At 37.0% G+C, this 72,089-nt stretch overlaps 1 protein-coding gene and 1 pseudogene across 2 annotated transcripts; both read left to right on the top strand.

Annotated features, from left to right (window-relative positions):
- Positions 1-28,081: 28,081 nt before the first annotated feature.
- Positions 28,082-48,625, top strand: TRA2B (transformer 2 beta homolog). 2 transcript variants are annotated; one of them, XM_063102370.1, is made up of 9 exons: positions 28,082-28,306; positions 39,498-39,631; positions 40,708-40,870; positions 42,240-42,428; positions 44,239-44,354; positions 45,418-45,501; positions 46,583-46,642; positions 47,610-47,680; positions 48,216-48,625. In XM_063102370.1, the coding sequence occupies exons 1-9, from the start codon at positions 28,271-28,273 to the stop codon at positions 48,224-48,226; spliced, it is 864 nt and encodes a 287-aa protein (XP_062958440.1). In that variant the 5' UTR covers positions 28,082-28,270; the 3' UTR covers positions 48,227-48,625. The 2 variants fall into 2 exon arrangements, with proteins under 2 accessions (XP_062958440.1, XP_062958431.1); XM_063102361.1 differs by having other exon boundaries at positions 47,607-47,680.
- A 13,168-nt stretch (positions 48,626-61,793) lies between these two features.
- On the top strand, positions 61,794-62,150 carry LOC134384587 (small ribosomal subunit protein uS10-like; annotated as a pseudogene).
- Positions 62,151-72,089: the final 9,939 nt, after the last annotated feature.

Genomic DNA, 72,089 nt, shown 5'->3' with positions numbered 1-72,089 from the left:
TTTCACTGCAACCTTCCGTTTACGCAAAGTGTAGTTATCTCCCTCAGGAGCTTTCACCGGCTTCCACATCTTAAGAAAGTTTTCAAAGTAAGCAGCCACGTGGATGCTGGTCGTGGGAACACCCATGGACCAGAAATACCCCTCCACCATCCCTTCCCTTCAAAGTGTGGCCCCTCCAACCTGCTGCTGTTCTGGCACGTGGTGTTCTCCAGGGGCTGTATACACCACGTGCTTGAGGCCGCATCCGCCACCAGCTTCCCCTAAGGGACAAAAGCAAATCGTTTTTCTAATCCCCTGTGTTTGCAAATGGACTAGAAGGTAGGTGCTGGGTCCCCTCCACCTGCTCCTTTTCCTCATCCCTGTGGAGAGGAAGCTCTTCCAGCATCAAAATATACTCAGGTTCCCTTATGAGAGGCCACGGGTATCAGCAAGCAGAGGCTCCACTCTGAAGTGCTGAACCCCTCAGCCTGCTCCTCCTGGGGCTCTGAGACAGGGACACTGAGGGTGGGGGAAGTCATAGAACAGCAGAGAGGGGAGGGGAACAGAGGAGAAGCAACTCCCAGAAACCGCCTGAAGCTGAGAAGCAACCTGGTGGGAACAGTCAAGGACAGGTGGCCTCTTGCTCTGGGCTCTCAGTATCTGTGATCAACTGCTCCATTCACATACACTGAATCATCTTTTTCTGGTAATGGACCGTATCTGCATACCATTTGGATACTGAGGGCATAATGGAGGAACACACACACCAGTGGCTGATCCATTACATTTTTTAAATCTTCATTTTTTTTTCAAATTTATACATATACATAGTTTAAATTTTCAAATAGTTCTGTCATGGGAGGAAAAGTCCATCTGATAATGAAAAAGAAGTTTCCTGCAACCACATGCTGATTACTGCTCTCCAGAAGTAACCACTCTAATCTCAGCTGCTTCTTAATTTCTAAAAACATGTTTACACCACTAACTCTCGATTTTTTCAATTTGAGATATCATCTACTAAATTCCTACTACGAAAGATGAGAACTTAACACCTTTATTCTCTCTCCCCCCCACTCCCTCCCCACACAGTCCACCACCACCATCATACATACACATAATTCTTTTTTTTTCCATTTTCCCAATGTCATACTATTTGCCTGCATCCATATCCAGTGCTTCCGCATAGCTGAAGCTGAGCCATGTGATATTTTACAATCACATTTACTTTTTCTATAAATTTGCATTTTCCCTGGACTTAATCATTGTGGGTTTATTTGCTTGTTTATTTATTTTTCTATCTATCCATTACTAATTCATACCCAAATTCTCCCCAAAGTGTAAATCTCCCAAAGTGTCAATATGCTTATTACATTTTTATTCTCCCCATTTCACTCTCAGAGTAACCACAATTTATGGGATTCCCTTGCTGCCACCCCCACATGCATCTACCAATGAATGGTGAGAGGTGGAGAATCTAATGACCGGCTTTGTGAAATAGTCACTCTTGAATATCCAAGGCCTTGGGATTTGGACAGTGCCACATAACATTAATTTCACAAAGACATCTTTAATACATATCTAAAGTACATATACAAATGTAGCTCAAAAAGTTCATGATAAAAATAGAACTAAAAGATAACACAAATCTTTCCATGAGCTAACTGGCCAAATAATAAGTTATTTTTTGTTTTGTTTTGTTTTTGGAGAAAAAGCATTCAGAAGACAAGAAGAAGCTCACAAAAATTTAAATTATATCAAAATATCACACAGTACCCCATAACTATGTGCAATTATCATGTGTCAATTAGAAGTTTTTTAAAAAATCTAAGTTATAGCAGAGATAAAATTTCAATAGAAAAAGTTGAAAAATTTTCCCGGAATTAAAAGTAAAAGAGAAAGAAATGGAAAATAAGAGAAAGAAAGAATTAGATCAAGCCAAGAGAATTCCAGATTGAGAGAATAGAGAAAATGGAGGTTTGGAAATTATCAAAGATAATTTCTCAGAGTCCAAGGATATTAAGTGAGCCTCCAAATTGAGGAGTTACCAGATGTCCAACACAGTGATAAATAAAGTCCCACATGCTGTGAAATTTCAGAATGCCAGGGATGAAAAGATCTTAATTTCTTGGGGGCGGGAATGTGGGTCAGTTCAAAGATATGGGATAAAAATAGCACATTTTTGTTTTGCTTTAAACAAGGAGTTCATTTAAGCAACAAGATACTTGACTTGGAGAGAAAACTATCTAGGATTCCTTCTTTTTTTAGAGTAATTTATCCCTGTATAAAGACAGATTGCATTAGAGAGGCACCCAGCTGGAGAAGCCTGAGATCTACAGAGACCACACGCCCTGTGGTGCCAGCGTGCGACCCAGCATGTGGGCCTCACCGCCACTACTCAACTCCATCACCAGCCCCTCTGACTGCGTGCCAATCAGAGAAGTGCCCAGCTGGAGAAGCCCAATATCTGTGGAGACCATGCACCCTGTGGTGCCAGTGCATGATCCAGCACGTAGGCCTTGCCACCACCGCCTGACTCCATCCCCAGTCCAGCCAAGTGCATGCTAACCAGAGAGGCACCTCCTCTGAGAGGCCCAAGATCTGAGGTGACCACACACCTGAGGCATTAGTGGGCAACTGAGCAGACACTGAGGCAGCCATACCAAATTGGCAGCCCCAGCAGCACCCTAGCCAAACAATAGTGTCAAACCAGTGGACCATGATATCCCCAGCCACAATGACTAAACATGAAAGGAAAGATACCAGAAATATGAAAAATCAAGTACACCACCAAAGGGTCATAACTCTCAAGATCCAAATCCTATAGAGGCCCTTGAAATGACTGACAAGGAATTTTGAGTGATAATTCTAAGGAAACTAAATGAGATACAAGAAAACTCAGCTAGACAACACGATGAAATGAGGAAAAGTATACAGGACCTGAAAGAAGAAATGTACAGGGAAATCAATGCCATGAAAAAGAATATAGCAGGGCTTGCTGAGCTGAAGAATTCATTCAACAAAATAAAAAACACAACAGAGAGTTTAACCAGCAGGCTTGCAAAAGCAGAAGAGAGAACTTCTGACCTTGAAGATGGGCTGTTTGAAATAACACAGGCAGACAAAAAAAAAAAGAAAAGAAAAAACAATTGAAAACATTGAAGAAAATCTAAGAGAGATATCAGACAACCTTAAGGGCTCAAATATCTGAGTCATGGGTATTCCAGAAGGGGAGGAAAAGGAGATTGCACTGAAAACATATTCAACAAAATAGTGGCAGAAAACTTCCCAGGTATAGGAAAAGACACATATCTTCAGATTCAGGAAGCTCATAGATCCCCAAACGTATTCAACCCAAAAAAGCCTTCTCTAAGACATGTTAGAGTCAAATTGGCAAAACCCAAAAACAAAGAGAGATGCTTAAAAGCTGCAGGAGAGAAGCATCAAATCACCTATAAGGGAGCCCCAATCAGACTAACATCAGACTTTTCATCACAAACCCTAAAAGCCAGAAAGGAATGGGATGATATAGTCAAAATACTAAAAGACAGAGATTGCCAGCCAAGAATACTCTACCGCACAAAGCTATCCTTCTGAAATGAAGGGCAAATAGTATATTTCTCAGACAAACAAAAACTGCAGGAGTTCACCACCACACGACCACCCTTACAGGAAATTCTCAAGGGAGTACTGGGTTTGGTTCCTAAAAGATAACTACAACTGCCATTAAAAACCCAAGAAAAATCAAAACCCATTAGTAAAATAAAAATGGAAAAAATGAAGAGAAAAAAAAAAGTTCATCTAAAACCCAAGGAATCAAAAAATACGGAAAACAAACAGTAAATCAGAAAGAAAGGAACAAAAGACACTTAAGACATCCAAACAAAAATCAATAAAATACTAGGAGTAAATCAACACTTTTCAATAACAACTCTTAATGTAAAAGGATTAAATTCATCAATCAAAAGACACAGACTGGCTGACTGGATTAAAAAGGAGGATCCAACTATATGCAGCCATCAAGAGACCTACCTCACCCATAAAGACGCACATAGACTTAGAGTGAAAGGATGGAAAAAGATTTACCATGCAAACAGAAATGAAAAATGAGCTGGAGTAGCTATACTTATATCTGATAAAATAGACTTTAAACTAAAAACCATAAAAAGAGATAATGAGGGCCACTACATAATGTTAAAAGGATTCATCCATCAAGAAGACATAACAATCATAAATATATATGCACCCAATGTCAGAGCAGCCAGATTTATAAAGCAAACTCTATTAGACCTAAAGAAGGAAATAGACACTAATACCATAATAGCAGGAGACCTGAACACCCCACTATCAATATTGGACAGATCATCTAGGCAAAGAATCAGCAGAGAAACACAACATCTAAACAAGACTCTAGACCAATTGGAATTGGCAGATATCTACAGAACATTTCATCCAACAACCCCAGAATATTCATTCTTCTCATCAGCAGATGAATCATTCTCCAGGACAGATCACATGTTAGGTCATAAATCAAGACTCAACAAATTCAAAAAAATTGGAATTATCCCATGTATTTTTTCAGACCACAATAGATTAAAATTAGAAATCAATAACAAACAAAATTCTGGAAACTATACAAACACATGGAAATTAAACAGCATTCTACTTAATGACATATGGGTCCAAGAAGAAATCAAGCAGGAAATAAGAAAATTTATTGAAACTAATGAAAACAATGATACATCATACCAAAACCTGTGGGATACTGCAAAAGCAGTACTAAGGGGGAAATTTATTGCATTAAATGCTTACTTCAGAAGAATGGAAAGATGGCAAGTGAACAACCTAATACTTCACCTTAAAGAACTAGAAAAACAAGAACAATCCAAACCCAAAATTAGCAGATGGAAAGAAATCATTAAGATCAGAGAGAACTTAATGAAATTGAAACCCAAAAAACAATACAAAAGATCAATGAATGAAAAAGTTGTTTTTTGAAAAGATAAATAAAATTGACAAACCATTAGCATGGCTAACTAAAAAAAGAAGAGAGAAGATCCAAATAACAAAAATTAGAAATGAAAAAGGTGATATTACAACTGATACATCTGAAATACAAGAAATCATTCGACACTACTATAAACAACTATATTCCAACAAATTTGAAAGTCTGGAGGAAATGGAAAAATTTCTGCACACACACAAGCTACAAAAACTAAGCCAAGAAGATGTAGAAAATCTGAACAGACCAATAACAATAAAAGAGATTGAAGCTGTTATCAGAAGGCTCCCAACAAAGAAAAGCCCAGGACCAGGTGGATTCACAGCAGAATTTTACCAAACATTCAAAGAGGAATTGACACCAATTCTCTACAAACTATTCCAAAAGATTGAAACAGAGGCAATTCTCCCAAATTCATTCTATGAAGCAAACATCAACCTGATACCCAAACCAGGTAAAGATACAACTAAAAAAGAAAACTACAGGCCAATATCCTTGATGAATATAGATGCAAAAATCCTCAATAAAATACTAGCTAACAGAATACAGGAACACATATGCAAAATTATACACCATGATCAAGTGGGATTCATCCCAGGGATGCAAGGTTGGTTCAACATACGCAAATCAATAAATGTGATATGCCATATCAAAAAAATCAAATATAAGGACCATATGATCATCTCTATAGATGCTGAAAAAGCATTTGATAAAATTCAACACTCATTCATGATAAAGACTCTCTATAAGTTAGGTATAGATGGAAAGTATCTCAACATAATTAAAGCCTTATATGATAAACCCACTGCCAATATCATCTCGAATGTGGAAAAGCTGAAAGCTTTTCCTTTAAGAACAGGAACTAGACAAGGATGCCCACTCTTACCACTCCACATAGTGTTGGAAGTACTAGCCAGAGCAATCAGAGAAGAGAAGGAAATAAAGGGCATCCAGATTGGAAAAGATGAAGTCAAACTGTCCCTGTTTGCAGATGACATGATCCTATATATCGAACAGCATAAAACCTCTCCAAAAAAACTCTTGGAATTGATAAATGATTTTAGCAAAGTAGCAGGATACAAAATCAACACACAAAAATCAGTAGCATTTCTATTCTCCAATAGTGAACATGCAGAAAGAGAAATCAAGAAATCTTGCCCATTTACAATAGCCACCAAAAAAATAAAGTACTTAGGAATTGAGTTAACCAAGGATGTGAAAAATCTCTATCATGAGAACTACAAACCACTGCTGAGAGAAATTAAAGAGGACACAAAAAGATGGAAAGGTATCCCATGCTCTTGGATTGGAAGAATCAACATAGTGAAAATGTCCATACTACCCAAAGTGATATGCAACGTCAATGAATTCCCCATCAAAATTCCAATGACATTTTTCTCAGAAATGGAAATAACTATCCAGACATTTATATGGAATAACAAAAGACCATGCTTAGCCAATGCAATTCTGAGCAAAAATAATAAAGCTGGAGGCATAACACTACCTGACTTTAAACTATACTACAAAGCTATAATAACCAAAACAGCATGGTACTGGCATAAAAACAGACACATTGATCAATGGAATAGAATAGAGAATCCAGAAATCAACCCACGTGCCTACAGCCATCTGATCTTTGACAAAAGCACCAAGCCTATACACTGGAGAAGAGACTGCCTCTTCAGCAAATGGTGCTGGGATAACTGGATATCCATATGCAGGAGAATGAAACTAGACCCATACCTCTCACCATATACCAAAATCAACTCAAAATGGATTAAAGAATTAAATATACACCCTGAAACAATAAAACTTCTTAAAGAAAACATAGGAGAAACACTTCAGGAAGTAGGACTGGGCACAGTGGCTTCATGAATATGACCCCAAAAGCACGGGCAACCAAAGGAAAAATAAACAAATGGGATTATAGCAAACTAAAAAGCTTCTGCACAGCAAAAGAAACAATTAAGAGTTAAAAGACAACCAACAGAGTGGGAGAAAATATTTGCAAAATATACATCTGACAGAGGATTAATATCCAGAATATACAAGGAACTGAAACAACTTTACAAGAAAAAAACAAATAACCCAATTAAAAAATGGGCAAAAGAGCTAAATAGGCATTTCTCAAAGGAAGATATATGAATGGCCAACAGACACATGAAAAAATCCTCAACATCACTCAGCATTCGGGAAATGCAAATCAAAACCACACTGAGATACCACCTCACTCCAGTTAGGATGGCTAATATCCAAAAGACTGTGAATGATAAATGCTGGCGAGGTTGCAGAGAAAAAGGAACTCTCATACATTGTTGGTGGGACAGCAAATGGTGCAGCCTCTATGGAAAATGGTATGGAGGTTCCTCAAACAATTGCAGATAGATCTACCATACGACCCAGATATCTGACTGCTGGGAATATACCCAGAGGAATGGAAATCATCAAGTCAAAGGTGTACCTGTTTCCCAGTGTTCATCACAACACTCTTTACAATAGCTAAGAGTTGGAACCCATCCAAATGTCCATCATCAGATGAGTGGATACAGAGAATGTGGTATATCTACACAATGGAATACTACTCTGCTATAAAAAAGAATGAAATACTGCCATTTGCAACGACATGGATGGACCTAGAGAGAATTATATTAAGTGAAACAAGTCAGGCACAGAAACAGAAATATCACATGGTCTCACTTATTTGTGGGAGATAAAAATGAATAAATAAATACACACCAAAAAAAGGGGGGGGGCAGAAGACATAACAATTGCAATTCCTTGAAATTGATTCGACAAGCATACAGAAAGGACATTGTTGGGAGGGAGGGGGGAGAGGAAGGAGGGAGGGAGGTTTTGGTTATTGGCCACAATAATCAACCACTTGTATATCAACAAAATAAAATAAAATAAAATATTGAATTTGCAAAAAAATAAATAAATGAAATATTGAAATCATTTCCAGTATCATTTCAGATCACAATGGATTAAAACTAGAAATCAATAACAAATGAAATTCTGGAAACTATACAAATACATGGAAATTAGACAACATGCTCCTGAACAACATATGGGCCCAATAAGAAATTAAACAGGAAATCAAAAAATTTCTTGAAACTAATGAAAATAAAGACACATTTTACAAAAACCTGTGGGGTCCTGCAAAAGCAGTACTGAGAGAGAAGTTCATTGCAATAAACGTTTACATCGAAAGAATAGAAAGATTTCAAATAAACAACCAAACACCACACCTCAAAGAACTAGAGAAACAAGAACAATCCAATCCCAAAGTTAGTAGCTGGAAAGAAAAATGAAGATCAGAACAGAACTAAATGAAATTTGAGACCCCCAAAATGATACAAAAGATCAATGAAACAAAAAGTTGGCTTTTTGAAAAGATAAACAAAATGGACAAACCAACCATTAGCTAGGTTAACTAAAAAAAGAGAAGACACAAATAACAACATTCAGCAGTGAAAAAGGAGGCATTACAACCAATACCACAGAAATATGAAGAATCATTACAGACTATTATGAACAACAATGCACCAACAAATTTGAAAACCTGAAGGAAATGGATAAATTTATGGACACATGCAAACTATCAAGACTGAACCAAGAAGACACAGAAAACCTCAGCAGACCAATAACAAGCAATGAGATTAAAGCAGTTTCCCAACAAAGAAAAGCCCAAAACTGGATGACTTTACTGCCAAATTCTACCAAACTTTTAAGGAGGAATTAATACCAATTCTCTTCAAACTATTCCAGAAAATTGAAACAGAGGCCATTCTCCCAAACTCATTCTATGAGACTGGCATCACTCTGATACCAAAACCAGACAAAGATACAACAACAAAAAAAAACTATAGGCCAACATCCTTGATAAACATAGACACAAAAGTCCTCAATAAAATATTAGCAAACAGAATACAGTAACACATCAAAAAAATTGTATCCCATGATCAAGTGAGATTCTCCTCAGGGATGCAAGGACAGTACAACATACACAAGTCAACAAATTTGATACATCGCATCAACAAAATCAAGGACAAAACCCATATAATTCTCTCAATAGACACAGAAAAAATATTTGACAAAATTCAACATCCCTTCATGATAAAGATTCAGCAAATAGGTATATAAAGAAAGTATCTCATCCAATAAAAGCCATATATAACAAACCCACCACCAGTATCATCCTGAATGGAGAAAAGCTAAAAGATTTTCCCTTAAGAACAGGAACGAGACAAAGAGGTCCATTCTCACCACTCCTATTTAGCATAGTATTGGAAGTACTAGCCAGAGCAATCAAATAAGAGGAAGAAATAAAGAGCACCCAGACTGGAAAAGACAAAGTCAAACTGTTCCTGTTTGCAGATGACATGATCCTATACATAAAAAACCTAAAGACTCTACAAAAACAAACAAACATACAAACAAAAAACTCATAGAGTTGATAAAGATTTCAGTCAAGTTGTAGGATACAAAATCAATATACAAAATTCAGTAGCATTTTTATACTCCAATAACAAACTAGCAGAAAAAGAAATCAAGAAAGCAAGCCCATTCACAACAACTACCAAAAAAATAAAATACTAGGAATAAATTTAACCAAGGAGGTAAAAGATCGCTACAATGAGAACTACAAATCACTGCTGAAGGAAATTAAAGAGGACACAGAAAGATGGAAAGACATCCCATGTTAGTGGATTGGAAGAATTAACATTGTGAAAATGTCAGTACTACCCAAAGTGATCTACAGATTCAATATGATTCTCATCAAAATACCAATGACATTCTTCACAGAAATGGAAAAAAGAATCCTAACATTCATATAGAACAACAAAAGATCCAAAATAACCAAAGCAATCCTAAGCAAAACAAACAAACAAAAAACCAAAAAACCAAATAAAGCTGGAGGCATTACACTACCTAACTCCAAATTATGCTACAAAGCTATAGTAACCAAAACAGCATGGGACTGGCATAAAAACAGACACTCAGACCAGTGGAACAGAATAGAGAATCCAGAAATCAACCCACGTGTTTACAGCCAACTGATCTTTGACAAAAACCACAAGAACATACATTGGGGAAAAGACTGTCTCTTCAGCAAATGGTGCTGGGGAAACTGGATCCATACGTAGAAAAATTAAACTAGACCCTTACCTCTCACCATATGCCAAAATCAACTCAAAATGGATTAAAGACTTAAATATATGACCTAAAATTATATAAAACTCCTAAAAGAAAACATAAGGGAAACACTTCAGGAAGTAGGACTGGGCAAAGACTTTATGAATAAGACCCCCAAAGCACAGGCAACACAAGAAAAAATTAACAAATGGGATTATATCAAACTAAAAAGCTTCTGTACAGTGAAAGAAACAGAGCAAAAAGACAACCTACAGATGGGAGAAAATATTTACAAAATATGCATCCAACAAGGGATTAATATCCAGAATATACAAGGAACTCAAACAACTTCACACTAAAAAAACATGTAACCCAACTTTTAAAATGGGCAAAGGAGCTGAATAGGCATTTCTCAAAGGATGATATACAAATGGCCAATGGACACATGAAGAAATGCTCAATATCACTCAGCATCATGGAAATGCAAATCAAAACCACATGGAGATATCATCTCACCCCAGTTAGACTGGCCATTATCAAAAAAGAGAATAACAAATGCTGGCAAAGATGTGGAGAAAGGGGAACCCTTATACACTGTTGATAGGACTGTAAATTAGGGCAGCTGTTATGGAAAACAGTATGAATGTTCCTCAAACAACGACTTTTAGAACTGCCATATGATCTAGCGATTGCACTGCTGGCCATATACCCAAAAGAATGGAAATCATCATGTCAAAGGGATACCTGCATTCTCATGTTTATCACAGCTCTATTTACAAGAGCCAGGAGTTGGAACCAACCTAAATGTCCATCGACAGAGAACTGGATAAGGAAAATGTAGTATATATACACAGTGGAATACTACGGTGCCATAAAAAGAATGAAATTCTGCCACTTGCAGCAACATGGATGAACTTAGAGAAAATTATGTTAAGAGAAATAAGCCAGGCACAGAAAGAGAATTACCACATGTCCTCATTCATAAGTGGGAGCTAAAAAATAAACAAATAAAAAAGGAAAGATACAACAATCACAATAATTCATTAAACTTTCAAAAGGAGAGAATAGAACTGAGGCCACCAGAGGTGGGAAGGGGCTGGAGAGTAGAGAGAAATTGGTGAAAGGCCACAAAAAATGACTACACTGTGTAGTGTTGAATGTACTGTTTATCCTGGTTTGAGCATCACATATTGTGTACACAGGTATTAATGTTCAATGCTGTGTCCCACAAACATGTACAATCAATTATGTTTCAATTAAAAAAAAAGATATACAGTGCCTCTGCTACCCTAAATTACACCCAATCCTGCAGTAGCCATACCGAGAATTTTCAGTACCAGTCCAAGCAGAGACAAAGATTTATACTCAAGGTAGTTTATCCATAGCATTATTTATAATGAAAAGAACTGGAGACAATCTAAATGTCTACCATTAGGGGATTAAATAAATTATGGCACAGCCATAAACAGAAAGGTGTATCTCCATTAAAAATTACATTTTCCAAGAATTTTTAAAATGTGGGATAATGCTCACAATATAAAGTTATATGAAATCAGCAGAACAGAGAACTGCCTATGTAATGTGATCCCAGGTTGTAAAGAAAAACATTTATACAAATAGCAGCATGTAGGCACGCAGGTGCACACACTTACATTGCCTAAGAGTAGCTGAGTGATTTTATGCAATACATTGGCGGTAGAGACAGAGGACTGGACCTGACATGACATTCTTGCTATCACATTTTGATTATGGCATAGTCCTAGGAGATACATATTCTGAGAGTGACTGAAAAAAAAATTAAAAGTGTATGAGGACACAGCAGCACCGCTCACAGCAACCAAAAGTTGGAAACAATCCAAATGTCTGTTAAGAGTAGAATGCATAAGTGCGGCATACTCATACCATGGCATACTGTACAGCAACAAAAATAAATGAACTTTTGCAACATGCAACAACCTGGAAGAATCTCACAAATGCAATACTGGGCAAAAGAGTAAAGGAATATCTAGCATACAATTCAATTTATATAAAATTCAAAAGCATGAAAAACTCACCTACAGTGATAGACATAAGAATAGTGGTTACTTTGAGGGGTAGTAATTGGAGGGCACTTAAGGAGGACTTATGAGGGACTGGCGATGTTCTATTTCTTGACCTGGGTATTGATTACATGCGTGAGTTCATTGTGTGAAAACTAATGAAACTGTACAGTTAAGATGTGTGCAGTTTTCTATATGTTTCTTAAACTTTAATAAAAAGTTTACTTTATAAATAATCTGTAAGGAAAAATGAGAAACATAAGTGGCTGAACAGGAAAAGCTAAAATGGTCAGGTACCAGCCTGTAAAAATTTGCACTGGGTGAGAATAAAAAGCTATGGCTTTTTTACTGGGTTAATGCCTACAGAACAGGTAGCAACCCATTAAGAACGCTATGTGCTTACAGAGAATAGTCAATGAGACCTCCCCCACCCTCCCCTCCACCTCCGGTTCGAAGGCATCCTGAGTTGATGTTAAGGCATTTATTTAGGGTTCCTTTGATGAAAGGAATCTGCTTTTTGAGCCCATCCAATGAAGAGAATGAGCAGGGTTCTCAGCTCCTAACATTCAGCCGTATAATCTTTCACCTATGTTTACCTCTTACTTCCAAATGTAATTAGCTCAACAACCCAGTCCACTCTCAACTAGAAAGCTATGCAACATAATGACCAAAGCTTTGGAGTATGGCAGTCCTCTGTTTAACACTCAATTCTGTCACTTCCTAGCTGTGTGACTCAAGGCAAATTTAAAAATCCCTTCAAGCTTCAATTTCCTCATCTGTAAAATGCAGGTAATAATGCTATCTACTTCATATAGTTGTAGTGAGGATTAAATTAAATTAAACCTCTTAATCTATGTGGCACATTCAAAAAAATTAACTGTTAGTTCTCACCACATTTTTCACTATCAGCCTAGTTTCCTCCCCCAACCAGCCTCTCACACTGTCTTCTCCAATAGCACTAAACTGATATGCAGTAAAAGAACAGCAATTGGAAGGAAGGAAGGAAGGAAGGAAGGAAGGAAGGAAGGAAGGAAGGAAGGAAGGAAGGAAGGAAGGAAGGAAGGAAGGAAGGAAGGAAGGAAGGAAGGAAGGAAGGAAGGAAGGAAGGAAGGAAGGAAGGAAGGAAGGAAGGAAGGATATGGAAATCTGCCTGGGCGTGGGGAAGAGACATAAAAGCATATTCCAGTTGTCATGGATGGGATTTCGTGGTTAATCTCAATTTGAGGGTTCATGTGGTCTCACTCTCCACCGCAGTTTCCTTTGCAGGACACAAAGCACCTGATTCTACCCTTTTCCTCAAGTCTCAGTAAAAACAATCAAGGGAATGGAGAGAAGCTTGGGGATGTGGAGAGGCTGTCCTGGCAGGGCCAGGAGCAGGGCAAGGCAAGCAAGATACTCACCTCACTGCAAAACTTAAGGGATTGCCGAAAACTCGGTGACCAAGATAAATATTATAATGAAATATTTTAAAAAGTCAAAATTAATGCCAAAAAATCTATGATGTAAAATATATCACAAGTCTAAATAAAGACAGGATCCGAGAGGGCCAAGATTATGGTGAGGTAAACGAGGCTGAGTCTCGCAAGTTCGGGATTCCTGAGCATCTTAGATTCTTGGATTTCACCTAAGGGAGTCACTGCTCTCTTAGGTAAAAAATGTATTTGTGCAATATTTTTTTAAAACTAGGTAATACCTTTCTCCAGGAGCCTGCCTGAAGAATCCTTCATTCTGCATGTTCCAATTGGAGAAGACTGGGTCTCTTAGTGTACCTGCGTTTCCCAGAGCAGGTATGTGTGGGGGGGTGTGTGCATGCACACACATGCAGAAGATAATTCTCAGGAGATAATTTGATTGGCCTAACCTGGGTAAAGTATCCACCCTTGGTCCACTTAGCAGAGATTGTGGACTTCTTTATTCTATCTATTCACAGATTTTGTCCCTACTCTGTCTCAGTCACTATATTGACTAATATCTAACCAAAATATCTAATCCTCACAACAACCCTGTAATTTAGATATTACTACCTTCATTCTTCAGTTGAGGAAATATTTACAGAGAGATTATGTGGATTTATCGAAATTCACACAAATAGCAAGTAGCAGAGACAGGATTAGAATCCAGTCTTCTTTCTATCTAGCTGCAAAGCCCTGTGCTCTTGCCAATAAGCACACTGCCTTCTCTTTATAGAAAAGGAACATGGCCACTGTTCAATTATTTCTCAGTATTATTATTATAAATTTAAGCTAAACTATTGGTGTTCTGAAAAGGGAAAAGTCACTTATCACTTGGAGAGAAGCTGGGTAAAGGGACAAAATCAAGGGACGTGTTCACAAAGGGCTTGGTATTCTAGTTTAGGTAGGAATTAAGATTGTAGAGATGAGTAAGAAAGATATTCCAAGAGCTATCAGGAAAAAAATGGTGCTTTTTACACATGAGAAGGATATGAACTTAGGGGGCCGGAAGTGATATGCTATGGTTTGAACATGTACCCCCGAAGTTCATGTGTTGGAAACTTAATCCCCAGTGCAACAGTGTTGGAAGGTGAGCCCTTTAAGAGATGATTACGTTGTGAGGGCTCTGCCATATGAATGGATTAATGCCATTACCACAGGAGTGGGTTTCTGACAAAAGGATGAGTTTGGCCTCCTTCCCCTCTTGCTCTTGGGGGCACTCTCTTGCCCTTCTACCTTCTGTCATGGGATGATGCTGCATGAGCTTTCCAGCTTACAGACTATGAGCCAAATAAATTTCTATTCTTTATAAATTACCCAGTCTGTGGTATTCTGTTACAGCAGCACATGGTGGACTAACACAACAAATATGTGGGATCAGCAGCTTCTGTAAGGGGAGGCAGGCCCTGCTGAAAGTGGAGATTCCCCCAACCATAGGGAAGGAATTTGGATGATACGAGACCATAAAAAGAGACAAATGTCCACAACAGTCTGCACATTTCTTCCCACACTTAACACTTATTTTAAAACAATAACATGTAACATAATGCATCTACCTATCACAAGTATATCCTTAACCTCTCTCAGAAGTGGTTAACCCAAAATCTCATCAATTATTGCACCTCGGATCCAGGATCTCAGGATATTTCTCATGCCTCCTCTAGTTTTCTTAAATTTCATCTTGAAAATGTGTCCACTATTTATTAAGTTGTAAATTTAACAAGCATCTTTTCTACACAAAAAGTTGAGAGGTAAGGAGAAAAAGTCTAAATATATAAATATGTACATGAAAATGTCAATAGATGTTGTCCTCATTTGTGCAACTATCCAAGGTCAACTAGCCAATGTTATCTTTGTCTATAGCCAGCAGCACCTTGGATGATCAAATCTTTATTCCTGAGGGATTCGAATTCTTGGTGGAATTCAATTACATCATAAAATTAAATCTGCCTATGTAAGGTTATTGTAGTCTTCCATGAATTTTTACCACTAGACATGGCAATACTGGTCAACAACTCACCAAGAATTATGTCTCTTTCTTGGAGTAACAATTAGACCTTCCATTTTGAGAGAAACCAACAGATCCCCAGAAACTTCATCGAGACATCACTTCCTTGTAATTTCATGGGAATTCTTCTCCTACCTTCTAGCATACTTGTTTTTTACAAAGGCATCTCGGGTACCTGCTTCTAGTTCTGTAGGTCCTTGCAACATAATGTCATCAATGTAGCAGACTAGTGGGTGATAGCCTGTGGACTGATGAAATAATAAAGCTTCCTGCCTCACAGAACCAGAGAGTTGACCTAACTTTGATGGGATAAAATGAAGATTTGTGGCTATCCCTTCTATAATAAAAATGTCCTCAGTTTATTGGAATCAGGAATAAATATAATTTGCTAGATCAACAGCTACATGCCAATTACCAAGACTTACGTTGATTTACCCAAAACAGGAGACACCATCTGAAATAGCAAATGCAATTAGATAGAGTTGCCACCTGATTAAGATAACCCACTATAATTCTCTAAAACTCGCCTGCCTTTTGCACTGTCAAACTGGTGAGTTAATTGTATCTAAAATAAGATCACCATCTTTGTATCTCAGAAGGCTTTGATATTGGCACTATGGCTGTCATTCTCCAAAATTTCACTATTTTAGTATGGAGGGAGAGTTCCAGTGGCTTCTGTTTGGCTTTTCCTACAATAATAACTCTTACTATATAGGTCAGAGAGCCAATATGAAGATTATGCCCTTGCTAAATATGGTAAAATTCCAATGGTAAAACTCCAGCATAAACGTCGTTCAAAATATCAATCGCCTTTGAATCCCCCCCCAAAATATATATATTTTTAAAATTATTATATGTTTTTAAATTTAAATTATAAATGTATATATGGCGCTATATATATATTAACAGCACAAAATACAAGAACATGTTGTTAAGAGACTAATAAAAAAATTGACGTGAGCTGAGCTGGTGTACTTCCAGAATTCCAAATCCAACGCTTTCCAAGTCTATCTGTTCTGGATGAGGTTTGGCGCCACCTGGTGGAAGTGATCTATTCTGCCTTAAATGTTGATGGGGTGATTCTGAGTCCTGTGGACGGCTGGGACTTCCAGAACTACAATAATTCCAGAAATATCTTGATTAATTGATATTTGTTTTATAGGTCCAGACTATGTCTATTGGCCACCCTCTACCTCAGAGTATCCACAGAAGCTTTCTACCGACAAAGAATAGTCACTACAGCTCTATTTTTAAACTATGAAAGTATTTCTATGTCATCTGTGAAAGTGCTTTAGTGAGAGAAATATCTTCTGAGTTCTTTTAGGCCATAGCTAGAGGATAGGTGACAGATTGCAAAAGAGAAATCCACTACAATGTTCCCATCTCTTTAAATATTTATATTCTTCCTTCTACTTTATACAAAGTAATGACAAGAAATAAGAGGCATAGAAATTGGAAAGGAAGAGATAAAACTATTATTACTTGCAAATGAAATTCTCACCTATCTAGAAAAAGTAATAGAATCTAGAAAAAAACTATTAGAACTAATAAGAAAGCTCAGCAAGTTTGCTGCATACAAAATCAACCTACAAAAACCAATACTGTTCTCATACCATCAATAACCAACTAGAAAATGTAATTTAAAATAAAATACTATTTACTATAACAATAAAAATTTGTAAAATATTTAGAAATTAATAAAGACTATGTGAGAAGTAAACAAAACTTAAAACTTTTATGAAGGACATAGAAGTTGATCTGAATAAATGCAGATAGTCATGCTCTTGGAATTGATGACTTAATATCAAAAAGATATCAGTTCTCCCCAAGTTAGCCAATAAACTTGATGCAATCAAAAATCAAAATTTCACATGGATTTTTTTTTAGAAACTCAATAAACATCTCTACAATTTATACAGAAGATTGAAGTTTCACAGATAAGTCAATCTTTAAAAAACAAACAAAAAAAAGCATCAAGAGGGTGTATTGGTCATGGTTAAATCAGAGAAACAGAACCAGTAGGAGGTATACATAGAGATTTATTGCAAGAAACTGGCTCACACAGCTGTGGGGGGTGCCCACAGGGCTGGCTGTCAGGAAGAGCAGGCTGGAACTCTCAGGCACAGGCTGAAGCTGTAGCCCTCAGGACTACTTTTTTCTTATTCAGAGAAGCCCCAGCTCTGCTCTCAAGGCCTTTAAACTGATTGAATCAAGCCCACCCAGTTTATCTAGGTTAATTACCTTTAAAGTCAACAGATTAATGGACTTTAATCACACCTTCACAGCAATACCTATGTTAGTTTTGATCCAATCACTAGCTGAGTTGACACATCAAAAAGACCACCACAAAGGGGGACTTGTCCTACCAGTATTAAAGACATACTACGAAGACTTAGCAATAAAAAAAATTTTTTTTAAAGCAATATTGTTGCAATCACAGTCAGATAAACCCATGGAACAGAATAGATAGATTAGAGATAGACCTGTGCATATATGAAAACTTAATATACAATAAAAGCAGTACCACAAAGGCGCCAAGGACAAGTTATTTAACATCGAATGTTGGGAAAACTGACATCAGATATGGAGAAAAATAAAATGACCTTAATCTCAGATTTCACACAAAAGTGGGCTATAGATAGAATTTCACCTGAATGTGATAGTGAAACAGTAAATAGAAGAAAGTATAGAGTATCTTGGTAACTTGACAAAGAAAGACTTCATAAACAAAAATCTCTCAGTGCACTGGTAGCCAGTTTAAGACCTTAATAGACAGGGTATCAAATAAAAGAACTACACCAGCAGAGTATCCATTAGACTGTGAGAGGCAAGCCATGCAGTATAACTCAGAGCCCCAATTCCCATGGTCCTGGCTGAGAGTGGTAGAGAAACACCACAAGGAGGAAATGAGGAAGATACACCTCCCTAGGGACATCCTAAATTAATCAGGAGAGATTGGGGCTGATTGAGGATGGGAGAGAGGGTTTTAACTGGCTTAGCATCAAAAGTTTTGTAATATATCATGTGACCTCTTACCTTGCCATGCTGGTGTGGTCTGAGAAGACTTGCATCACATTTTTTTACAGCTCAGTCCACTCTTCGAGTCTTCTTGTAATGGTGTTGGCCCTACAAATATCCTGGTGAGGACAATAATCACATTAAGACATTCCATTTGCCCGTAGCAGGTCAGCAAAAGAAAATCTCTCATGTCAAATTTGTCATCCTCTCTTTCTCTCTTCTGCCCAGTTCAGAAAATGTGTTCTCGCACTGAACCCTGTTTTTTGTTTTCCCTTCTGTTTTCATAGTGAAAACTGTCCAGCTGCTCTCAAGTGTTTAAAGGAAACCAATAAAAAAAAACACCTAGAGGAAAATTTAAGGGTACATTTATCTCATCTCAGGATGAGAAAAGACTTCCTAAGACTAAATGTAATAAATTCCTAACAAAGAAAATCTGTAGCTGAGTATATAAAAATTTTAAACTTCTTGTGGTTGACACAAATTGAAGTAGCTGCCCAGGTCAGAATGATTTTCCACTGACCATATTTGTGCAGCTCCTTCCTCTAGCAATAGACATACCTCCCAGGCATAGGGGTGGGAAAATGACTCAGGCTGGCCAATCAGAGTACCTCTCCCCTCCCACTTAATATTCACTTTTTCATTCATTCCACAATTATTTATTAAATGGATTCAATGATGAGCAAAAGGTTCTTGCCCTCCTGAAGTTTTGGGGGAAATAAGCTTAATCAAACAATCCCATTTAAAAATGTATAATTACAAGTAGAAATAAATACTCTGAAGGAGAGGAACATGGGTCTATGAGAACATCTATCCAAAAAAAAAAAAAAAAAACCTATTCTACTTTATTACTTTAAAAAAAACCAGGGCTGGCCAGTTAGCTCCCTTGGGAGAGTGTGGTGCTGGTAACACCAAGGTCGAGGGTTCTGATCCCTATACCCATCAGCTGCAAGAAAACAAACAAACAAAAAAAACCCAGACATATATTAAAGGCAAAAGGAAGGCGGTCAGTACTGAGGGGGTGTCACTGAAGATGAGAGATGAAGAATGGGTAGAATTAACCAGGTGAAGGGACCAGAGAGAGTAGAGAGAGCATTGTAGGCAGAGGGAACCACAGCCATTAGTCAGTGGTTAAAGCAACAGGAGATTGACGGAGATAATCCACGTCACTGGTTGTGAAAGAAAAACAACTACAAGATGTCATATTTCACCTATTAATATAATTTTTAATTTTGATAGCAATGGTCTAGTGAACATTCATGGATTACTACCAGGAGTGTAAATTAATACAACTTTTCTGGAAAGTAAGTTGACAATATATTTGAAAAGTCCTGAAAAAAGGTCAGACTTGTTAATAAAGTATTTCTCCTCCTAGGAATCTATCTAAAGAAAAAAAATTAAAATCTCAGATATAGGTTACGTTCAAAAATGTTCATTGAATTTCATTATTTGAAATGTTGAAAAATTAGAAGAAAAGAAATTATGTACAGCCATCTGGTAAAATATTATACAGCCAATCTTAGACAAGCAAGATATAACATAATTTTCATAATCAGGAATAAAAGCCAATTTAAACATTCCATTGCCAACAAAATATTTCAATGCATAATTTGTTGCTTAATTACTACTTGTTGAATAAAAATTCATGGATAAAAGCAAATATAATTTATAACTTCCAGATGTGTAATAAAATTATAATGAATATCCAACTTTGTATTTGTATTTTCAACTGCTTATTTAACAACTTCCCTTTGATGCTTCAAAGTATCAAAGTCAAATCCTTCTCCCTTTCCCGTTCCCCAGCCTCCTTCTCTCTCAGGCTTCCACATCTCAGTCTGGGGCACCAAAGCCCTTCTTGAGTCCCTCTTGACATCTCCATCCCCTGACCCTCCAAGACGTCTACTCAAGTCTCTAAAATAGATTTAAAATCTGTCCATTTCCCTCCGTCTCCTTTACCATTATTGTATTGAAGTGGTCTCTCTCCTGGACCAATGCAATAGCTTTCTAACTGGTCTGGTAGCTTTTACCTCCTTCCAACCAATTCTCCATCCAGTGGGGAGTGAAATCTTATAAAATAAAACTGAATCAGGTCATCCCCCTCATCAAAACATTTCAATAGTTTCCTACAGCATTCAAATAACCTCTGACATCCTTTTTAATTGCTAACTTGTTATGGGTTAGACATTGCTCTACACGCTTTACATTTACTAACTCTGAAATGGTTTACAATTACTGATTCCTGAAAACAAGCCAAGGAAGTAGGTGTTATTATCGTTCCTATTTTCCAAAGGAGGAAACAGTGGCACAGAGGTAAACTTGCCCAGGGTCTCTCAGCCACTGAGGAGGCAGGGCTCAACCCCAGGCAGTCCAGACCCTGCTCTCTGCTCCACAACCCCCCTTCTGTACTCAGCTGTGCCACTGGGATCCCACGGTCTGGTCTCTGTGCTCCTGAAACCTACCAAACGTTCTCACCTCAGTGCCTTTGTGACCTCACTGGTCCCCTACTAGGAACACTGTTGTCCCTGCTCTTTATTTATTATTATTGTTATTATTTTGTTGTTGTTTGTTTGTTTGTTTGGTGGCTGGCAGGTACTGGGATCTGAATCCTTAACCTTGGTCTTAGCACCACGCTCGATTGAACTAACCAGCCAGCCCTCCCTGCTCTTTAAATGACCGGCTTCTTCTTACCCTCCAGGTCTTCAGAAATAGGGAATGGTAAAATAGGTCATATTTACAAATATACAAATTTACAAAAGAATGCCATACAACTGTTTTAAAATATTAGATAAATCTATGTGTTCTGATATGGAAAGATATTTAGCATATCAATATTTTAGATTGCTAAGTGAAAAAAGCAAATTGCAGAATAACATTAAAATTTTTAAAGTACGTATGGCTCGATTCCATGCATTTGTGAAAATAATTTTTTTAATTTATCTATCAAAGGTCTATTTAAAGGTCTATTTGAAGGTTATTCACTACATTTTTAATTGGGGTAACCTCTGAGTAATGAGACTAGGAAAGAGACAATTGGGAAGTTTTTGCTTTTTACTTTTTATGTATCTTATTGTTTGAATTTTTATTCCTACCCTATATTAACAATATAATAATAATTCTGACAAAACATTTCCTTTATATATAAAATGTTTAAGCTCTAAATTTTATTGTTTTGATACTAATTTTCACTATCTTCATCTCTTTCCCAGATTTCCCTAGGTATCCAGAGAAAGTCCTTTTTTAATTCTTCCTTTTTTTTAAAGCTGAGTGTCTCTTTAGTGCTCAGGACATTCCAAAGCAATTGGTTGTTTCAACTCAATTATTTGCAACATACAGCCATAGTCAGCATACTAACTAAATGTTTTCTTAATTTCCTCTCAGTCCTAAACTGGTTCATGAAAATCTGCCTTAACTAAGTCTCCAAGTTTTGACTTCCACATTACATTTCCAAACAATGAGTGGGTATTCATTCACTTTATGTAAAAAGAGGCAGTGCTATTCATTCTCTGAGCATACCCCACACCACTCCCAGAGGACCCCACTTATTTGAAGTAAGGTTTCCTCGACCACCTCTATAGTAGTAATTCCAGACCTGTATATTCCACTCAGCTCTCCCCTGAGCCCCAGACTGTTATGACCAGTACTCACAGGATGTCTCCACTTGGATGTCCAGCAACAAGTCAAATTCTGCACGCCCTGCACTGAACTCATCATTCTGTCCCACCTGCCCTTGCTTTCTCTCCTAGCTAATTGCACCATTGTCCCTCCAAGCCAAAACCTGGAAGTTGCTATAGCTTCTCTCTATATATACCACCACATCCCAGTAGTATCATTTTTTTAATATTTATTTTATTTATTTGTTTTTATTGAAACATAATTGATTCCACATATCTGTGAGGTACGGTATTGAATGTCAACACCCGTGTGCAACATGTGATGCTCAAATCAGGATAAGTAGTATATTCATCACTATACAAGGCAATCGCTTTTTGTGGCCCTTTACCAATTTCTCACTAAACACCCCTCAACACCCCCCTTTCCCACCTCTGGTGGCCTCAGTTCCTTTCTCTCCTTTTGAAAGTTCAAAGACAGCAAAGGAGCCGACCATAGGCCAGCTCTATCCCCCAACTCCTGCCTCCATCACCGTACCTGCCTCCCTACTGCTCTGCACACAACATCCTAGAATGTAAAAAAGTAATAATAATAAAGAAATTTTTTTAAAAGAAAGTTCAATGAATTATTGTGATTGTTGTATTTTTCTTTCTTTCTTTTTATTTGTGTTTTTTTTAGCTCCCACTTATGAGTGAAGCCATGTGGTATTTCTCCTTCTGTGCCTGGTTTACTTCACTTAACAATTTTCTCTAAGTTCATCCATGCTGCTGCGAATGGCAGAATTTCATTCTTTTTATGGCACAGTAGTATTCCATTGTGTATGTATAACACATTTGCCTTATCCAATTGTCTGTCAATGGACATTTAGGTTGGTTCCAGCTCTTGGCTATTGTAAATAGAGCTGTGATAAACATGGGAGTGCAGGTATCCTTTTGATATAATGATCTTCATTCCTTTGGGTATATACCCAGCAGTGCGATTGCTAGATCATACGGCAGTTCTATCTGTGGTTGTTTGAGGAGGCTCCACACTATTTTCCATAACGGCTCCACCATATTACAGTCCCAACAGCAGTGAAGAAGGGTTCCCCTTTCTCTGCATCCTTGTCAGCATCTGCTATTCTTTTTGATAATGGCCAGTCTAACTGGGGTGAGATGATATCTCCATGTGGTATTGATTTGCATTTTCCTGATGCTGAGTGATGTTGAACATTTTTTCATGTTTCCATTGGCCATTTGTATATCTTCCTTTGAGAAATGCCTATTCAGCTCCTTTACTCATTTTTAAATCGGGTTATTTGGTTTTTTACTGTTAAGTTGTTTGAGTTCCTTGTATATTCTGGATATTAATCTCTCATTGGATCATATTTTGCAAATATTTTCTACCATTCTGTAGGTTGTCTTTTCACTCTGTTATTTGTTTCTTTTGCTGTGCAGAAGCTTTTTAATTTGATATAATCTCACTTTTTTTTTTTTCTTGTGTTGCCTGTGCTTTGGGGGTCTTATTCATAGTCTTTGCCCAGTCCATTTCCTGAAGTGTTTCCGTCATGTTTTCTTTTAGGAGTTTCATAGTTTCAGGTCTTATGTTTAAGTCTTTAGCCCATTTTGAGTTAATTTTGGTATATGGCAAGAGGTAGAGATCTAGTTTCATTCCTCTACATATAGATGTCCAGTTTTTCCAGCACCATTTATTGAAGAGGCAGTCTTTTCCCCAATGTATGTTCTTGCTGCCTTTGTCAAAGATCAGTTGGCTGTCAGTATGTGGCTTGATTTCTGGGGTCCCAGTAGTATCTTGAGAAGCAACTCCCAACAGCAGTTCTCAGTCAGTCAGGGTTCAATCAGGGGAAATCAACTACACAGTTATTTGAACAGAGAAAGTTTAATATGACTAATACTAACTATAACATGGGATAGGGGTAATAATAGAGTAAGTAGTAAGAAGTAAGGGGCCGGCCCATGGCTAACTTGGGAGAGTGCGGTGCTGATAACACCAAGGCCATGGGTTCGGATCCCTATATAGGAATGGCCAGTTGGCTAACTTGGGAGAGCGTGGTGCTAACAACACCAAGTCAAGGGTTAAGACCCCCTTAACAGTCATATTTTAGAAAAAAAAAGTAGTAAGAAGTAAAGAAAACTCTAAAGAATACAAGAGTAGCAGACATAAGGAGGAGCACAACCTCTAAGTCTGAGGTAGAGTGCTCAAGGAGGACCTCCTTTCCCCCTGAGAGCTGAGATCCAGACCCTGTTGGAAAGAGCACAGCCACGGCTCACCGGAACACAGAGAAGTTCTTATGGTGCCACATTGGCAGAACTTGATGGGAATATGCCCTGGAATTTTCCAGAAATCTTCCATATTAGGGTGCCAGGGAAAGCTGTTCATAGGGTAGTATCTCACCTACAAAACCACCTGATGTGGTTCCAGGGGAAGCTGCCCACTGGTGTTTAATCTCTTTTTTCCAGAAAGGGTACAGTAAAGGTTAGAAATGGTACAGACTAGCAAATGTAATGATTAGAATGAATAAATGCGTAGAAGCACAAGGGATCCTTACAAAATTCCAAGTACAATTATCGGAAGAAAGAGTGCTAGAGTTGTTTTCTCAGATACACCCTATCCCATTTCACCTTTGTGAACTCCAGCTTTAAAGATAGTTTGAACCTAACCCTATTCCCTCTTATTAGAACTTGAAATAAAATGCTTAAATATGTAAAAACTCCACAAACGTTAATTTTGTTTCTAAGTTACTTTGCAATTCTCCAGATAAATGAGTCGAAGAGGCTCAATTAATGGTGGCAGTGGAGATGGAGAGGAAAAGATAAATTTTAAAAACATACATGAAGTAAAATCGATAAAGAACGGAATGTAGAAGAATGTTTCCAGCAGAGGCATTTGGAGGGCACAGGAGAGGTAGATTTAAAATGATGATTTTAATTTTGACAAGTTAATTTTTATAAGCCTCTGAAATATCCAGGTAAATATTGCAGTAGGCAACTGGAATTTAAGCATGGAACTGAGGAGGTTGTTCAAGCTGTAAATATAGGTGTAAATATAAATATAAACCATTAGCATATAGGTCCATGACTGAAACCATGAGAGTAGATGAGGTCTGCTCCGGAGAATGTGTAAGAAGAGAGGACAATTGTCATCACCAAATCTCTGGGTCTCAGGTACCTTCAATACTGATGCTGTTCCAGCTGACCATTTTACACCAAGCAAGAATCAAATTGCCAACACTTATAACTCAATAATAAAAAGATAAATAACCCAATTAAAAAATGGGCAAAGTATCAGAATAGACATTTCTCCAAAGAAGATCTACAAATGGCCAACAAACACATGAAAAAATTATCATCATTTTTATTATTAGGGAAATGCAAATCAAAACCATAATGGTATACCATTTCATACCCAGTACGGTGGCTATAGTTTTCTTTTTTAAGAAATGCAAAATCACAAGTATTGGTGAGGATGTGGAGAAACTGCTGGTGGCAGTGTAAAACGTAAAATGAATGCAGCTGCAGTGGAAAACAGTTCGACTATTTCTCAAAAAGTTAACCATAGGGTTACTATACAATTGAGCAACCTCACTCCTTGGTATATACCCAAAAGAAGTAAAAACACATGCTCATACAAAAATTTGTACATGCAACATACAAATGCCCAACAGGTATACGAAAAAATGCTCAATCATCAGGGAAATGCAAATTAAAACCACAATGAGGTATTATCTCCCTCCAATCAGAATGGCTATTATCAAAAAGACAGAAAATAACAAATGCTGGGGAGGATGTAGAGAAAAGGGAACTCATGCACTGTTGGTAAGAATGTGAAGTAGTACAGCCACCATGGAAAACGGTATGAAAGTTCTCAAAAAACAAATGAAAAATGGAAGTATCATATGATCCAGCAATCCCACTGCTGGGTGTTTATCCAATGGAAAGTAAATTGGCATACCAAAGAGATATTTGCACCTCCATGTTTATTGCAGCACTATTCACAGAAGTCAAGATACGGAATCAACCTAGGTGCCCATTGACAGATGAACAGATATAGAAAATGTGGTATATATACATGAAGGCATACTACTAAGCCATAAAAAAGAATGAAATCCTGTCATTTGCATCAACATGGATGAGCCTGGAAAACATGTTAACCGAAATAAGTCAGGCACAGAAAGATAAACACTGCATTGTCACTCACGCATTAAAAAACATAGTTGACCTTATAGAAGTACAGAGTAGAATTGTAGTTACTAGGGGCTGGGAAGGGGAAGGGGAGGGTGGGATAGTGAGAGATTGGTTAACCGATAACAAAATTACAGCTAGATAGGAAAAATCAGTTCTAGTCATCTACAGTAGTCCTAGGCATCTATAATTAACAATAATTTATTGTATGTTTTCAAGTGGCTAGAAGAGAAGAGGCTAAATGCTGTCACCACAAAAAAATTACAAATTTTTGCAATGGTGGATATGCTATTTGCCCTGATTTGATCATCACACATTGTATACATGTATTAAAATACAACTCTATACTACATAGTTATATACAATTAATACGTGCCAATTAAAAATAAATTTTTTAAAAAACTTGTACATGAATATTCACAGCAGCATTATTCATAATAGTTAAAAAGTGGAAATTGTCCAAAAGTCTATCAACAGATGAACGGATAAATAAAATGTGAAATATCCATACCACGGAATATAATTCAACAATAAAACGGAATGAGACACTGGCACATTCTACAATATGGTTGAGACTTGAAAATATTATTCTAAGTTTAAAAAAACAGTTACAAAGGACTACATACTGTATGATTTTATTTATGTGAAATGTCTGGAATAGGCAAATCTAAAGAGACAGAATGTAGATTTGTTATTGCCAAGGGCTAGGAGGGTTGTCGGAAGTGAGGAGGATCCGGGATGGAAAATGATTATTAATAAGTACGGTTTTATTTGTGTCGCGATGAGACTGTTCAAAAATTGACTGTGGTGATGGTTGTACAATTCTGTGAATACACTAAAAATCATTTGAATTGTACACTTTAAATGGAGAAACTGCATTGTATGTGAGTTATATCTCAATAAAGCTGTTTGAAAAAAATCAAATGGCCCTTTGCAAGTATCAGAGTACCTCACCAACCACGTACCATTCTTTTTTTGATAACGGGTGGGGATACCGAAGTGCAGAAGGATCAAGTATTTGACTTCCAGGTTTGGGCTCTTCCCACTGTACCCAACAATACAGTATACTCTTGGGTAATGGCAGAATTAATCTTCCCTCCTTTTGACACCACTGTAGTTGTTCATACCTCTAGCACTTAGAAATCACGGTTCTCCCTTAAACACTAACTTTTTCAGAATAAAGATTGTACTTGATTCCTGTGTATCAAAATCTGGTTTAAAAAAAAAAAAAAGAGTAAGGCTTATTCAGGAAGGAAAGATCTACAAATAAGGCTAAATAAATGCAAAGTAAAGTAAGAACCCAGCGCATCTACCCTCTCCAACCAAAAGAAGACACAAACCGAGACAAACTAATGCGGCGGAAGAAAGGGACAAACGATGGGAGAAACGGCGGCGGCACCTCTTCCTTCCCCACCCCCGACGGTTTCCCTGTTAAGTTCCAGAAGGGATTCAGGCATGGCTGAATCACGGTACCCCGCAACGATCACCACAGAGCCCACCCACACATTCACTTTCCCGCCTCCGAGAGACCGGGAAATGAGGGTGGTGCCGCGCGAGTGGTGGGGCTTATGTCACATCCGGTTCGGGACGCGCCAGTGCTGGAGAAGGAAGGCGGAACGAGAGGGGCGGGGCCTGGAAAGCGCGCGTTCTGGGAGGGGAGGAGCGGGCTAAGAAGCGCCGCGTCACGTCCGGCCGAGTTAGAGCCCGTGTGGAGGCGGTACGGAGCGCTTCGGCTCTGTGGGGCTCGGAAATCGGTGCGTTCTCCGAGGTTGCGGCGGAGCCTCTTTGAAGAAGGCGCAAGAGGTTGGCAGCTTCGATTGAAGCACATCGAGCGGCGACAGCAGCCAGGAGTCATGAGCGACAGCGGCGAGCAGAACTACGGAGAGCGGGTACGTAAAGGTGGTGTAGGGGGCGGCTGTGTGGTCCCAGTTTCTGGCATCTCTTTCTAGGCCCATCGGCCTCGGGCCGGGAGGCAAAAGCGTTTTAGGTTCCGAAGTCTGAAGCTGGGCGGGATGGGAGGCAGAGTTTAAAAAGCCTTGTGGACAGTGTCCTTAGTCGCGAAGGAGGCCACTGGCGGGTTTATGTGGCTTTGTACCCGAGACGACCGTTTTTATCCGTTATGGGGGTGGGGGAAGAGTAAAAATGGCCGCTGCGTCCCTTCGGCGTTGGGGGAGGGGAGTGGTGTCTTATTTCGCCGTTGCTCTCCTACGAAGCCTCGCCGCAGCCATCTTGGGCTGGCGGTCTGGGCTCCCTGCCAGAGGCACAAAATGGCGGAGGAGCCGCGCGGCAACGGGGCCCGATCCGCCGCAGGCCGCGACTCGCGGGCCCGTGTGGTGGGGTGGAAAAAGAAAGACAACGTTCTTTGGGGTCTTTCGCCCGGTATTTAGGTTAAGGAAGGGCCGTCTCATCGGCCCGGAAAGGACAGAATCTACGGTGTTAATCGGACTTCTTTTCAGATGGAGACTAATCTGACGTAGACTGTTAGGATTGCGCTAGGACTTTGGATTTGGTCGAAATAGAATGCTTTTCTCTGATACCGAAAGGGCTTTCCAGCCAAAAATCGTTACCAGTATCCTGCTAGAATACACCACAAGGTTTTATGGAGACTTTTTTTACACAGGACTGAAGGAGAAATTGACGGGCAACAATTTATGCCTCTGTTTCCTTTGTTTTGAGGCGTTCTGATGCTGAGAACCCCAACGTGTGATGGTACATTATTTTGGTTTGTGTTTTTAAGTTTCCATCTCCTAAAGGTGGAGTTTGGTGAGGATTAGTTAAATTGAGTGGGAATGCGAAAATTCCTAGGTTTATTAGCATATCTTGACTGTGGGGCTCTGGGTTTTAGGAATGCACCAAATAATGGTGCTGAAGTACAAGGCTTGATGGAATTTTACACATATTTGGAGGCTAAGGAGAATTTGTTAGAAGATAACAAAAAATCACAGAAATTGGTTTTTGAGGGTGTTTTTTGTTTTTAAACAACTTGTTACCTGTTAAGTTTCCTGCCGGTAGGGCCGCCTTGAGATGTAAATACTATTTGTCAGGTAGACAAGTCTGTTTAAATATCTTAGCTAACAATCATCTTAAAGAGATTTTAGGTAATTTATTAGAAACGGTATTTTTGAGAAAGAAACTTCCTGTTTTAGCTCCTGGCACCTTAGTGAATTTACTGTGTAATTTTGGAGCCATATCTGATTAGTTTGAACTAATCAGGCCTTGCCTTAAGTAGGCAGACGACTATTGAGTTTTTAGATTTTGGTGTGGGTTTTTTTTTTTTTTTTTTTTTTTTTTTTCTCTAACATTGACGCCAGGGTCACCGTTGTGTGCGCGATTATTTTTAAGCTCTTTCTTTCCTAGGTTAAGAAAGTTTGGATTGCGCTCACAAGTTGTTGAAATGTGGCTTCTAGTTGCCGCCAGTTGAAATGTACTGTTGAAACTAGCTGTCTCATTTGATCTGGCAAGCACGTGTTTTAAAGTTTTTCGTTGTTAAATAAAAATTACTGAGCACCTTTGCACTGTTGAGGGAATACAAAATGACCAGTTTCTGATTAGAGGAGCTCTTAGTTGAGTATATTTGAAGTCACATGGTTTGCTTGAGGAAGTGGAAAATGCCCAAAGAATTTAGTATATTTTTCGTGAGGAAGGAAACAATTTAAGGAAATAGGTACCGGTTTGCAACAGCTGAAGAGACATGGCCATCCACTAATTTGAAATTTTTTTTATTGGTTCTGTGTGTCCCCCCCCCCCCCGACATTCTAGTGTTTTTTACAATCCCCAATAGGTTTTCGCTAAGTTGTGCACGGAGAGAAATTTTGAAATTGTGAAATACTTCCACATTGTTTTGTTTGTTGTTTTCTTTCCAATTGGAACCTTTAAATGGTTGGAATACACCTAGAGCAAACGTGTCTAGACTCGCAAAGATTGTTTGGCAAAACCATAAAATTCAGTGGAACAGTTTTGAAAGTAATGCAGGGTAGAACAGTTAAGTCTTAACAGGCTAAACTTTTAAAAGTGTGTGAAAGCAGTGAAAAACGTGTTCAAGGTAGTGATCTTGGACATACGTAGTATAAACTCTGGGGCCTGAAAAATGAATTTTATTCGACTCGGCTCTTAAACATTCTGAACTGTTGTTAATGTAGTCAGTAATAACAAATCTCGAGTTCAGCTGGAATCTCCCTCCTTATTTATCTGTCTCTAATCCAGACGCTCCCACACCCCTTGCATCCCCCGCCCCAGCTCATTCCTTTAGAGTTTAGAAGTTCTTTTCCTAAACAGACTAAGGTTGGGTGTGTGGAAAAAATTATTGTTTGGTCACTAAGAGAATGAGGATACTTCAAAAAATTAGTAGAAAAATGAAATTAAAAAATAATACAGATCTTTTCATGAACTTTTTGAAGACTCCTGTTGACACAAGTGTAGTTCACCTCAAAGTTGGAAGATTTATATTAAAATCTATATAAGGGTCTAGTTGGTTGGCTTCCCTGATCTGGCCAAACCACACGCAAAAGTAAACTTTTATTCCCAGATTTAAGTCTCTTCCAGTACTTTACAAAAATTGCTCACATTTTGTCAAGTGGTTGGCTACAGCCTACACTTTGGGAAAAAGGCACTCTTAGAAGTAGTGTGATGTCATGATTCTTCAGTATAAGAGCATGAATAAACAGTTGGTAGCAAGTTTAGAGGTAAGAGGTGGTAATATGTATAGTAAACTTAAGGTTCGGTAATGGTGGTGATGTAGGGTGTGTGAGATTTGTATGTTGTCTGGTCTTGCACCCATCTTAATGTTCTATCTTCCTTATGATTTTAATTAGAAGTTTCTACAAATGAGTCTTTACCTAAAGAATCCAGAAACAAAGTAACACTACTGTATGGACCAGATGTTTTTAATTTCTGTGGAATTACCAAGATTACAGTCAGCAAGCAGTTTAAGAAAATGTTTTGACCTAGCAAACACTCTGATAGAATATTAACTATTCTTGTAGAAGCAATGTGTTTGCAACATGGGCACATTACTTTAGTCTTATTCTCTTGTAGAGATAAATAGTATCCAGATACTATCCCATCGAACTGCCTTTCAGTTTCTGTGGTTTTTCCCTTCTGCTTAATCTTGGAGTGGCTCTTTGTATTCCTGTTTTTAGCCCCCTAACTCTAAATTCTAATTTTCAAAACTGAAACATCTCTGGATCTATTTCCTTCTAAAGAATTGTAGCTGTCATCAAATTTTTTTTAACAAAGAATTAATGTCAAGTGGGAGGAAATAGTTTGAATTGTTTTGTATCACTCTGAGCCTAGTTAGGCATGAGTCTCTTGAAACCAGGTTGAAATATTTTCTTCGTTTTAAATAAAAATGCTTTAATATGTGGATATTGTCTGGAACTAAAAGGTGGCATTTTCAAACTGAAATTACCAGTGATTTTACAAGGTAAGTACAGTACTGCTGGTTTTGTCAAAAGACTGAAGATGGTGGGAGGTGTAAATGGAATTCACTTCGTACAGCTTTTTCCCCCTTCTTTCTCTCCAAACAGAAACCCCAGACCTAAATGATAAAACATTAATGCTTTTATAGTTCACATTTTGCCCAAGACAGGACAGCTGCAATGGTGTATATCTTTTGAGCTTTAGCATTGTTTTGTTATGTTGGTCACTGTTTATGCATAATTGTGTTATTTTCTTACAAGGTATGGTCATATTAGGAATTTTAAGTGTTTTTACACAAGTTAGTATTTTGGAGCGTGGGTCACATAGAATTAGATATTGTCATCACTTGGTATTGTTTCTAAGGTGCAAGCCAAAAAATTGTTGACTATAGCAAATTATAATCTTCGAATTCCTCAAAATCTTTGCTTCGAATTGCGTTTTGGAGGTTATTTTCAGTTACTTTTATCAGCAAAGATTGTCATGTATGACAGCTTGGATCAGGCCTCCCTTTTTTTGCATTAATTTTTGTGCTTAGATATTAGATTAAAACATGAAAAAGCATGTTTATATTTGCTTTTGCTGGGAAGCACTGAATGTTTTATAAAGGTAAATATAAGTGTCTGTGCTGTTTTTGCAAGAGATTTCTTAAAAGCACAGGCTTACAACTGATGTAGACATGTCAGATGGTTTTCTCAGTCTTTTAGGATTTTTCTATCCAGTGATCCTTCTGGTAGACAGTTTACCTGCAAAAAATAAAATAATCCATTTTATATTGATAAGAACATTCACCTATCAACTTAATTGGTTTGTGCATGTTTAATGTTAAATGAATTTCAGTTTGTAGCCCCTAGAAGCATTTTTACTAAAATTGTGTGGGTGACAAGTTTATTTCTCAGTAGGGTCTCTTAACCAAATGTGATAATAACAGCCCAATAGTTGGTCTTCTGGTTTTATAAAGTGGCCACTTGAACTTTAGCAGCTGAGTTGAAATAAACCTAATATTTATATTATCTAGTAGTGGTTTTGTTCTTAGCATACAAGAAAGGGAAGACAGCTGGGAAAGAGTAATGAAATATCAGCAGGAAGGCATTCATGTCAAAAAGTTGTGATATGTAGAGTTTTGGCCTCTATTCAGTATCTTCTACGTCTAAGCCTTGTAACTGTACATAACCTTTAGGAGGCCCTAAAGAAACCTGCTTGGGCATTCTGATTCCACGATTACATTTGCGCTGCCAGCAAACAATTCCCATTGCATTTTAGTGATGGATGTTAAAAGAAAATCAATTACTGAGACTCCCTTAAATAAAGGCTATTTAAAAAATTTTTCCTAGATTAAGTGAATTAAACAATAATTGACTTTGAAACTAGACTGGAAATTGTTTTTACTTTGTTAGAAAAGATGTCACAGCATTTTGCAGGATAGCCATAATTGTCTTCATTCCCAGATATAAGACTTTTCTCTATAGTTTTATTAAGGAAAGAAAGCTTTAATTTTTTCAGAAGGAAAACATAACTAGGAGAGGAAACGATTGCCAGTAAAATGAAAGATCATAAGGTGAAATGCAGGATGATGAAAACTAGAATATTTTATGACAGCATTTTGTTTAGAGTGTTCATCAGATCCTTATGTAGAATATGTTGTGAAGACAAGTATTTCGTTTAGATTGTTCAGCAGACACTTTTATACTTTACTGATCAACTAAATATTTGAGGTGAGCTTATAATTTTCTTTTAGTATTGCCACCTTTTAAAGTAGGATTTCTCCTTTGGACACCGAGAAGACTAATATTTTGTACATTGAGGGGAAAAATTTAACAACAAAAATCTTTTGAAATATTACTGTTAGATTCAGATTTGTTCTGCTTTCCCTTCATAGCATATATTAGTTGGTTGGCTTGATTTTGTATTTTTTATGATTTTGGTTCTAAATTTATTGATGGGATTATTCATACGATAAAATCTCACTAGAGCAGCTTTCCCAGGGTTGGGTTGAACACTTCAGTTCCAAATTGTCAGAATTCCTGACATTGTCTTTCTACAGAGCTCAAGATGCAGTTACAATAATGTGTGACATTGAGTATGTTTCTTTATCCTATCTAGACAAGTCACAATATTGTAAACCTTTTCATCCCTGAGCCTTTGTCATCATTGTACAGATGAATTGTCCGTGCTTTCCTTTCTTGCACTTTTGTATTGTGTCACTTTTTGACTAAAGATGTGCTTTTGACACTTAGCATATTTTCTAGTGAATACCATAAGTAAGAAGTGTGAAATGTAATTGTAGTTCTTAAAATGTTAAATGAACAGCAAATGTTCAGTGGCGCACTTCATGTATAACTTAAGTGTGATAAATCTATTTGGAGTAGACAAATGAAATTGATTACCATATATAATCTAGAACCAACAGAAAACTGTAGTTTCAGTTTTTTGAGCTGCATATTCTAGGGTTTTTTTGTTGTTGTTTTTTAATCCAAAACAACAAAAGGGATTTTTTTTCTAGTTTCAGTTTTGGCACTGGATTTTATCCTGGAGTTTTAAAATATTCTTCATCCTGTTCTTTTTCTATTAAGGTTAATGTTGAAGAAGGAAAATGCGGAAGTCGTCATTTGACAAGTTTTATAAATGAGTATTTGAAGCTCAGGAATAAGTGAAGCTGAAATTTGAAAAAATAAAAGAAAGAATGCATGCTAAGTATCAGACCAGAAGTCCCACTTGTAGAATATTGAGCAATTTGTGTGAAGTGGGGAAGATGAAAGAAGTCAGAATTTGAAACGGAAGAATGAAGAAAAGAAATAAAAATGAAGTTAAGATAAGAAGTAATCTGGAATCAGAAAGCACTACGCTAAGTAATTACTAGTCTGTTTATGTGTCCCTGTATATTTTGCTAAACATGCATGCATTATTTGTTTAATAGAAGAAAATATATACAGGGTAAAGAAGTGCCTTCCAGGGGAAACGTTTAAATTAGGTAATTCTAATTTTAATTGCTTAGTCAAATGATTGAAATGCAATTTAAAAAAATAATCCTTTGTAGTCAAATACCAGGCAACAATGAGCACTCCAGCATGGGTAACAGTTGGCTTTATGTTGTCCTCTAGATTTTTCTTCTCTCTAACTGCTGGTCCTGGGTCGTAAGTGAATACCTTTAGAGTTGGAACTGGTGGTACGTGCCACCCCTCTGGACTCTTAAAGTGCACTGACCCCTCTCCTTCAGTAATGAACAGTGTATAGTGGAATGTTTTCTGTTTGTCAGTTTTTCAGAAGAACATCACCAGGATGGTTATAGAACCAAACACCCAAAATCCAAGCAAAGCATTGAACAGAATAGTTCTTTGGACATGAAAGCATTAGTTTTCTTATGACCATTTAGGCCCTTGACTGTAAGATGCAAATGTGCTAAATACAAAAGGATGATTCTCTAAATTCTGTTTTATGCCTGTTTCAGCAGAATGACTAGCGTTACTGATAAAATATAGTAGCTTCCCTTAGAAGAGGTGGATCACACAAGTGAACAGGATAATTCAAAGTGCAATAATAGCAGGTGCTTTATTCCTTTTTCTGCTGTCAGCATTTAGCTATTATAATGGTGGTGTTGGAGGTACAGGTATAAAGTAGCTTTATTCAGGTTCCCTGTCCCTATCCCTTACTGAGAAAATCAACCAAAAGTTTCTCTTCTTTGTGTTTTGTTTTAGTTGAGTAGACGAGTCAGATTATTAGTGGTTGTTACCGTCAGTTGGATGGGATAACTACACATATCAGAATAATGCCTGGTAGTAGCCAACCAACAGTTGTCTTTTACCCAGGTGAGAATGTCAAGGGTATCCTCTCAGACTTCTTTCTGAAATGATGACAACTTAAAAAACTTTCTCTGAGTGTTGTTGGTCTTAAAGTTCTTGGAGAAAGTGACTTAAATGACATTTCTTGAAGGATCCATTTTCTGATGCTTATTTTAGGCCTTTTGTCACAGTGTGAAACTTGGTGCATTTTACATTTAATATTTCTCTTTTTTTCAAACCAGAAGAAAATTGTCCATTTGTAGGGGATAGTTTTTGCATTTGTTTTGCTCCACTTGTTCTATAAAATCTCTTGCCACACAAACTAATGACAAAAATGTTGCTTTTGCGTTCTGAATTACTAGAACAGGCAAATAGCTGGAGTAAAAGTGATATGAATGGATATTATCTTTTCGTTTTAACCCATGGACTCTTATCAAGAAACCTGAAAAGTCCTTGGGGGTCCAAAAAGAGAGAGAGCCCTGGTGGAGACTCCTAAGGGAAAGAAAGCAGTTTGTAATCTGATTATATGGCCCAAGCTAATTTAAGGTGAAATTAATGAGGCGATCATTAATTATCGATGATCTCATTCATTCATTTTTGTCTTCCTCTTTGGCCAAAGCATCTTTAGGTTTTAAGTTGTCTTTTCTCCAGGCCATTGGGGATGTAAGAGCGAAACAGGCCTCTGGTCTAGGGGCAGGCAGAACAGGAAGACAGTGGACAGAAACAAGATTCCAGGAAGATGCTTTTGCCAAGGGAAAAAAATTAAGTAGGCAGCATTTAACTTCTGAAATTAACTAAATTGATGAGGCTTAACTAACATCATAAAATGTGTAAATGCTTTTTAAGAAATGTAGGTGCCCAACTCCAGACCTACTAAAATGGACTCCAGGTTAGGGCTCTGTATTTTGAAATGCTATAGAGGTTTAGTGCTTGCCTCTTTATGAGCCACTGTTCTAAATCTAACATGCTGCATCAGGTTTTTAAAATAATAGAGATTGGATGGTTATTCCTACTTCTGTCTCTTTCAATTAAGTTTTTCTAAGATTATTGCTGTTCTCAGAATAGGGTCGTGTAGATTAAGATATTTGCTAGAAGTTTTGTTTTTAACCTGATGTGTTCCCTACAGGTTGTATATTAGTATACAGGTAAGATCAAACGTAAAAGACTTGATTTCCTGAGCATTTTCCAGGGAATTTTTTGTTTTATTTTATTCATGATCCTTTTCCTTGAGGCATTGGTGTCAAGAGTAGTTCTTTTGATAGGGTTTTAATGTGTTGACACACAAAGCTTTGTCCGCCCTGAGAGTGGAATTTTAAGTATCCCGATGTGTAGGGGCTTTCCCAACTGATTTTTTTAGATTTGCCTGTGTATGAAGGTTTAAAGTTAACTTTATACTTTGGATTTGGCTAATTTTAGCTCTCTGTTCTTCTAGACAAGTGAAATTCCCTTGCATATATTTTCCCAACCAGCTAAATGACCAGTGTAATAGTAAGGAGTGTAAGTTCTTTAAGAAAATGTCCCTGACAAGAAGGTAGAGGCATTGTTTAGGTGTTAGCCCAACCAGGTGTCAGCGTAGAAGGGGAAGTCTTTGTGTTCTGGTATTTCCTTTATTCCTGGTCTAAGAAATTGTTGCTCGCAAAATATATTGCATAGCCCCTTAGTTTTAGAGGCTGCGTGAAAATTCTTATGACGTCATATTGTTTCTTTGACTCTTGATCTGCTGGAATTTTATGAGGAAACCTCATTAAGGCTTATTTCCTGGCTAGGAATACTTTCTCTCTTCCCTCTTTGACTGGTAAAGAAAGGATCTTGGCTTGGAGTGAGGCTTTTCTGTTAAATGAAGCAAGAAGCTTGAAGTCTCAAGGTTTGAATCTTGACTTTGTACCCACTGTTTCTTTATGCTCAGATTCCTAGACTGACTGATTTCTATTAACTAGTTACTTTATTGATAATCTTTTAACTACTGTGCTCTCCTTTCCTGAACAAATTGAAGTAATCTTTCTAGCACTGGAATCAACAAAGGCATCCCCATTCTACTCTTCTAGATAAGCTTTTTTTTTGCCTGTGGTAAAAGTGGCAGAAACTACACCCTCATTTTTGAGACCTTCATCCAAGGCAGGAGAGAGGGGAGAAATGTTTCTGTTAAGAACATTTGATTGAGAAATCCAAGAGACTGTTAGTTGGGGTTCCTCAGAACATCTTTTAACCATCTTTTTCTTTTATCTCTTTACAGTCACTTATCGGGGAGCAGATTGGATAGAGGAGAAAGGCTGTCACATTATATGTCACTTCACACCATCTTTTACTATAATGATTTTGAAGTCTTATTTGATGAGTTTCTGGAGTTGTTTAGGGCCTAAAGATATGAACTCATTTTATTGGCTGTTGGTCTTTCCTTCCCTATTTTCAACTTCAAACTTTAATTTGTCTCTTCTGTGTTGTGTGTAGAATTTTCCCCTGACCGTTGTAGGAAATATATTCCAAACTTTCCCCATTATGCTGTAAACCACAGAACTATATTCTAAAACGTTTGGGCCTATAAATTAAAATAATATATCTTGTATTCTTTTAAGAGTGGCCAGAATATTCTGAAGATCTGCCACACAGGGTTATCTCTTGTGATAACTTTATCTAGAAGCTTCAACTTTGATTTATACCCTACAGTGACTTAACTGTAATATTGCTTTCTTTTGAGTCTGGCCTTGTCTGCTGTATCTTTGGTAGAAAGACTCACTGGACTATACCTTTTATTTTGCCTAATAAGTTAGATAACCTAAAACAAAGGTTGTCTTATTTGATTATACTTCATTCACTGTTTTGGTGCTTTGGTGGAATTTTTCCCTGGTTCCATTATTTACTACATATGCCTTTTCTGCTAATTGACTGTATGTCTTTGGCTCGTTGATAAATTAGTTATCCTGTTTAGACATTCCTTTGCTATTTTCTTTAGAGATCATCTTTTTTGTGCCTCTTACCTGCTAGCTAGTCCCAGGTTTTATTGGGAAAGCTGTGAGTTGAGTTACACAGTCCTTAGTGGTTTTTGTGTGCTGTTCCTGAACTCCTTCCCTTTCTGGCCCTAGATTAGGAGCCCCTGATTGAATCTGTCCTGGTTTTAAAGGGTTCTAATTTACTTATTCCTAGTTTCCCATAAATTTGCCCTCGCCTATCTCCATTTAGCTGAAGAAGCTGTGAATCTCTGGCACCCTCTCTGCTCTTACCTCTGCGTAGTTCACTGACTTTCTGCTGTAGTTCCATCTGGTTGCTTTGAGTTTCATAAGGGTCTCCCACCATGGTTAGATGCGATAGGGTCTTACAGAGCTTAGTGTCCTCACGTTGTTCCTTGCTTCCCACTAGGTTTCTACCTTTCTCTAGGACTTGAAACTGAGATCAATGTCCTTGTCTCTTTTCCCACCCAATAAATACAACATGGAAATTTGAGGTCTTCTGGGAGGGGGGGGGAGCATTTTAAAAGTAAATTTTATAGGGTTTTGTTTTATTGATTGGAACTCAGTTGAAATAGGTATAAAGTATAGGTGTCATAGTTAATAAGGTTCTTCCTCACCCTAGTCTTTATGGAATAATATTCCCAATACATAATTCTTGGACAGTTCCCTTAACTGCCTGGCTTCAGCACCTCTTTCTGAAAGGAATGGAGTTAGATAATTCCTATCTCTGCTCCAAAAAGGTGAAAGAAAACAAATTAATTGACTTATGTCAGTTGGAGCATTGAAACTATTATACCAGGTATACTCAGTTTCTGCCCTTACCTATGTTTTCTTATCTTGAAAGGGGATTGCTCTCCCTCACCATTTATCTCACAGCAGCTTATTTGTTTTTAAAGTTGCCCAGAAAGTATACAAATTAAACTTTTGACATCTACGTGTAGGAATCCCGTTCTGCTTCCAGAAGTGGAAGTGCTCACGGATCGGGGAAATCTGCAAGGCATACCCCTGCAAGGTCTCGCTCCAAGGAAGATTCCAGGCGTTCCAGATCAAAGTCCAGGTCCAGATCTGAATCTAGGTAAGAAAGAATGTCTTGAGATTTTCTTCTGTTACTCTTAGCTCTGACATTGGTGTATTTTGTAAACCAGGAAGGTAGAGAGGGTTAGATCATTTGTTGGCTTATTTAATTTTGGTACTAGAAATGAACTTAAGTTGTGGAAGACAGAAGACTAAGTGGTTAAGAGCCTGGAAGTGGTTAAGAGCCTGGGCTTTTGGAGTCAGGGTTCAAATCTTACCTCTATTTTTGCTGGTTTGGGCAGATTACTTTAACCTTTTCAGCTTTAGCTTCCTTATCTATAAAAGGCAAGTTAGTACCAGTTATTCAGAGTTGTTGTGAGAATTCGTTAAGAGTTAAGTAAATTGTTAGTGTGGCAAATACACTACAGAACGTTGGCTATTGGTAACTGGAATTGGTGATAAGCAGGTGTAGTCTAGTGTATTAATATACGTGTGTATGAAATAAGTAATACCTTACCCTTACTACAGCGTACTACTTTTGTTGTTAGTGTTGGTTAACAGTAAACTATATGTTCTGGGTGTCCGGGACAATCCCAGTTTATGCCTGTTGTCAGGCACATTTAATAGTACCCCTTTTCTCAAGCGTGTCCTAGTTTAGATGGCAACTTACATGGTAACTCTAGTCAAGAGACACTCATTTTTTTAAAAACTGCTGGGGAAAACTACCTGTGGTGGTGATTTTGATATCTTGTTAAATGAATGGTGGGCATAATGAGAGATACCGAAAAATAGAGGGTGGTATTCTGAGGGGGAAAGTTGGGCACAAACAGAGCTAGTAAAATGCTGCATGCTTTATGATTTTCAAAGATAAGCATGTTAATTTTTAATCTTCCTTTATGTTAATTGGAAGAAATGTTGGAAGAGAGCTTATGGTTTTGAAACACTTCCTAGCAAAGTTGAGGTGATTTATAGATAGAGAAAAAAGGTATTGATCCCACTTACTTGGTAACTGTGTTAGCATATGTCTGGACTGTATTCACTCTTTTGGAATTTAACTGGAATAGAGCAATAAAAGAATTAAACACCATATCTATTGTCAATTGTTTAGTTGTAACCTTTGAAGCCTTTGTCTTGCAGGTCTAGATCCAGAAGAAGCTCTCGAAGGCATTATACAAGGTCAAGGTCAAGGTCCCGCTCCCATAGACGATCCCGTAGCAGGTCCTACAGTCGAGACTATCGCAGAAGGCACAGCCACAGTCATTCTCCCATGTCTACTCGCAGGCGTCATGTTGGGAATAGGGTAAGATGAAAAAAAATGGTTTTCAAAGAAATGGACTGTCTAAATTTACTTTTCTGTGTGTGTGTCAACTGATTTTATTTGCCAGTGGAGCTTTAGCAGTGAATACATGAGTGAAATCTTTAGGGGCTTTTTAATGTTTTGAGATAGTCTCTTTTTTGTAAGTTAGTCTTCTATGTAATGGTCTACATTTGGCCTGTCAGTCACTTAAGCATAATATTGATACACTGGTGTAACTCAGCCCGTCAATCTTTAAAACTCCATTGTGCGTTACTGTTATAATCGTACAACGTATAGTTCCACACTAAATGTTTCTCATGGTTTCTGGGTTTGTTTCATTAGCTTTTTACAAGATGTTCTCCTAACTTTCCCTTTTAACATTAAGCTAATTGGGGTATTAAGGTTTTTCTTATATTCTATGAGAGATTCCAGATGATAATACGGTATTTTGTTTATAGTATGATTTCATTGTATAAATCCAAGTGGTTTTATGGAGGACAGGAGGTTTGTGTCTTTAGAGTGGGATAGAATTTCTTCTTTGTAAATTGTTAGTGTATGAAAAAATGGAACTTCTAGGTAAATTCATTATGGCAAGTGGAATGTCAATGACATTCTAAATGTTCATGTTTTTTGATGGGGGGGCAGTTTAGTAATGAGCTCAAGCTGTTCGGTACTTGTTAAAACGGTTTGGTACACATCCTTTTGGGCCTCTTTTTTTCTTTTTTCTTTTTCTTTTTTGGCTAACTGGCACGGGGATCTGAACCCACAACCTTGGTATTATAAGGCTGCTCTCTAACCAGCTGAGCTAACAAGACAGTTCTGTTGGGGCTTCATTTATGTGCATATAAAAACAGTTTTTGTATACTATTACATTTTTTGAAAGTAGAATTAATGGTCTTCTATATCTTTCTGGCCATTCAAAGCATTCCATTGTATAGATGGAGTACCTTCCAAATTTAAAAAGAAAGTTTTTTCTGGTTTAATAGAGTGCTACTCTGATATTCTGTGTGCCTATTATGAATTTGCAATTTTTTCTCAGAATAAACTCCTAGACAGTGAATCTTTCATCCAAATTGCCCTCCAAACTCCAAAAAAAAAAAAAAAGATGCCAAGTTTGCTTTTCACTGGTATGAACCCGTTTTCCCCACTTAATTTTTTTTAAGGTTGAAATTATTCCTTTTGCAGTCTTTTCTGACAATTACCAAAAATGCTTGTGCTTGCTGTAATGTTTTGTAATTTATAAATGATGTTTGGTCTGATTGTTATGTACTTTTATTGTTAGGGACATTTTTGCCTACTGTGTTTCCCTTTTAAAACAATTTTTTATAAATGACAAGTTTTCAAAGTTTAAACTTCATTTTTCTATTTCTAGGCAAATCCTGATCCCAACTGTTGTCTTGGAGTATTTGGGTTGAGCTTATATACCACAGAAAGAGATCTGAGAGAAGTATTCTCTAAATATGGCCCCATTGCTGATGTGTCAATCGTATATGACCAGCAGTCCAGGCGTTCAAGAGGATTTGCCTTTGTATATTTTGAAAATGTAGATGATGCCAAGGAAGTAAGTAAAAGCCTACCTGTACCTTTGTAAAACACCAGTCCTATTGTTAGCTCCGAGTTAGTAGTGACCAAGTGCTTTGCATAAGGCCAATTTTTGTTTTTATTGTATGGATAGGATATGTAGCTGTTTTTTGAGCTATAATGGAAATGCATTCTTGGAACAGATACTAAAATCAGTTATACTTTGGATTTTTATTATGCAGAATAACAGAAAAAGTATGACTTAGGTCAGGTGGTCCTATCACCCTGCTTCAGTAGTTATCAACTGCAGCCAGTTATGCCCCAATTCAGTCCTCTTTCTCACCTTATTTTGAAGTAAAGCCCAGCATGTCACTTGTTTCAAGGATACTTCATAAGTTTACGAAATGATTCATACTATCTTTCAATTCTACTTTTCTGTGAACTTTTTGAAGTATATACACTAAAACATATAAGAATATTAGTAATTCTGTCATTTATAATACTATAATACCTAATTAATGCTTTCATTGTGCTATTTCTAGTATGGGAAGTAACCAGAAGTGATAAAGTTATGACGCAGAAGGAAAAAAGAAACTGGTTTTGAGTGTATATTTGCAAATGAGTGATTTCATATTTGGATTTTAAATTTGATTTGAGCCCAGAATATAGAAAGAGTAAAAATTTCTTATGTGAATCTGGGCCCTGTTTAAGAAATTCAGACTTTATGTGCATAAGGTTGGTAGCTGAAGTTTTCTGCAAGGGTCAAAGGGAAGTATGTGGAAGAGAAAAGCTTGGAGAATGACAAGCTTTCTGATGGTCAATGTTGAGCTTAGAAATTAAGCTCTAGGTAATATTTTATATAATTATTTGTGAAAATTATACTAAATTTTGAAAACCATAAACTAATTTTAAAGGGGGTAGTTTGAATCACTAAAGGAAGAATTAAAAGATGAATGCAGCTAAATTACAGTTAAGCATTGCTTAATAGGGATACAATCTGAGAAACGCATTGTTATGCAGTTTTGTTATAGGAACCTCAAAGAGTGTACTTACACAAAAGTATATGGTATCACCTCTTTCTCTGACCATTGTCATGCATGTGGTTTGTTGTTGACGGAAACATTGTTATTCAGTGCATGACAATATCGTGGATGACATTGTAGACTATTAAGGGATTTGAAGGGACCAATAAATTGTGAACACACTTCGAAGTCTTTAGAATGGGGTATTTTTGTTTTTAAGTTCATGCCTTTCAGTTAGTGTATACTCTAATCTTCACAGCTTTTGGCTCCCAGAGCACAGCCTGGCAAACTTTTCAAGGATTTAATAGTAAATGTATTAGATTTTTTGAGTTATAGGTTTGTGATCACAACTATTCAACACTGTCATTTTAACCCAAAAGCAGCTTTATGTAAATGACTGGGTGGGGCTGTGTTTCTGTAAAACATTCATTAATTTATGGACATTTAAATTCTAATTGCTTGTAATTTTCACTTATAAAATGTTTTTGTTTTCTAGCCATTTAATTTCTTAACTTGTGGGTCACACAAAGACAGGCATCTGGCCAGATTTGGCCCACAGGCTACAATTTGCCGACTTTGTACTATTTTATGGGTTAGATTGGCTTTTGTAGTATTTTGGATAAGCTTCTAAGTTTTTATGACTAGCTTTTGCAAATGGTTATTTAGTGATGGAAACAACTCATTTGTAAGTTGTAGAACTTACATTCTGACCAATGTTAAAATAAGTTAGTGCACCTAACTGAAACCTCAGTCAGACCTTATTTGTAGCAATAAGATAATTAGTGGCTTTGTCCAGGATGTATATAAAAATTTATTTCTTTTCTGAAGGCTAAAGAGCGTGCCAATGGAATGGAGCTTGATGGGCGTAGGATCAGAGTCGATTTTTCTATAACAAAAAGACCACATACCCCAACACCCGGAATTTACATGGGAAGACCTACATAGTAAGTTTGTTTTCCTGTGTGTGATTGACGGTTCAATTTGTTCACATTCTCCAAGAAACACTTGTATGTGGGGAAAGTCTTCAGCACTTCATCTAATCTTGCCACAGTGTAAATCATTTTTCCTGTCTTTTTTGATTGGCTAAAACTGTATTATTCAGTAGAGTATGTGCAGAGAAAACACTCTGTTTGTGCCATAAATTATGGCTTTGCTGGATAATTAAATGTTCCTAATTAGGGCATTTTTCCCATAATAGGAATTTAACTATTATGGGTAATACTAAGTTTATATGTAAATCTTTAAAAATGCATTTTAAGGGTTTTTTTAAGCAGAGTGGAGAACAGCCTTCAGCCATTGCACTGGACTATGGAAGAATATTTTTCTCTTTTGTCACAGCTCACTGAGTGTGTACATTTGTTGACAAGAAAGTTAAAATTTAAATATAATGCTCATATATGTTAGAGAATGGTGATTACAGAATGAGATTGTCATGTTCTCTTTAATAAGCTGAATATTTTTCCTTCTCCCAAAACAGCGTTCTTCATGTGTGATTTTATTTTACCTTTGGAAAATACGTGGGATTACTGAATTGATAGACTTAGTAGAAATAGAAAGCAAGTCAGTAGGATCTGTGTGACTCCTTAACCAAAAGACTTTTTTATTTCTTTTCTTTTCTTTTTTTTTTAAGTTTCTGTTTTCAAAAGATTTTTTCTGTATATTGTAACAAGGGAAAAGGCAATGTTTCTCCAATATTGGTGAGAATACCAGTAGAAACATTAATATCTAATATTCACTTTCTGGTTAACATTATCAGAAAAGGCCTGCTAGTAGATATCTCAGTTGTAGTTCAGGAGAGAAATAAAGAAATTACACTCAAAGCAGTTGCCCATTCATGTCCATAAAGCTTGGCAAGTGGGGGTGGTATATTACCCTCAAGACCCAAATGAGCTGTGTTACGTAGTGTTGATCTGTTGCTGCTAAATAGCAGTTTTTAATAGCAAAATCATGCCCAGGAAGATAAAAAAGACTACTTGATATATTAAAAATATATATTATTGTTTGTAGTGGCAGTTCACGCCGTCGGGATTACTACGACAGAGGATATGATCGTGGCTATGATGATCGGGACTACTATAGCAGATCATACAGGTAAGTTAATCAAATAGAAGGGTCAACTTTTGTAAATCTCAGTTACGGTGTAATTTAAAGCAGCACTATAAGTTTTAGCCTTTAATAAAAGCTGTGATTTAGTACTTGTTAAGAAATACAAAGGTGGGGTTTAAACCAAATTTTAAGGTTATATGTGTCTTTTAATTCGGTATACGTGTTTGGGTTTTGTTCAAAGATCATTTTAGAATATAAATAGAGGAACTTTAACTTGGTATGTTAATGAAGAGATAACATTTTCTTTTTATAAACGTTAAGGTAAACCAACAATTCTCTGGTTTAAAGTGTGCAGGTGGAAACAATTATAGCCTATATCTCTGTTTTAAAAGCAAGGGTTATAGCTGTATTTCACTGGAGGGCAAGGAAAAGTAATTCTTGAGTGAGTCCAGAGAATTAATTAAGGGCATTTGTGAGAAAATTTTGATATTTAGGAAAGGTTGGGTAGGGGGAATGCCCATCATACTCAAAAAGGAAAAGATATCGTTGAGAATACTTCCAAAGATAAGTAAAAGTCTCTATTTTAGCTGTGGTAGGTAGTTGAGGACCTTCCTTGTTGACCACAGTAATTATCCTTGATACATTGCTGTGGTGTTGAGGTGTGGATGTTTTTTTTGCACACAGTTTGGTAATGTTGAAGAAGTTGACAGCTGTCAATGTATCTGTGGACATGAGTCTTTAAGTGTGCTCTTGACATTGTACAGCATTTTATCACTCACAGAAGCCCTCTTTTTCTTTTAAGCATTATTGTATTTAGTGGCACTGAAGGGAGTGATTTGTGGAGGCTGAGAAGATTAAGATCCTAGGTTTGTTTTTAATTTATTTTTAATTCACTCAAATATTTCCTTAGAAATGTTAGGTGTTATAATGATACTCATTTTAGCCACCAGAGAGAGCTCTATGTCAGTTTCTAAAAAGGATAGCACATGTGGCTCTTCATCACTTTAATTCCAAGAAACTAAGTTTCACTCATGCCTCATGGGAGTTTTTATTTTACTACATAAAATTATGTATTCTTTCAAAAACTTAACTAAATTGAATGTATATTGCTTTTCTGTCTTCACAGAGGAGGAGGTGGAGGAGGAGGAGGATGGAGAGCTGCTCAAGACAGGGATCAGATTTACAGGTATGCCAGGAGAGGATTTAAAATCTGGGCAGCAGTAGAAAACCTCACATAAAGGTGCTCACTTACTAATATTTTAGTAGTTTGTGTGTTTGCAAAAGACAGTTCCTGAGTTACATTGGTTCTATTTAAGAGTTTTTGACTTTATGATGATGCATGTTTAGTAAAAATTGTACTTTGGGTACTGGTACAACCATGTTCTGTTTTCAGTTTTCAGTACGGTATTCAATATATTGTAAAACGGGCTTTTTGTTAGATTATTCTGCTCAAATAACTGTAGGCTAATAGAAAATGTTCTGAGCACATTTAAGTAGGCTAGGTATATTAAATGCATTTTCAACTTAAGGTGTTTTCTATCTACTATGGGTTATTAGTACATAACCCCATTGTAAGTAAAGGAGCATCTGTAATAGGTAAATTACTCAGTGATACCATTTTGTACCTTAATGAGATACGGTGAGGTAAGAACTCCTGTAGTCATTATTTATTCCTGATTGCTATGTTCTTGTACTCTTATGTTTTGTTAGTTTGCTTTTTATAAACATCTCCAAATAAGCAAGAACATGCAAGCCAGTCTTTTTTACACAAAACTAAAACCCATTTGAAACACAAGTGAAATGTTTTGGGTGATAGTTCATATAAGGGTATGGTTGGAATTAATGGTAAAGGAATTTTCTTTTCTCTAAAATGTAAAAGGTATGCAGATTATTGATGGATCAAAGATAGCACAGAGTATTCAACCTCTGATAGCTTATTTGAGGGTGCTTATGGTACTTGGGCCTGATAATGTAGTTCATTCTCGAAATTCAAACAGACCTTGAAACCCCATGACTAATGCAAAATTTTTAAAGGCTCATGAGGGCCTTCTATTTTGGGGAACTGATAAAGGGCTAGTGTGAAATCTTCTTGTGTCATTCAGTCTAATTGTGATCTGTGGAAGCTTAGATAACTTGGCATTTGTTTACAGAAGGCGGTCACCTTCTCCTTACTATAGTCGTGGAGGATACAGATCACGTTCCAGATCTAGATCATACTCACCTCGTAAGTTTATCTTGATGTGATTTTGTTTTATACTGTAATTATATGGCATGCTCTGACTTGCCAAACTATTCCTTTTGCAGCTAATGGGTTAATTCAGGTAGGGGTCCCCGCCCCCCCCCCCTAGTTTTATCTATACCTGTTATATGCCCACACACCCCAAATGATTGTATGGTTCGAGAAAGTTAATGAAATCAACCCTTGGAATCCTATTCTTGTTATTAAAATAGTAAACATACAGTAAATTTCATTACCATTGCTAGCTTTTGTTTTTAGGAGTCCCGCAGATTTTGGACAAACATTTGAGTGATTTAAAACCTTAGCTCTCAGATTGAGTTATACAACTATTTCTATTATTTGACATTGGTTATCTCATTTCTCCTGTAACATTTCTGTGAAAGTCTTCCTCTGTTTTCACAAGAAGGAATCTGTCACATAGGAATTCTTAATAGGGAATAGTCTAAAATCCTCAGCATTAGATTACTCTTGATAATCCATTTCCTTAGTATTAAAGCATGTTTGTTTATTTTCTTCCCAGGTCGCTACTAAAGCATGAAGTTGAAGACTTCCAGAAACCTGCCCTAGAGCTGGGATATTGTTTGTGGACAATATTTTTTATTGTCTCCTGTTTAAAAAGTGAACAGTGCCTAGTGAAGTTAGGTGACTTTTACACCTTTTATGATGACTACTTTTGGTGGAGTTGAAATGCTGTTTTCATTCTGCATTTGTGTAGTTTGGTGCTTTGTTCAAAGTTAAGTGTTTTCAGAAAAGTATGTTTTGCATGTATTTTTTTACAGTCTAAATTTTGACTGCTGAGAAGTTTCTATTGTACAAAACTTCATTTAAAAGGTTTTTCTACTGAATCCAGGGTATTCTGAAGATCGAAGCCTGTGTGTAAAATGCTACCAAATGACAAAAAGCAAAATAAACAGTTTGATTTTCACTTTTCTTTCTAACATATCAATGCTTAGCAGAACTGTTCGGATTGTCAGTAGTAAGTTTAAAGACAAAAATGCCCGTTATCCTCCAGTTCATGAAACATACCATACTTACTATACCTGCAACTATAAGTGTTAAAAATTATGCTCTGTAACTCTGTACTGCTAGTATTAGAACTAAAAGTTTTTCAATACAGCAAATGCTTAATGCTTATATAAATGTGGATTTGTCAGCCTCTATGTAATCTGTATTATATTTAGCAGGGAATAAGGAGAGTTACACAGTGTATGCCTTTAAAAGGCTACTTAAAGCTGTTACAAGGGGATAATGGTATTTCAACTAATTATCAGCAAGTGATAATACATTCCACCACAAATGTACTCTTGTTCTTCTAGCTTTTAGACCATATGAAAAAACTGGGTGCTTCAAAGTACAGTATGAGAAGGGAACACTACACCTGTGTCATGGATGAGCTGAAGACTTTGCCTGTTCATTTTTTAAATATTATTTTCAGGTCCTTTGCTTACCAAAGGAGGCCCAATTTCACTCAAATGTTTTGAGAACTGTGTTTAAATAAACGCAAATGAAAAGAAAAATTGCTGGTACAACTCAGTTTACAAAGAAGTGTTTATTTTATTTTAACTTTGTTACTTGTATTTAGAGTTCTTCTATAGTTTAGGGACTAATTCAGTCCCTAATGCAGTGTGTTCCTTGGGCTAACATGTATTCTTTTTGCTCTTTAAAGAAAAGAGATATTCCTGGAAAATAAACTGAAACTTGAGCCTTCTCACAAACCCTGAGGGTACCAGAAATGCATGTTCTGTATTAGTGCTTTTGCATTTGGGTGGTTGTTCTTATCAGTTCTCAGGGATATTGCTATAGGTAGGTAATGTCATTGTGTTAGCTGACCTTTATGGTACTTATATGTCATTTAGTATATCCCAAGTATTTTGTTAAAAGTACTTTACATACAAGTGTATTAATTTGTTTAATGTTTAGCAATCATATGCTGTAGAATGACTTTACCTCGGGTCAGATAGCTATTAAAGTAGCAATGCCAGGATCTGAAACTAGGCAGTCTGTTCATCATAATGCTCTTCTGACTCATCTGGATAGCCATATGATCAAAATATTGGTAATGGAGCATAGACAGTATTTGGCAGGTCATGATTTGTAAAACTTCTGAGCAGGATGTTTTAAATGTGTACCTCAAGACTTTTGGTAACTATTAAATGTATATAGAATTCCACTCTCATGTTTGTTTCTAGTAGGCATGTGGAACTTATATATGCTTGATGGATTATTTCAAATCCATTTTCAACCAGTTTTGGAATAAGGAGCCACTCAAGTATTTGCATTAGTTGAGTTTTAGAATGTGGTCCAGACGGGATTGGGTTTATAGAGGGATAGGTTAAAGGCTGGAAAGTGCCCATGCCCTCCTCCACCCACCCTCACACACAAAATGACCACATACCTAAAATAGGCTAGTCAGTTTGTCCCAGAAACTTGATCTATATCAAATAGAGACTGAGACTCTGGGACAGGAAGTGGTTGGAAGTAAAATAACAGTAATGGTATGTGAGTTCTAACTAATAATTTCTGACATCACTCTGGGTTCCTGTCCCAAAGCCAGCCTAACTTTTAGCTTTTCCATTCTTTAAGCAACCATTATACTGCCAGTAAAAAGGTTCCTTTTTTAAAAGTTAGTTTGAGTTGAATTTTCTGACTTGGATATGAAAGAATTTTGACTGATTTAGAAATTGCTACCAAGAGTTACAGTTAACAGATCCTGAAGAAAATTTGAAATTTTACCAGGTTGAGACATTCAGGACTAGAGTACTGAGACCTTTTATATTCTGGGATAGGAAAGTGTAAGTAGTAATCTGTTGGTGTGCCATGATGACAGTCATCTGGTTTCGTGAAAGGAAGGCTTTGGGGGTCCCCCTGGGTAACTGCTGCCATAGACCAATTTAAATGGACAAAGAATGTCAGAACCACAGGAAAGGATAAGTTTTTAAATTCTTGCTGCAAAGGAACCCAGGGCTTCTTTATGCTGATACTGACTATAGTAGTTCCCCCATCTGTGGTTTCGCATTCCATGGTTTCAGTTACCTGTGGTCAGACATGGTCTGAAAGTTAAATGGAGAACTCCAGAAATTGTTGTTTCAAATTGTTTGCTCTTCTGAGTAGTGTGAGATCTCATGCCCTCTTTGTCATACCTGTACAAAACCTGTACCACATAACATGGCTTCTGTATCAGTGTTCTCCAGAGAAACATAACCAATAGGATATGGATATGTAATTTATAAAGTCCTAAAATGGAATTAACTTAGTCATAAAGTGTGAACATTTTAAGGCTCTCGAACACATGAATTCATATCACTAAATTATTTTCTAGAAAGACTCCACTCATTTACCCTTACACCAGGAAATGTATGAAAATGCCTAAATCCTTAGTCTTAACCACAATTAAGTGTAAACGTAGAATCTTCAAAATTGATAGGTAAAAGCACTTTGCCCAAGTTTGAGAAAATGTGTATTACAAAAGATCATGTTCTTATGTCTTTGGCTGTGCCTTTAAAGTTTGCTTTCTTTCAGTGTGTCCCAAGACAAGTGACACACTCTTCCATTCTACATCTCATTGATTTCTAACTCCCCACTACAAGATGGGGTGATGGAATTATGCTATAGACCTTGGCATTTCACAGGGAAACTAAATTGTTGGGTTGGAATGAAAGGTTATCTGGAGTTCTAAGTATTCAGCCAACACAAATGTCATCAGTTTTAACTTTATATTAAGTTTAACAAACATGCATTTTTTCATTTATGTACTCAGCATTTATAAGCCATGCTATGGACACTGATCTAGCTCCTGAAGATACAGTGGTGGACAGACATCCTTTTCCTCATTTTGTCAGGGAGACATAAGTAATATAAGGTAGTTCAGGTATTGACAAGTGCTATAAATGTAAAATATTAGTATTTCTAAATAGGTTAGGGAAGGCTGCATTTAATAACCGTTGGACAGACTGAAAAGTGGAGTGAGTAATGGATATTTGGGGAAAGGATGTTCTAGACAGAATAGGAAGTTCCTTGGCCTGTCCAAATTAGTCATACCAGGGAGGGCAGTATGAGTGAAAAAGGAGTAGGGGGTAAGGTCAGAGGGCCACATAACCTATGATTATAGGAAATAAGGACAATTTGGCTTTTACGCATGGAAAGATGGAATCATTGGAGGTTTTGAACAGATGAGTAACATGATCTGACTTTAGAAAGGCTCGACTGTTGAGTGTCAAGTAATGTGTAATGGATATAAGAATGAGCTCTGTCTAGTGGGGAAAACGTGCTTTCCCCATCTTTAATGGTAGGAGATTTATCACAGAGGTAGTCTTGAGGTATGGGACCCCAGAGGAGGGACCAGGGCTGGGCAAGGCTTCTCCAATGAGTTGACAGGAAAACTGCTGGGTTTAGGATCATGTTTGCAGTGTTGTTGATATATGTGTAAGAATTCTGAAAAGTATCCGTGCATATAGAGGCCAGTCATTCCTCACAGAATTTGGTTCAGATGGGTGCTTTTAGACATGATACACACCCTATGGAACACTTCTTATTCCCATAATCAAAGCTTTTGTATACTTGCCAATCTTTATCACCTTTCTGAAGCTACTCAGAATATTCTCCAAGTGCATTTAGTCAGCTGGTGCATGATAACCAGCTATAAAATCTCAGACATAAAACAATAAGCACTAGTCAGTTCATGAAACTGAGGGGTTCACTAATGTGACCCTGCTCTCAGGCTGTCTGCAGGACAGCTGGGGTTGGCTGATGTAGATTGCAGTGGCAGAGACAGTTCTGCTTCACACTGCAGTTATGTGGGTTTGCTCCACATGTCAGCCTCCTTGGATGGGTAGGCAAGCCACCACATGGCCCTCATCATGATGGCAGAAACAACTCAAGACCACCTTAAGTACATTTCAAGCCTCTTATATTACATCTGTTAACTTCCCACACAGGCAAAAGCAAGTCACATGGTGAAGGCAAAAGTTGGGGAGAGGAAATAACACAACTTTTAGTGGGGGAGATAGCGAAGTTACATGGCAGAGGGCATAGGTACAGAGAAGGACCAGTAATTCAATCTGCCACCAAATTTTCCATGCTGGTTTCGGATGTGTTTTTCCAGTTGCTCAGCTATTTGGCATGAAGACCTTTGTTTAGGACATTTCCCTATTGAATGAGCTGCTGGGAGGCAGAGCCTACAAAACCACAGAAGCTGAAAATATCAGGTACTTGTGAACCCAACCTCCTTTGTAGCTGGAGCGTATGTATGTGACCTAGGCTTGGTCACTTGGATGCATCCAAAATTTAAATCAGTAACCAGTGACACGAAGAAGTGTAGGGACAATGGAAATTCTATTTAGGTAGAGTGGATGATAAGGGTGCTTGAGAGATGGCAACATTGAGGGAGGAGGATCTGAGGAATGGTTCTAGTTCTAGTGGCCAGGTTCTTTGGTGCCAGTGGCAGCTCTGGGGCAAGCTGTGGTGTCCAGGGTTTGGTAGTAGCAGTAACCTACTGAACTGATGTGTGATTTTTGCTATTAAACTTCCAAGTCTGTTTTTCAAGCCCTGTTCTCACTATTCCTGTAGTCTTCAAACAACCCAATGTTCTAAAAAAAAAAAAAAAAAAAAAATCAGCTACTCAACTGGCATTGTTTTGTTTACAACCGGGAATTCTGACTATCCCTCATCTATCATGATTCCTAATTGGTAGCCATCTCTCTTGTTTTCTTTCGTGTCCCTTGAAATCCATCATCCACTTAGCAGTGTCTTAAAAGGTAAATTATATAACATCCTTTGCTTTAAAATCCTTCAATGGCTTCCTCGTATTTAGATATAAATCTATTTAGTAGTCTGCAAGGACCTTCGTTATCTAGCCCACCTCCCAACCCTCCACCTCTCTCTCCAGCCTCATCTTGCAACTTTCTTTCCCTTTGACTACTGGAAGCAGGAGCTTTCTTGACTTTAGTAACCTGGAGTAGGACCTCCAGCAAGAAGCCATTTTGGGAAGAGAAGAGAAAAGGAAAGACAAGATGGAGATAAAACTTGGGACTGGGTGCCTCCCTGGGTTTTATCTCCCAGGCTTGGAACCAATTCCCTAATCCTTTATTTTGCTTACTGCATGCTTGTAATTTTGATAGTTTGTTTAAAAACATTCTTTAAAATGTAGGCAATTTAAATTTTTTTCAAACCTGATGCCCTGAAGCTGTAAAGGCCTACAGTCTCCTTGATTACTTTATGTTTAAATTGATTTATTTTCTCAATATAATAAATATATTTTCATTAAAGTTAAGAATCTACCAGATTTATAAGACAAATGCTATATTTCTTCTCTTCCCCCTCCCAAAAAAGATGTTCTCTCAATATAAAGAGGATTATGTTACAACTTGGATATTATAATTCTCTGCATCAGTGGAAATGTGTTATTTGAATGAAACAGTTATCAAATGAAGCAATGTTGTCAAACCACTGGCATCTTACAACCAATGTTGGAGGTAGGATCCAGGGGGCCCAGTAGTTGGCCTCAACTCACACCATCCTCTTACCAGGTTCTTGACTCTGCCACAAGAAAGAATTCAGAAGTGGAGTCACAATAGAAAATGAGAACAGATTTAATATAATGAATAAGAGGTACAGATTTCACAGAGTGCAGCATAGCTCCAGAGACTGAGCAAGGGCCCACATTAAATTTAATACACAAGTAAGAAATACATATTTCATGTTCAGTAGAGTGCAAGCTGGCTCAAGAGAATGAGCAGCTGCTTGCTGAAAGAAATACACACTCCACAGGCAGAGTGCAGGCCGGCTCCAGGAGAGTGAGCAACAGCCCTGCCTTCTGCTGAGATTCACCTTATAAAACTATGAAGTTTTGCCATCTAATGAATATTCAATTAAGGGGGTGGTTCCCAGGTAAAACATTAGTCTTGCACATGCTCAGTAGTCTCTTCTTGGGTCATATTCATTGGTCAAATCCTCTCATATGTACCAGACATATTCAAGAATATTCTGTGCTCTCTAGCACCTCTAGTAGAAGGTCATTCAACTACCATGGTTATATAATCCTCTGCTGAGCATGCCCAGCCAGTGGATTTGCATAAGTCAGCCCCTAATGGTCTCATTTTCCCTCCGTTCTGAAAATAGGACTAACTGGCAACAGTAGCTTTCCTCTAGGCAAGGACGCAAATTAGGGGCCTGAGACCATGTGGGCTGGCTTGATGTGTCCTGAAATGCAAGCACAGGGAAACAGCACCTCCTGTATCACAACCAACAGTTCATTTGGGTAAAAAAAAAAAAAAAAAATTTGAGCTGCTTAAGTGATTGCTTGCACTTTTTTTCTCCACATGTTGTTTATTGTATAATTTACATTTACACAAAAAAATTTGCCTATTCTAAATCTTCATATAAAAAAAATCATCCAGTGTGTAACTTTTGTGTCTCGCTGCTTTCACACAATATGTTTCTGTGGTTTGCTTTTACGGTTGTATGTTTTCTCCTTAATGCCTAATATTCCATTGTGTGACTATATCCTGGTGTTTTTATGCATTCTCTTGCTGATGAACACCTGGACATTTACAGTTTTTAGGTATTACAAATAGAACTGCTATAAGCTTTTTTTTTTTTTTTTGGCAGCTAGCCAATAGGGGGAATCGAACTCTTGACATTGGTGTTACAAGGCCACGCTCTGACCAACTGAGCTAACCCACCCACTATAAACATTCTTATACAGGTCTTTTTGTGGACATATGTTTTCATTTCTCTTGAATAATTACCTAGGAGTAGAATTGCCTAGGAGTAGTATGTTTAACTTTTAAAGAAACATCCAGTTTTCAAAGGCGGTGGTACCATTTTATATTCTCATCACCAGTGTATAAGGGCTCCAGTTGCTCCTTCCTTTGCCAATATTCAGTGTTGTCAGTCTTTTTCACTTTAGCCATTCTGTTGGTTTTATAGTGGTATATCATTTTAATTTGCATTTTGCTGATGTGTTAATGTTGCACATTTTTTCATGTGCTTATTGGCCATTCATATATCTTTTTTAAAGTGTTTGTCAGGTCTTTTGCTCATTTGAAAAATTAGTGTATTAGGATTCTCCAGGGAAATAGAACCAATAGGATATAAATATTTCTACAAAGAGATTTATTATAATGTATTGGCTCACTTGATCATGCAAGCTGAGAAGTCCCATAATTGCCATCTGCAAGCTGGACACCCAGGAAAGCTGATGGTGGAATTTGAAGGCCTGAGAGCCCAGGGAGCCAATGGTGTAGATTCCCGTCTGAGTCTGAAGGCCTGAGAACCAGGAGGGCCGAGATTTATGTCCCAGCTCAATAGTCAGGCAGAGAGCAAATTCAGCCTTCTGCCTTTTTGCTCTATTTAGGCCCTCAGAGGATTGGATGACGCCCACCCACACTGGGGAGGGCCGTCTGCCTTACTCAGTTCACCAATTCAGATGCTAATCTCTTTTGGGAGACACTGTTACAGACACACCCAGAAATAATGTTTAGCCAGATATCTGGGCATCCCGTGGCCTACTCAAGTTGACACATAGAAATAGCGATCACAAGTTTTTCTTTTCATTACTGAGTTGTAGGAGTTATGAATTTTTTTTTTTTTTTGTCAGATATACGTAATACAAATATTTTCTCCCACTCTGTAAGTTGGCTTTTCATTTTCTTATTGGTATATTTCAAACAGGAGATTTATTTAATTTTGTCAAAATCCAGTTCACCAGCTTTTAAATTTTTATGGTTAGTGCTACTTTCCCTGTTCTAAGATACCTTTGCCTACCCTAAGGTGCAAAAATATCCACCTATGCTTTTTTTCTAGAAGCTTTATCATTTTAGGTTTTATGTTTTTTTATGATCCATATTCTGTTAATTTATATGTATGGTATGAGAAGTCAAGATTCTTCTTTATCATCCATATGGACATCCAGTTGTTTCAACACCATTTGTTCAAGAGATTTTCCTTTATCCATTGAATTGCTTTGGATCCTTTGTTGAAGGTAATTTTTTTCACGAACCTTTTGAAGTACCTTTCATATAAGCATGGATTTATTTCTGGACTTTCTATTATAATTCATTGACCTATTTGTCTCTTCTTTTGCACATACCACACTATTGAAAGCTCCCTTTATGGGCTATTTTATGGGTTTTAATAGTATCAGATTGAGGTCAAATATGGTTGCAGTCTTGCAATTAATCACTAAAGCTCAAATGCCTTACACAATTGCAGATGCTCATTTTTCTAGCCCTTATAGAAATTGGCCACTCAATGTTTGGGCCAATGAAACAAAGACAATAGGCAACATTCTGCTGTAGTATAAGCAATAAAGCAGATGCTTTGAACTGCCAGATAACAGAGAGACAGTATAAACACAGATTATTAAATTTAAAAAAAATTTTTTGCAGACTGATGGGATTGAGGCTCAGTTAGTATCATTAACTAATTAGAATCCCTGAAGAGAAAACTGGAAAGAAATTTTCTTCTGAAAAATTATCAAAACAAGTAACTTGTGATGAAATACTTGAAGTGGTAGATGAATATTTTGAAACCAATGACATATTATGGAAACCCTGTGTAAATTTGTGTATTTATGATTCAGGAACCAGTACTACATCAGAGTTCATAATGAAAACCCTGAGATTCAAGTATTGCATAATTTGAATCATGGAGAAACTCTTGTATATAAAAGTTTTCCCTGTAGATAGTTGTGTAGTTTGACAGTGATGGTAGATACACACATCTCTACATATGATAAAATTGTACGGAACTAAATACACACACAAATGAGTACTGGGGAAGTCAGTATAAGAACAAAAATATTTTCCTTGTTATATCATCAAAATCCATGCGACTACAGTCCTGTTTTCAGCTTTATACAAAGAAATGGGATCGGAATACTATTCTCTGCCGTTTCATACTGATGTATAGAAATGAAAGTTTCTTAGAAAATGAAGAGAGTTTTGTCAAAAGTTGATGAGCTTCCTTGAAGAGAGTATGTGTGTGTGCACGCGCGTGTGCATTTGTGTGAATAGTCCTCACTTTGCAGATTTGTTGAAAGATAGTTATTGGCCTAAAAAAAAAAATGTCTTCTTAAATGACATTTTTGAGCACTAGAATGAACTTAGTTGAAAATTTTAAGGACATAGTGAAAATATATTACTATTTACGATGGTTGTGCATTCAAAGTAAAAACTAAACTCTGAAAAAGGGAAGTTAAAATGTTTTAATAGGATGTTTAGTCAGTATTATAATGTGAATCCTAAAGTTTATTATGACTAGAAGAGCAACATTTGTGGATACTTTAGAAAAAGCCTCATAAGTATTTTGAAATACTTGACTTGAAAATGTTTGATTGGATTCAAACTCCATTTGTATTATTACAAGAAAAGTCATCATTATATTTGTCAGTGAATGAAAAGAAGAGCTGTTAGATTTAAAGAGTGACTGCATGCTTGACATAAAATTTAAAAGATCAAATTATCTGAATTATGATAAATGGAGAAAAGATTCCGTCAATTAGAAAAAGTGATAGATCTTTTCTGTTGTTTTCTTCATCCTTTAAGCTGCTTATGCAAACAGCCGAAAGAATTTGAAGAGATCATCTTTTTAAAAAAAATACTTAATCAGGAATTTCATGTAATCAGTTTAAGCATTACACTTGATAGGTTAGTGGAATCAAGCTCAAGTTTCTTACTAGTTTTCGAAAAAATTTTATTTGGAAGAATTCAAACAATTTATTTGAATTAAATGTTTAATATCTTTGGTAAAAGTTTTACTTACCTTATTATAATTATTATATATAAAGAAAATGTCAATTTTTTTTACCAAGCTCATTAGAGAGACCCCAAGTGTCCACCAGTGTAATCCCAGTGTATTACTGCACCTCTATGGTCATTTTCTATTTGTGTCTTGATGTACAAAACATTGGGACCTCTACCCTCTAGTGAAGTTCATTAGCTGGTGGGTTTCCCCTGCATGTGGGACTTCCAATCAGAACCTTATTGTTTCTTTCTTAAATATGAACAGATAATCAAGGACTACTAGGCTTTAAAGCCTCCAAGATGAAAAACAAGACCTAAGCAAACTATTAGAAAAGGGAATTAGGAAGGTAATTAAGAAGGAAAAAAATACCATTAGAAATTGATAAGTTGGACTTCATTACAATTTTAAAAAATTTTTGTGCTGCAAATGATACCATCAAGAAAGTGAAAAGACAACCCCCAAAATGGAAGAAAATATTTTCAAGTCATATGTCTGATAAGGGACTTGTAGCAACAACAACGAAAAAAACTACAAAGAATACTTACAACTGAATAATAAATAGATAACTCAAAAAATGGGCAAAGAATCTGAATTGACATCTTCCAAAGAAGATTTATAAATGGCCAATAAGCACATGAAAATATGCTCAATATTACAAGCTCTTAGGGAAATTCAAACCAAAACTGCAGTTCATCCCCACTTCACACCCACTAGGAAGGGTATAATGGAAAAAAAAAAAAAAAAAACCTCAGAAAATAACCGTTGGTGAAGATGTGGAGAAATCGGAAGCCTCATACACTGCTGCTGGGAATGTAAAATACTGCAGCTGCTATGGAAAACAGTTTGTCCATCCCACAAATAGTTAAAGAGTTACCATACAACCCAGCAACTCCACTCCTAGGTTGATACCCAAGAGAACTGAGAATAAATGTTCACACAAAAACTTGTATGTGAATGTTCATAGCAGCATTACTTATAATACCCAAAAAGGCTAAACAACCCAAAAGTCCCTTCAACTGATGAACTGAGAAATAAAATGTTGTCTGTCCATACAGTGGAATACTATTCGGCAATAAAAAAAGGAATGATGTACTGGTAAATGCTGTAACATGAATGAACCTTCCATATATTTTAAGTTAAAGAAGGTAGTCACAAAAAAAAACATATCGTATGATTTAATATATATGAAATATGCAGAACAGGCACTTATATATACAGAAAAAGTGGTTTAGTGGTTTCCTAGGGCTGGTAGTTTGCACGGAGAATGGGAAGTCACAGATAATAGGTATGGGGTTTCCTTTGGGGGTTATTATGGATTGAATTGTGTCCCTCCAAAGTTTAATGCATTGGAGGCTGAGTCCCCACTGACAGTGTTAACAGGGTGGGAAATCCTATTGTAGTAGTTGAAAGGTGGGGTCTTGGAGAGGTGATTGAATTGTGAGGAATGTACCCTCATGAATGGGTTGATACATTCTTGAAATAATGGGATTGGTTCTGGTCACTTTAAAAAGAGAACGAATGAGGAGGTTAGTCTCTCTGTCTCTTTCTGGGAATGGTTCTGGTGGCTTTAAAAAGAGAGTGAATGAGGAGGTTAGTCTCTCTCTCTCTCTCTCACTGTTCCACCATTCTGCTATGTGAAAACCCTTTGTCATTGTCACCACCAACAAGGACTGCAGCAGATGTGTTCCTTGGACTTTGGACTTCCCAGTCTCCAAAACTGTAAGCAATTATTTTTTTTTTAAACAAATTATCCAGTTCCAGTTATTTTTTTATAAGCAACAGAAACGGACTAATACAGAAGAGATGAAAATATTCCAAAACTGATTGTGGTGATGTTCACATAACTTTGTAAATATACTAAAAGCTATTGAATTGTATACTTTAAATGGATGGATTTTATCTTAATAAAGCTGTTAAGAACTACCAGTCATCAAAAGGCACCACTAAGAGTGCGAAAAGGCAAGTCATTCTGACAGAGTTGCCACATCTGACAGAGAATTTCCAACCAGAATATATGTAGAAAAAGACAGACAACCCGTGGAAGCCAGCTTCCAAAATTGATCCTTGCTTCCTGGTATTAACACCCTTGTTTGGTCAGTCCCCACTCATATTGAACTAGACTGACTGATATAGTTTGGGTGTGTTCCCCCCCCCGAGAAAGCTCGCGTTGGACTCTGATCCTCAGTGTGGCAGTGTTGGGAGGTGTTCGGTCATGGGGGTAGGTCCCTCATAAATAGATTTAATGCCCTCCCTGGTGGGTGGTGGTAGTGGTGGTGAGTGACTTCTCACTCTTAGTTCCTGCGACAGCTGGTTGTTTAAAGGACCCTGCCATCTCTCTTGCTTCCTCTTGCCATATGATCTGCTTGCACCCACCAGCTGCCTGCTGCTTTCTGCCATGAGTAGAAGCAGCCTGAGGCCCACACCAAATGCAGCTGTCCCAGAATCGTGAGCCAAATAAACCTCTTTTCTTTATAAATACCCAGTCTCTGGTGTTCTGTTACAGCAACACAAAACCGAACTAATACGCTGACATATGCAACCAAAAGTATTACAGAAATAACAATGTTTAATTTACAAATCTAGGTCAAAAGAGACATTGTATCTCTGCCCTGCTCTCTCTTAGGTCACTTGCTCTGGGGAAGGCCAGGCATAATGTCGTGAGGAAAGTCAAGCTGTCCTATGGAGAATCCATGTGGCAGGGAACTATGGCCTCTTGCCAACACTCTGTACCAACTTGCCAGCCATGAGAGTAAGCCATCTTGGAAGTGGATTGCTCAGCCCTCCTTAAGCCTGCAGATGACTGCATCCCCAGTTAACCTCTCGACTGCAACTTCATGCCACCCCTCTAAGCCACTCCAGAATTCCTGACCCACAAAAACTGTGAGAATAAATGTTTATTGATGTTTTAAACAAGTATGTCTTGAGGTAATTTGTTACTCAGAATAAATTTTAAAAACCTAATTTTTTAAAATGGGCAAAATCTGAAATGGGCATTTCATGTCCAAAAAAAGGATAAGCACATAGCTAATAAGCTTAGCAAAGAAATTCAAATTAAAGCTGCAATGATTATATGGGTGTAATCATAAATCATATGTAAAACTCATCAAGCCATAGAATCAACTTTTCAGTAGATAAGTTGTACCTCAATTAAAAAGTTAAAAGTGGGGGGATTTGTATGAAAGAAGAACAATACAGAGGGAACAGAAGTAAAATACTTTAAAGTTATTATTAATAGCATCAGCTTTTTGAGGAAGGTGTTGCAGGTGCCATGGAATTCCAGTCCACCTGCTCCTGCTCCTGATTCACTCTGTGCTCTCACCAAGGAACACGTCGCTCAGGAATCCATGACACAGCCATGGCTTTTAAAGATATCAGAAAAATATCCATGAAACCAGAGATGACAATTACCAAATTAGAATTACCCTAACTAGCCACAACATAAAATCCCCAGGGAAGGTGTGTGCTGACTTGATCAGAGGTGCAAAGGAAAAGAATTTCCAAGCAAAAGGACCAGTGAGGGTGCCTACCAAGACTCTGAGAATCATTACAAGAAAAATGTTTTATGGAGAAAGTTGTAAGACATGGGATCATTTCCAGATGAGAATCCACAAGCAGCTCATCAACTTGCAGTCTTTCTGAGATTCTTGAGCAGATTATTTCCATTAATACTGAGCCAGGAGTTAAGGTTGAAGTCACCATCACAGATGTTTAAATTGACTACCTGTGGTTTAAAAAAAAAAAAAAAAGCATCAGAGTAAGATGAAAGTATTCCATCTGTGAACCAGTAGTGGTGCATCTAAAACCAGAACTATCAGAGAACAAGACAGAGCTCTTTAAAATTAAAAACATGATAGGTAGAATATGAGCTTGATAAGAAATTGAAAGGTAAAGTTGAGGAAAACTCTCAGAAAATATAATAGAATACAAAAGCCAAAGAGATGGGAAAATATGTGGGATTAAAAAAAAATTAGAAGAGTATTCTAGGAGATTGGGAATAATAGAAATTTCAGAAAGAGAGATCTCAACTATAGAGGGAAGAAAATTATTTAAGACCTGCTACAACTAGATTTCCCAACACTGAAGGAATAAGTTGCCTTATGGAAAGTCACCATATTGAAGAGAAATAAGTCACCATATTGAAATGGTCTACTGCATACTCAGCACACAAAGCCATGTCCTGAAACTTAAGAATAAAAGAGATAGAAAAACGATTTTAAGAGCAAGGGTAGGGCAAGGAAGAAGGAGAGGGAAAGAGAGAGACAGCGAGACGAATAGAGAGAGATAGAGATGGTGGACAGATGGAAAGAACACAGGTCTCATTCAGAGAAACAGAAAACAATCAGAATGGAACTGGAACTTTCCAAAAGCAACACTGGATGCCAGAAAATAGTAGAGAAATGCCTACAAAATTCTGAGGAAAAATTATTGTCAACCTAAAATTCTACGCTCATAAAACTTAAGTATGAGGATTGAATAAAGATATTTTTAGACATACAAAAACTCTCCTTTATTACAAATGTTTTCCCTCCATGACTTTTAAGGAATCTCCTATGATGTATTTTGGCAAAATGAGGGCATAACCCAGGAAAAAGGAAGGCAAGGGCTCTACGGGACTGAGGATCCAGCCAGCAGAGGGAAGCCCAGCCTAGAGATGCCCGGGTCCGCAGCAGAGGAGGTCTCCATGAGGAAGGGGAACTGCATTTTGCATTCAGAAACAATAGTCGAAGGCTCTCACAGATTTTTTGAAGTAGTTGAGGAAAATTAGGTATATGCACATGAAAAACTTAGAAAATGAAAAGATGAAACAATTTTCAACTCCAAGATAAAAAGCAAAATTTGTAGGAGATAAGAAAGCCATTCCTGGGGCTGGCTGGTTAGTTCAGTTGGTTAGAGTGGGTGCTGATAACACCAGAGTTCGATCCCTGCACTGGCCAGCTGCCAAGAAATAAAAAAGAAAGGAAGGAAGGAAAAACAAAAAAGCCATTCATGGTATGCTGTAGTACTTCACTCAGAAGTGAATGATCCCGAGTTAGAGCACAGTGTCACACCACCAAGGCCAAGAATTCGAATCCCCTTACCGGCTAGCCATCAAAACAAAGTGAACAATCCTGAGATAGGCATAATAAGATGCATACTGCATATTAACACTGAAAACTGCCGGAGCCCTATGTGGAGAGGGTGGGGGGGGGAAGGGTGGGTGCATAAAAAAAGATGCCCAGTTCTCAACTTCCATAACAAGAAATGGATAACATTTAGACTAAGAAAGTAAAAAATGACAGTATAAGCATAATATTTAGAAATAGAGGTAAAAACTATACAAAAAGTTGGAATAGGTGTTCGGGTTGGTGGTTGTCTCTGAGGGAAAGAACTGGGAGAAGATGTGAGGGAGAACTCATGCGTTTTTATTTGTCAGTTTTTAGTTCCATATGGTTTTTAAAATATCTTTTATAAAATAAATTATAAACAAATTAATCCTGTTTCTTCTTTGTTTACTAGTGGAAATGCTACAAATTCCAAGTGAAGGAATTGACTTTATTGAGAGATATAGAAATGTATTATGTCTGAGTCGAAGTAAAAAGAAAAATAAATGTGCAAAAAAGTGTGTGTGGTTGTGTGTGCACGTGCACAATGTTGGCATGCTTTTCATCTCTTTTTTCTGCATTAAATTTTTCTCTAACCTTCAAGGGGGTTAGTTAGTTCATGCTTCTGAATCTCATGTGGTCTGGGAGCTTTGAAAACAGGCTCTTGTGTGATGTCCCTCTGGTTTCTGTTGAGAACTTTGCATGCCCTTTGGCTCAGCTGTGTGGCATTTCAGGAAATTTAACCGCCCTACTAGTGATTGAAACTGACCTGCTGGGAAATCAAGAAATGGACTGAGCAGGAGCTTGTTATAGCTCAGAAGAACAATGAAAAAGAAAATGAAACTCTTCTTAGAATAAGCAAAGCTTATGAGAAAACAAAACTCACTCTGAAGTGTCTGGCTATGTTTATGAGCTGTGGTCTTGCTCGTGATTGCAGGGATTGGCTTGTTTTTGAGGATTTACATGAACCAAAAGTTGCAAACCTAAAGTGTGGAATAGTAGATTAAACTAGAGAATGCAAATTTTATGCTGTATACAGAGTAGTTCTACAAGCAATGTGTTTCTGTTGTTTTAAACTTGGCAAGATAAAGTGAAACAAAAGTTAATGTCTTTTAAAGCTATTTGTTCATTTATTCAATGAAGTTACTGTGTTAGACAGTTTCCTAGGTGCTGAGAGTGAAGGTAAGAAGTTAGGGCAGAACGATACAAAGAGAAATTGGCATATGCAGGTTCCTAACTTTAAAGGCACTTATTCTATCTAATAGAGGAAACAAGACAGTTACTGCAATAAAGATAGCACAGTGCAGAAAATGATAAAAGAGGCACAGATAAAAGCCATCATTTTGGTTTTTAGTTGGTTTTTTGTTTTAGTTTTTTGGCAGCTAGCCAGTACGGAAATCTGAAACCTTGAACTTGGTGCTACCAACAGCGGCCATCATTTTGAATTGGGGGAATCAGGGCTGGTGTCAGGAAGGACATGCCATATAAGCCTGTGTCTTGGAGTATGGTTAGGGCTTGTGGGCTGGACCTCATAAAAAGTACTCCCATAGGAAAGGAATCATAGATGTGTCTGACCTTCTTAAGGGACTCATAAGATCTACAGAGTTAATGGTCCAGCCTGGATCTGGGGTCAGGAATCAATTTCCCTGAGACGCTCAACTCCCTCCAGCATAAAGTAGGAGGGTGTCCAGCAAGTCACTCTCCGGTAGGAAACTGCTGACACCAGGCACCAGTAGGCCTGCTGACTCAGGCCATCAGAGCGTCCAAACCCTTGTCACCCCTCAGTGCATGAGTCTTTACTGCAGCTGTTGGAGCAGGGCCAGGCTTGCAAATTGCCATTCATGCCCTGGCCAAGAGTGAGTGCTCACTAATTTTTTTCCTCTGGGCAGAGGAATAAATGACAGCGATTTCCTTGGCATTCAGTCCTGAGGGAAATGTAGTCAGTTCAAAATGTAGAATGTCTGGTAAACTTTGAATTTCTGTACAGGCCCAAGGCTAGAAGTTGTGTAAATATAATTATGTTTGTGGGTTTGCCTATTTGTTATCACATCATTTAAAAACAGCTAGATGGATGAAATGTTTGTGTAAAGTTTAGACACAGGGGAAACGATACCATATTTGTTGAGACACATACATGTAAAGTAAGATGATACATATGTATGAAGATAATAAAAGCAAGCATGAAGATAATAAATACAAAATTCAAGACAGTGTTCACCTCTGCAGGGGCGGGATGTATATACTCAGACAGATTCTAGTTTCATTTGTATTGTTTTATTTTGTAGTCTGAGTGATAATCAGAAGGGCATTTCCTATGTTATTTTCTATACTTCTTTAGGTGTCTGAAATATTTAATGATATTATTTCTTCGTCTCGAAAAGTCTTTATTTTACCTTTTTATGAGCTTTATTGAGGTATAATTTACAGACAATAAAATGTACCAATTTTTAGTACACAAGTCAATGAGTCGTGACAAGTGTATAATCATGTTACCATCTTTAAAATTCATGATTTAGAATTTTCCATCACACCCTCCCAAATTAAAAATATAAAATCAGCTGACAGGCAAGTACTTATACTTCTAGCCATGACAGAAACTGATACTTGACCAACTCTCCCACTGTACACAATTGTAAAACTGGATAAAATATTGCACAACAGGCAAAACAGGAATGTGGTCCTTGAGAAAACTGAACAAACAAGGTGAGCCCCTATGCTCTGGCTCTCTATCTGAAGCTGATTTCTGGACTGTAGTGTCAGGAGGGGTACCCTCAAGAGAGCACAGCAGTGTTCCTGACTTAAGAAGACAGAAATCAGAGTTCAAGGCTATTCAGTTATATGGAATTTGTGGGAAAGAATACCAAAGAGAAAGGAGAAATGCTAAGCAGTAGCTTCAGAAATCTGCATAGGGACCCTCTTGACTCTGGCCAAATACTATGTGCATGCACAGGACAAGACTACAAGAGGCAGGAAAAAAAAAAAAAAAAAACAATTACCAGGGAAAGAACAACCATCAATTAGTTGTGAGCTAAATAGCTACTGAGTCTTATAGAGATCCAGGAGATGTTCAAGTTTTAACCAGCCAGGATGGAAATAATTTACAAAAATGAGGCCTCAGTAGACACCTCAGAAAGACCCCATCTCATAAAAAAGATGAATGTAGCCCTAGAGTTAAAGGTTTCTCTAGACCCACCCTAACAAAGATTAAAAATAAGTTTCAAAAAGATTAAGCTAATTACCAAGTAAATTAACTCCTTGACAGAACAAAATTCAAAACTCTCTTAAGGAAGTTAAAAAAAAAAATAGGCTGTCCGGTTAGTTCAGCTGGTTAAGAGCATGGTGTTATAACAATAAGGTCAAGGGTTCAGATCCCCATACCAGCCAGCTGCAAAAAAAAAAAAAAAAACTGAACACTCAACAATATAGCATCCATAATGTCTAGCATATAATAAAATTACTAGATATGGAAAGAAGCAGGAAAGTATGATCCATGATCAGAAGAAAAATTAGTCAATAGAAATACATGCCAAAATGATGAAAATAATGTCCTTATTAACAAGGACTTAAACCATTAATATAAACATATTCAACTATTTTAAGGAAAAGACGAACCAATGAGGAAACAATTGGGAAATAGAAAAATGGGAAAATGCAAAAAATGCAAATGAAAATTTCAGAATCCAAAAATAAAACATATGAATTGAAAATTTCCCTGGATGAGTTTAACATTGGATTACACACACAGAAGAAATATCAGTGAACTTGAACACATGGCATAAAAACTTTCCAAACTGAAGCATACAGAGAAAAAAGCCTGGAAAATTGTTAACAAATTCTCAGTGATCTATTGAACTATGTCAGGCCATCTGCTATATGTGAAAATCAAGTTCCAAGAGAAGAGGTAAGAAAGATTGAGACAGAAAAATATTTGGGGCCGAGCCCGTGGCGCACTCAGGAGAGTGTGGCACTGGGAGCGTGGCAACGCTCCCGCCGCGGGTTTGGATCCTATATAGGTATGGCTGGTGCACTCACTGGCTGAGTGCCGGTCACAAAAAAGACAAAAAAAAAAAAAAAGAGAGAAAAATATTTGAATAATGCTCACAATATAGCATTTGAATAATGGTCAAAAATTTTTTAATTTCCAAATATAAACCCACAGGTCCGTGAAGCTTCAAGAACCCCAAGAAGGATAAAAATAAATATAAACCTGCCAAAGAACTTCATAATTAAATTTCTGAAAGCCAGTGGAAGAAATATTAAAAGCAGATAGAGAAAAAATATGTATTACATAGAGAAGCAATGATAAGAATAACCTCTGACATCAGAAATAATGCAAGTCAGGGCCGGCCCGTGGCTCACTCGGGAGAGTGCGGTGCTGAGAACACCAAGGCCTCGGGTTCGGATCCCATATACGGATGGCCGGTTCGCTCACTGGCTGAGCGTGGTGCTGACAACACCAAGTCAAGGGTTAAGATCCCCTTACCGGTCATCTTAAAAATAAAAATTAAAAAAAAAAAAAAAAAGAAATAATGCAAGTCAGACACAATGTAACAACTATTTATAGTGATGAAAGAAGAAAAAAATCTGTCAAACTGGAATCTATATTATGAAAAAATAGCCTTCAAAAATGAAGGTGAAGTAAAGCAAATAAGGCTCAGAGAATTCATTGCCCATACACATGCTCTACAGGAAATGTTAGAGAACTTTCTCAGACTGAAAGAAAATTATGCCACATGGAAACATGGATGAATAAATGGAGGAATAAGGAATAAAGTACTAGAAGAGGTAAATATGAAGGTAAATGTAAAAGTCTTTTTTCCTCATTTCTTAATTTCTTTAGAGGATAATTGTTTAAAGAAAAAAATTAAATGTATTGCAGTGTTTATAATGAATGTAGAATGTATGTGAAAAATAGCACAAAGAATGGAGAGAATGAAAACATACTCCCATAAGTTTCTTAAATTATATGTGAAATTGTATTATTTAAAGACAGAGTATGATAAGTTAAAGATGAACATTCTAAATCCTAGAGCAACCATTATCATTATAAAACACTGAATATGTTCAGATAATAGGCCAACATGAATACTGAAAAGTACTGAAATAATCCAAAAGAAGGCAGGGAAAGAGGAAGATAAGAACAAAGAATATATGAAAGAAAAAGAAAACAAAAAGCAAAATAGTAGATTAAAACTAGCAATATAAAATTATATTAAATGTAAATTGATTAGATATTCTAACTAAAAGACAGAGGTTGTCAGAGCATATGTTTTAAAAAGCAGAACCCAATTATATGCTGTTTAAGAGATGCTCATTAAATAAATGACAGAGAAGTTTAATGTGAAAGTATCTAAAGACATATACCATGCAAACACTAATCCTATGAAAACTTATACAAACACTGATTATTATGCAAGCTGGAATCTTTCATAATCTTAATCTCAAATAACATATTAAGATATTAATCATAATTTTAATATCAAACAACAGACTTCAGGATAAGAAGATTACCGTAGATAAAGAGGGACATTTTATTATGATAAAAGGGTTGTCATCAAAAAGACACAGACATAATCATAAGTGTGTATGTACTTAATAACATAGCTTCAACATACACAAAACAAAACTAACAGAACTGAAAGAAGAAACAGAAATCCAAAATTATATTTAGAGATTTCAACACTTCCTCTCAATAATTGATAGAACAAATAGAAAATAGTAAGGCTACAGAAGACTGGAACAACACTATCAACCAACTCAATCTTTTGACATTTATAGAACTCTAATTGAATAATTGCAGAATACATTTTCTTTTCAAGTGAGTGTGGAAGATTTATCAAGCTCTCTGACTGAAATTTAACTAAAACTGAATTAAGTAATAGAAAGACATCTGGAAAATTCCCAAGTATTTGGAAATTAAAAAACATGCTCAATTAACCCATGGATTAAAGAAGAAGTTACAAAGAATATTAGAAAATATCTCAAACTGAAGGATAGTGAAGACCCATCATATCAAAATTTGTGGGATTCAGACAAAGCAGTGATTAGGAGGAAAGTTATAAATCTAAATAATTTCTACTGAAGAAGAAGATTTTAAAAAGAAGAAAGATTTTAAATCAATAATTTGAGCTTCTACTGTTAGAAGTTAGAAAAAAAATGAGCAAACCAAACCCAAAGTAAGTAGCAAAAGGAGGAAAAAATAAACAGCAGAAATCAACTAAATAAAAATCAGATGATTAATAAAGCAAATAAATTAAACTAAAAGCTTTTTTTGTAAAGATTAATAAAATTGTTAATCCCTAGCTACACTGACCAAGAGACAGAGGGAAAAAGAGTGAACACACATTATTAATATCAGAAATGAATAAGGAGACTTAACTATAAAGCCTACAGACATTAAAAGATTGATAAAGGAATGTTTCTAAAACTTTATGCCAAGAAATTTGAATACCTAGAGGAAATGGACCATTCCTTAAAAGACACTGTTAAACAAATTGAATTTATAATTTAAAGTCTTTTCATTAAAAAAACCCTCCAGATATAGATAGCTTCACTGGTAAATTCTATCAAATACAGAGGGAAGAAATAATATCAATTTTATGTAAACTTTTTCAGAAATTAGAGAAGGGAACACCTCCGCTCATTTTATGACAGAATTACTCTGCTATCAAAGCCAAATAAAAGGGGCTGGCCAGTTAGCTCAGTTGGTTAGACTATGATGCTGATAACACCAAGGTCCAGAGTTCAGTCCTTGTACCGGTTGGCTACGAAAACAAAACAAAACAAAAAATAGGTAGAAACATTATAAGAAAAGAAAACTGCAAATATTGCTGGAAAAGAAAGTGCAAAATTTATACCAAAATAATAACTAATTGAATTAACCAATGTATAAAAAGCATATTACATCATCACAAAGTTTTCTGAGGCATGCAAGTTTAGATTAACATTCTAAAATCAATTGATGGTATTCACCACATTAACAGAAAAAAAAAAAGGAGAAAAGCTACATAACCATCTCAACAAATGCAGAGAAGGTATTTGGCAAAATTCTCTACTCATTCATAATAAAATTTTCAGTAAACTAAGAATGGAGGAAAAACTTCTTCAACCTGATAAAGGACATAAGTGAAAAATCTGCAGCTAACACCATTCTTAACAGTGAAAAACTGAATGCTTTCCCCCTTATATCAAGGCTGTCCACTCACTATTTTTATTCACTATTTTCCTGGAGGTTCTAGTCAATGCAATGAGAAAAGAGAACTAAATAGAAAGCATACATATTAGAAAGGAAGAAGTAAAACTGTCTTTATTCACAGATTACATGATTGTATTAATAGGAAATCTTAAGGAATCTACAAAGAAAAACTGTTAGATTTAATAAGTGAATTTTGCAAGTTTCAGGAAACAAGGTCAATGTATGAAAATCAACTGTATTTCTGTATAGTAGCAACAAACAATTAGAAAAATTAAATTTAGAAAATACCCACTTACAATAGCATCCAAACCATAAAAAATATTTAGGAATAGACTTAACAAAATAGATCAAGATATTTACACTGACATCTTCAAAATATTGCCAAGGGAAGGCAAAGAGGACCTAAACAAATGAAAAGATATGCCATGTTCATTGACTAGAAGAATCAAGATTGTTAAGCAAAGTTGTTTGTTTTTGTAGAAATTGAAAAGTTGATTCTAAATTTATATGGAAACATAAAGGACATAGAATAGCCAATACAATTTTGATAAAGAAGAACAAAGTGGGAGGATATATACTTCCAACTTTTAAGGCATACAATAAAGCTGCAGTAATCATTGACAGTGTGGTATTGACATTTTTTTTTTTTTTTTTTCAAAAGATGACTGGTAAGGGGATCTTAACCCTTGACTTGGTGTTGTCAGCACCACGCTCTCCCAAGTGAGCCACAGGCTGGCTCTGACATTTTTTTAAAAAAAAAGACAATAGGAGAGAATATAGTCCAGAAATAGATTCACTTTTATAAAATCCATTGGTTTTTTACCAATGTATCAAAGGAATTTAATGGGGAAATTAAGTCTTTCCAACAAATGTTACTGGCACAATTGGCTACCTATATGTAAAAAGTGAAACTTGACTTTTACCTCATATGATCATATAATACAAAAATTAATTTGAGATGGATCATATATTTAAATGCAAAAGATAAAATTATAAAGCTTCTGGACGAAGCCACAAAACCTCGGGTTCAGGTTAGGATGGAGTAAGCACACTCCCACCTCTCTCCCCTGAATGTAACTAAGAACCCCAGAGAAAATGCATGGAGTAACTGAGGACTCTGAAAAGCAAATGATAACAGGCAAATTGGAGGAAGAAACCTTAACTTAATGTACTACTTTTCCAGCAATGTTTCCTGGTTTTTCTCCTTGTGGACCTCCTAGGCTGAACTGAAAGGCAGCCCAAATCCCAGAACTGTGCACCAGGTATGAGCAGAAAGAGCTCCAGTAGAATCCCTCTCTTTCTGACTCAAGGAATGGTAATTAGGGCCTTACCAGGTCAGAGAGTGGGGTCACTATGAAGTGGGGGCACCTGGGTG

Source organism: Cynocephalus volans, chromosome 1 (genome assembly GCF_027409185.1).
Source record: "Cynocephalus volans isolate mCynVol1 chromosome 1, mCynVol1.pri, whole genome shotgun sequence".
Taxonomy (NCBI): domain Eukaryota; kingdom Metazoa; phylum Chordata; class Mammalia; order Dermoptera; family Cynocephalidae; genus Cynocephalus; species Cynocephalus volans.
The sequence above is the reverse complement of the archived record's forward strand: the minus strand, read 5'-3'. Positions and strand labels throughout refer to the sequence as shown.

What these genes read in the sequence shown, in the direction of transcription:
- TRA2B (XM_063102361.1), top strand. Translation starts at nt 28,271, where the DNA reads ATGAGCGACAGCGGCGAGCAGAACTACGGAGAGCGG. An exon ending in AGCAGAACTACGGAGAGCGG is followed by an intron (nt 28,307 to 39,497) that starts GTACGTAAAGGT and finishes ATCTACGTGTAG; the next exon opens with GAATCCCGTTCTGCTTCCAG. An exon ending in AGGTCCAGATCTGAATCTAG is followed by an intron (nt 39,632 to 40,707) that starts GTAAGAAAGAAT and finishes TTTGTCTTGCAG; the next exon opens with GTCTAGATCCAGAAGAAGCT.